Genomic DNA, 72089 nt, shown 5'->3' with positions numbered 1-72089 from the left:
ATTGCAAAGAAAGTACATGGAGGTATTGCTTTTTGTGGATGGAATGGAAGTAAGGTTAATTTAAAATGAGCAATCAGTGCTTAATAATAATAATAATAGTAATAATAGTAATGATGGTGATGATGATGATGATGATGATGACGACGGAAGGGACCTTAAAGTTCTTCTAGGCTCACCCCCTGCTCAGGCAGGAAATCCTATCCATTTCAGACAAATGTTGTCCAGTCTCTTTTTAAAAACTTCCAGTGTTGGAGCCTTAGCTTTACTCACTTCATCTTTGCAGGCCCGGGCTATTTGCTGATATTCTGTCTTAGTTATGTGTCCCTCTTTCCACTTTTCATACTTGTCCTTTTTGTCTTTTGGTTTATCAAGAGTTGTTTATGTAGCCATGCTGGTTTCTTTTGAGAGCTGTTATTTTACTTCTTCATTTATAAGCCCACTTTTCAAAGTTTCCTAAGCTTCTTGGATTGTTTTCCCCTTGAGGATTCTCAATCATGGAATCCTTCCCAAGTTGAGTGAAATTAGCTCTCTTAAAGTCCAAGACTCCACTTTGACATTGTCTATTGCTTGTGCTTGCATAATGTTGAATTCCAATATTGCATGATCACTATGGCTTCAACACCTTCTATCATTTCATTTCTGTTAGTGAATTGTATCCAATTTGGATAATTTAGAGTACTTTTTCAATTTTATCAAATTTAGCTTCTAGGGATTGTAACAGTATTTTAATAGAAGTTCAATCTGCAGGAATAAGCTGTACTTTGGCTTTTTTCTCAGCATATTAAATACCACTCTCTAGTCGCCGAAGGGAATAATTGCACTATGATTTCTCAGAAAGAACAGCGATGAAGCCAAACAGAGAAAGGGCTTCTCCAAGTTATATTAGCTGTTAGATCTGAATCAAATACCACAGAGCTAAGTAAAAACAAAATTACCTTATCATGAAAGTTTGAAATGAAAAAAGGGAAAGGATACAACCTTGAATATCACAGAAGTAGATTCTTCAGAGTAATTCTTAATTAAAATAAAGCAGCTTAGTCACAAAAAACCTTTAACAATCCAAAACTTTGTCTTTCTGTTCTATAAGCTAAATTCAAGTACCAAATCAATTGATCTCAAGTATAACTCTCATCTTCATGATTAAAACAGGGTCCCAATCCTGCCCATCCCAGAGCCTAAAGAGATAAACAAAAGAATACAGGAAGCCTTCAATTTATGAATAGTCATTTAACAATGGTTCAAAGTTACAATTTCAGAAAAAGTACTTTACAACCTGTACTCACATTTATAACCATCAGAGCAACCCTGGGGTAGGGTCACATCATTTCAGTTCATGTGTTAGGCAATGGACTCACATTCATGACTGGTTTCATGTAATCACAAATTGTGAGCCCTTTTGGCAGTTTTTGGCAGGAATCTGGATTCTCTTAACAACCATGTGATTTGCTTAACAATCAATTGATGGTGATGATGGTTTAAATAATCTGACTTCCATGGATCTTCTCACACTTTTCCTATGAAAATTCTCTGCCATCTCAACAGTAGGAACAAAGAGATCCATAATGGTACTCATGGTCTCATAATATGTGAATATGTCCAGTGGTGGGATTCAAATATGTGAACAACTGGTTCTTTGTGTGGATGCCGCTTCCGGAAGTCCATTCTGGTCCTGGGCAACAAAAAATTAGCTACCGGTTCTGCCGAACAGGTGTGAACTGGCTGAATCCCACCACTGAATATGTCACAAAGTTAAACAGATATCACTCTGTGATTTTGGTGGAATTGTTTCTATCTGTTCAACCAGCTTTTTAGACTGAAATGCGATTGCTCCTTGCTTAAGCTTCAGATATCTTGATATTTGGGAAATGGATTTATTTTTAATCTTTCTTCTTTAAAATTAATTTAAAATACTCCCACAAAAAAGAATATTTACAATACCAAAAAAGCATTAAACGTTTTGAATGATATTTTGTCAGGGCTTCCTTCATTTTCCACACCTCTTGAAGCATTTCCTCTTGTATACAAAAAACAGAAACAAGATCAGAGGTGTGATAACATTAAGACCATTCTAGATATGACTCTCAAGAAAATAATCAAGGTAGTACTGATTTCCTAGTTACCTTCTGTAGAAAGTCAGCACCCACCCACCCTCCTAGAGAAGGAAATATTTTGGGGATATTAAAAATGGCAGAATATTATATTTCCCCAAAGAAATAATGGAGGAAAATCTTAGGCAGAAAAGCCCCCAGTCTTCCATTCCTCTAAGCAGAAACTGAGCAAGCCAGAAATCTAGATTTGATAATCCTATTCAGAAAGACTGGGCCACCTATTCATAAGCAAAATGCCTTCAGCCACCACCCCAGAGAAGATTTGAACTGATGTGATTAGAAAACAAAGACTCCAAGGACAGGAACATGACCTTTAGGACATAATAAGATTAACCCTATTAGAATACCAAAAGGTCACATTCAAGCTCAGGTCAAAGTACTCAGACAGGAACAGGCACCTCAAAGACAAAGCCCAAGAAGGTATAAAAACCCAGCCAACTCTCGTCTCCATTTTGTCAGCCACCCCAGAAACGTGCTGTGTCACTGAAGTTTCTGGCAACTAAATAAACAAGAACCCTCTTTCTTAAGCAGCCTCCATTTTATTTCCAGTGTCTTAGCCTCCATTTTGTTTGTTCCCGGCTTGGCCTGGACCTGATGATTTTCCTTTCAACACTTCTAAACATCTTATGTGCTGATTCAGGATTCCATAGAATGAGATTCAGGCACAATCTACTTTAGCATGAGTCTTTAGTTTTGAACTTTTGAAATTTTTTTACCCCTTCTCCTAGAATAAAAGCTGTGGTTTAAGCTGTCTTGGGGGAAAATAGAGAAGACTATAAAATTAACTTGGATACAGCAGAGAGAAAAAAGTTTGGGGAGTTGTAATAGTTTTTTTAAAAAAAAATGACCTTCCTTGGATTGTATCAGAGCAAAGCCTTATATAAAAAAAAATCCTGCCTGGAAAGTTACAAAATGGACACCTAATGACATCTAGTGGCAAAAAAAGAACTACACCAGGTTCTATTTATATTTTGTCTGGAGTGAGGGAACTTGGCCTGAAGACCAGATATAGATAACAGATTAAATCCTTCGCTGTCTCTGAACTTCATAGCCTTGTAGATTGAAGCTGGAAAAAGAGAAAAACTTCTTGGGCTGTCTTTTCTGCAGGAAGGATTACAACTAAAACTACAAACTATTTTGAATCCATCTGGCTTCTTTGGATTACAAATACTGCTTGACCTGTAATTTTACAAACCATTCAGAGACAGAGTGAATGGTAAGGAACTATCAACAGTAAGACATTTTGGATTATAACCTGGCAGATTGGCAACTTTTTATTTTGGGACAATTGGTTAGAGTTGGTGTCAGAAGACAGAAGTGGGTTGTAACTTTTTTTCCTCTCCCCTTTTTTCCTTTTTTTTTCTCTTGTTGCTGGGGAGCCTACTGGATTATAGATTTTTAATCTCAGAACTATTTAAGGACAGTGGAAGCTCAACTGTTTGTGACTTCCCTTGGAGAAGGCCCTATGGACTATTAACTTTGAATAGCAGGACCTTGTGGATTATAAATTCTGACTGAGCGATAACTTTGGATTTTGGATAACTGCTCTGGTAGTGAGCCTTACAAACAGAAGTGGATTACAAATCTTTTTTCTTTGTTCTCCCTTATCTTTCAGGGAGTTTATTGGATTAAAGATATTATAGACAAGAACCATAAGAGTTATTTAAGACAAATTTAAATGATATATTGTGGTATGGAATATAAGATTAATGGTTTTGTTTAAGGCATTGGGGAAAAGTATTTGAGCTGATAAAAGATTTGGGGGGTGGAAACAAAAATGTGTGTTCTGAATTTATCTAAAACTGGCAAGAAAATACCCTCAGCCCCATCCTCCATCTCTGCAAGCCCTGTGTATCAGAGATCAATTGAATCAATGCTACAACAAGTAAAATCTAACAATTTTCAGAAGGAGATGCAAGTAGCATTACAAGCAATTCAAGAGGCAATCTCTTCTCACAAAGAAGATAAAAGGAAAAATCATGAGGAGACAAAAGACAACTTTGATAAAATGAATCAAGAAATTCATAACATAAACTCGCAACTAGAAAGCTTCCGACAGATGGTTACAAAGAATGAACAAAGAATTCAGAAAATAGAAGACAAGTCAGCAGAGAATGATCAAAAGATGGAAGAAATAAAAGATGAAAATCAGAACTTGATGCAGGCAAATAGAGAATTGGAAGATTCAATGGCAGTTTTGGAAATGGAAAAGGCATTTTATTTTTTAAGATTTCAAAACATAATGGAGGATAAGGAAGTGGACCTTGCAGACTTGCGGACAAAGCTATTGGCTGAAGCACTGGAAATCAGGAAACAGGAAATGGAAGGAGAGATAGATTAGATATTTTGAGTCAATTCAAGCTATGTGAGGAGAAATAAAGTCCCTAGAAAAGTACATGTTAGATTCATCAAAAGATCTATAAGAGATAAGTGAGAGATGATCCTCTGCCTTATAAGGAAAAGAAAATTGTAGTATTGAAGCAGATCCCCAGGAGGATAAGAGATTCATGAAGAGAATACCAATTCCTGACCAGAAAATTAATTGAAAAAGGAGTAAATTTTAGATGGCTGATTCCGGAAGGGATTTTAATTAATTGGGACATGAAAAGATATAGATTGGACTCTGTACTCAAGGCAATGGAGTTCTGTGAGAGCTACAAAGCTTTTTTGGAAGGGGAAAGCTCGGAATTTCATGCAGAGAGAAGCAGCAAAAAAAAAAAAAAAAAACAGGGAGCAACAGAAGGAGCCACCCAACCAAGGGAAGAAGAAGAAACAGAAAACACAAACATAGAAGAAGGGGCAAAAGCAAGAGAAGAGAGACAGATAAGAACAACCAGGAAAATAAAACCTAAATAAAACTGAAGGAGATGGAGAAGGAAAATGGAATTCTCTGAATGAATATAAACAGATTGAATTCCCCCACAAAAAGAAATTTTTTTTTTACACAACTACAAAATTTAAAAATGGATATAATTTGTCTCCAAGAAACCCATATTAAGAGACAACACTATAAACTATTGGAACAACTGAAAATCAGGAAACTCCACTTCACACTAGCACAACAAAAGAAAAGAGGAATAGCTTTATATATTAAAGAGACAATGAACCCCAAACAAATCTATGCAGACGAAGAGGGAAGAATATTAATGGTGGAAATAATGATAAATCAAAAACAGATACTGATAGTAGTAATATATGCACCTAATAACAAACAAGAAGAATTTTATCAAAAATGACATAAGAAATAATGGAATTGGAATATCAAAATATTTGCTTAATGGGAGACTTTAATGCAATAGTAGACAAGAAGCTGGATTACAGAAGTAGTAAAACAAGGAAAAAAGGAAGAAATATACTACCTAAGAATTTCTTTAAAATGGCAGAAGAAATCTGTATACAGGATATATGGAGAGAAAAGAACCCCCCAAAAATCACAATATACATTTTACTCAAACTAGCACAAATCATGGTCCAGAACTGATATGATATGAATATCCCCTGAATTAAGCATGATTATACAAGAGATTGAGATAGAAGATTGAAAGATAAAAAGGACAAGTATAGAAAGTGGAAAGAGGGACACATAATTAAGTCAGAATATCAGCAAATAGCCCGAGCCTGCAAAGATGAAGTAAGGAAAGCTAAGGCTCAAAATGAACTAAGGCTAAGTCAAAAATAACAAAAAAGCTTCTTTCAACATATAAAAAACAAGAAAAAAGTGAAGGAAATGATTGGTCCATTAGTGGGGGAAAGTGGCAAGAAGGTGACAAGAAACAGGGAGAAAGCAGAACTATTTAACTTGTTTTTCGCATCTGTCTTTACACAAAGGGAAAAAACAGACCAACCTATCAAAAATAGTGCCATAAAAACAGAATAGAAACACAAGTTAAGATAGGCAAGAAAATGGTAAGTGAGCACCTGTCCAGTGTAAACAAGTTCAAATCACCAGGACCAGATGGATTACATGCCAAGGTTCTCAAAGAACTGGCAGATGTGATCTCAGAACCACTGAACTATATTTTTCAAAGATCCTGGAGCACCGGGGAACTACCAGAGGACTGGAAAACAGCTGATGTAGTTCCCATCTTCAAAAAAGGAAAAAAATGGATCCAGGAAATTACAGGCCTATCAGCCTGACCTCAATACCTGGGAAGATTCTGGAAAAGATAATCAAACAACGAAACAGCGAACACCTACAGGCAAACAAAGTCATTACTAAAAGCCAACACAGGTTTGTCAAAAACAGATCATGCCAGACAAATCTTATTGCATTCTTTGACCAAGTGACAAAATTAGTGGACCAGAGGAATGCTGTGGATATAATTTACTTGGACTTCAGTAAAGCATTTGACAAAGTAGATCTCAACCTACTACTTGATAAGATAGAAAAATGCGGATTAGACAGCATCAAAACCAGATGGATTCGTAGCTGGCTGACCAGCTTTACTCAGCGTATGGTCCTCAATGGAACTTCATCTACATGGAGGGAAGTGTGTAGTGGGGTGCCCCGGGGCTCTGTTCTGGGCAGAGTGCTCTTCAACATCTTCATCAACGATTTGGACGAGGGGATAGATAGGAACTCATCAAATTTGCAGACAACACCAAGCTGGCAGGAATAGCCAACACTCCAGAAGACAGGTTTAGGATACAGGAGGATCTGGACAGACTTGAACACTGGGCACTATCTTACAAAATGAAATTCAATGGTGAAAAAAGTAAGGTTCTACATTTAGACAAGAAAAACCAAATGAACAGGTATAGTATACGGGGTACCTTGCTCAATAGTAGTAACTGTGAGAGAGACCTCGAAGTCCTAGTGGACAATCACTTAAATATGAGCCAGAAGTCTGCTGCAGCTGCCAAAAAGGCCAACACAGTGCTAGGCTGCATTAACAGAAGGATAGAATCAAGACCATGTGACATATTAATACCACTTTACAATGCCTTGGTAAGGCCACATTTGGAATACTGCATCCAGTTTTGGTCACCATGATGTAAAAAAGACGTTGAGACTCTCAAAAGAGTACAGAGAAGAGCAATAAAGATGATTAGGGGACTGGAGGCTAACGTATATAAGGAACGGCTGCTGGAATTGGGTATGTCTAGTTTAATGAAGAGAAGGACGAGGGGGGACATGATAGCAGTGTTCCAATATCTCAGGGGCTGCCACAAAGAAGAGGAAGTCAAGCTATTTTCCAAAGTGCCTGAAGGCAGGACAAGAAGTAATGGATGGAAACTAACCAAAGAGAGAAGCAACCTAGAACTAAGGAGAAACTTCCTGACAGTTAGAACAATTAACCAGTGGAATAACCTGCCTCCAGAAGCGGTGAATGCTCCATCACTGGAAGTTTTTAAGAAGAGACTGGACAGCCATTTGTCTGAAATGGTATAGGGTTACCTTCCTGAGCAGGGAGTTGGACTTGATGAGCTCCAAGGTCCCTTCCAACTTTATTATTATTGATCATCGCACAGTCAGCCAGATGTTCAGATTGGATTTGGCATTTTGTCTACCTATCGAGTTCTTACCCAGGACCTGGGATAGGCAGATGTGGATGTTTGATGGTATTACAGATATCATCGCAGGATGGAAGCAGTTCCTAGTAAGGCCGCCTTTTGCAATTGACTAATGGTGAATTTATCAATGCCAATGGTATTCAAGTGGTGCTTCAGTTGTTTTGGGATTGCACCCAAGGTGCCTATTATTATTGGTACTACCCTTGCTTGCTTTTGCCACAGTCTTTCTATTTCTATTTGTATGTATTTTGTTATCTTCTCCAGTTCTTTCTCGTCTATTCTGCTGTTTCCAGGCCCTACCATGTCCACTATCCAGACTTTTTTGTCTTTCTTATCAACAATTATTAAGTCTGGGGTGTTATGTTGCAGGTACTTGTCTGTTTGAATTCTGAAGTCCTAGAGCAGTTTAATTTTATCATTTTCTATGACTTTCTCTATTTTATGATCTCACCAGTTTTTGCTTACAGGCAAATGATATTTCTTGCAGACCTTCCAATGAACCATTGTTGCTACTTTGTCATGCCGCTGCTTGTAGTCAGTCTGTGCAATCTTCTTGCAGCAGCTTACCAGGTGGTCCACTGTTTCTTCAGCTTCATTGCATAAGCAAAGAATATATTATTATTATTATTATTATTATTATTATTATTATTATTATTATTATTATTATTATTATTATTAAACCAATATATGGGTAGACCATAATTCGATAAAGACGACTTGGAGAGGAGCTAAGAAAAAACTAAGATGGTCTCTGAATCAATTTTTACTGAAAGAGAAAGAATTTATACAAATAGCAACAAAGGAAATGGAATTTTTCTTTAAAATAAACAAAAAAGAGACATCGCTTCAAAATGTGTGGGATATAGTTACAGCATACTTTAGAGGTTTGGTTATAAATTACATGGTGAAAAAGAATAAAGAAAAAAAGCAACAACAAACAAAGTTAAAGGAGGAATTTATAAAATTGGAATCAGAACTACAAAGAAATCCACAAAAGAAAACTCTTAAAAAGCAAATGGAAGTAATAAAACATAAATTAAACTTAACAGAGGCTGAAAAAAATGACCCAACAAATTAAAAAGGCAAAACAATTTTTTTTAAAAAAATGCTAATAAATCAGGTAGGTGGTTAGCACACAAATTGAAAAAAGAAAGAGAGAAAAAATTGATAAATAAATTGCAATATTCAAAAGGCAATTTACAATTTCAAAATGACATAATTAAAAAAAAATCAAGAAGTTTCTTCTTTATGACACAGAAGAAACTTCTCAAGAAAAAATAAAGCAATACATAAAAAATCTGATTTACCAAAAATTTCAGAGAACATCCAAAACATGCTAAATGAAAAAAACATCAGTTGCGGAGGTAAGAGAAGCTATAAAAAGGCAAAAAAATTTGATAAGACCCTGGGTCCAGATGGGCTACCTGCTGAGTTTTATAAATGCTTACAAGATACATTAAGCCCATTAATGAAATAACTGTGCAATGAGGTACTTTTAGAGGCTAGAATACTAAATACTTGGATAGAAGCCAACATTACTTTAATACCCAAAGATAAAGAATTATAGACCAATATCTCTATTAAATGTAGAAAGAGATTTTTGATTGAATTTATACATAGGGAACAAAATGGATTTTTATCTAAGAGACAAATAAAAAATAATTTAAGAATGATTTTAGATACTTTGGAATACTATGAAATGCACCCAGGAAAGCAGATGGCACTAATATTTTTAGATGCACAGAAGGCTTTTGATAACATAAATTGGTAATTTATGTTTCATTTTTTTTAGTGAGTTCAAAACTTTTTAATCCAGAATTAAATCTTGGCAAATACATGCTTTATCATCACATGATCTGGCTTCAAAAGAAATGGTTTTTGGAGAATCTGCTTTCCTTTTTTTTCCGTTTCAAGTTTTTTATTGATTTTACAATATTACATTTACATATTTGAAAAGTAGTGTGGCGGCTGAGCTCAGTAATTCCGTTACATTTGAATATCATCAGTACAAATCTCAAATTATTACAACAAACTAATTCCCTCTCTTTCCCCCATGATATCTACTGTCATGTTCAAACCAATACAGTTCTTATTCCATAATCAAACAAAAAATACCTTTCTAGTATTCATCAATAATCTTCAGTCTACCCATATCTTAATTAATTTGACATTCCACCTTTTAGACAATAACCTAGTAAGTTTTTCTTAACTTTAATTTCCCATTGATATTTAAGTTTAATGTTTAATCTTTATCATTTCCAGGTTTTAAATAATCCCAGTTTCTAAGTCTCCTATCTCACATTTGGAGCTAATATTTTTTTTTCTTTTCTTCCTTCTGCTTCCTTTTTTTCCTTCCTTTCCAGAAAGAGAAAAAAAATTAAAAATAAACCACCAACATTTATACCACAACCCCATATACAAATTTAATTATTAGTACTTATACTTTTAAGTTTTACTTAACCTTTGTCTCAACTCATAACAATATCTTAAATTCAAATCTTAATTATTTGTAGACATTCAGATTACATTTAATATTTAATTTTCCCAAATTTTTAATTAAACACAATTCTTTTATCCCAATTGCTCATACATTCTAATATTTAAAATACACACCTTATATATAAATTCTACCATCTATCTTACCCATCTAATGACAATATAATATTCTTATTTCAACATATTTCTAGATTTTATATGACCAAAATTTTCTTTATCTCAAATCGTTACAATGTCTTGTGTTCAGAATATATATTCTATCTATTTAGATATATTCTATTTTAGATCTCATATATAGATCAGAACCCCAATCTTTTTCAATCTTATTCTAGCTTTTTTCCTCTGCCAGATCATTTTTCGTATTTTTGCCTTTAAATAATCAAAAAAAATCTCCTTGTATTGTTGTGGCTATTGTTTGATGTTGATAAGAACATCCAGTTGATGTTTGCTTAAGAGGACTAGTTGATTTAGCCGGTAGTCTCTTTATTTTTCTAGTTCAATGCAGTTGTCCCAAAGTATTTATCTTCTCTTTCATCTGTTTTTCTTGTTTATCTTCAAATTCCTTCTGGTTTATAAGAAATGTCTTTCCTTGTTCTCTATTATCAATTTCTTTTTTGTGTTTTCTATTGTCTGTATTTGTTGAGTATCTAAGTCTTCTGTCATAACATTTGGTTGTTTCACTTTCTCTATAGAATTCTGTATAGATAATTCTTTGATTGAAATCATAGTTTGAGTTTGTATATCCAGAACTTGCATACGTAGAGTTTGGATCATCGCTTTTAACATACAAAGAATTTGTTCCTGTACTTCCTCTGTAGAAGAAATCCTTTCCTGTTCTCCTTCCATTATAATATATTAAACTCAAGAAAAAGAAACTGACAGACAGAAAGTCCACCAAATGGGGAGCTGAGCTGAATTTTGGTGTTTCAAGGTTATTTTGTATCTTATCTATTTTCAAAGCTGTCAACAAGTCTCTTAGAGAATAGCAGGTTACATCTTAGAGTTAGTTGGATCTTTTTAGGTTTTTTTCCTCCCCCTCTATTTTAAGGGGGAAAAACCCCAAATCTTCAATAGTAATTAGAATAAAAATCAAGGAAGAAATATATATATAGAGAGAGCAGAAAGTTGCAAATCTTATAATCCACCAATTTTAGGAAATAGGATTCCAATTAAGATCTCAGTATTTTTCCAACATTTTAAACTCCCAAGTGGTTGATAACCGCTGTTTCTGGAGGGAGGGCTAGAATCCCCCTTCCCTCACCACAGAGGGGAAAGTACTTTAGCAGTCTATGCAGGTAATTAAATAGTTAGGATGTAAGAGAGGCAAACCTCACCCAGTCCTGTCCACGCTGCTTTGAAGTTGCCAGATGGTAGTGTGACTTCAGCTGTTTGCAGCCTAGGGACGAGCCATATTTCTATGGCCGGTCCTTTCATCTGCTGGTTTGGAGGAATTGCCTGGTCTGACGGGAGAGTTGCTGCTCTCCCGGGATCCAGCGAAAGCACCTCCTTGCTGGTCACCTCTTTGGGGTGACTTTCAGCCCTTTTCAGGGCCCCCCAATGATGCGAAACTGAACAGGGGAATGAGAGCAAGTCTCCCAACATCCATGGCGGCTGTGTGAGGAACCAGAAGTTGGCAATTTATGATTCAACAACTAAACGAAATAGACTTTGGAGAAAATTTTATAAATATAATTAAAATAATTTATTATAGACAAGTAGCTAAAGTAATCATAAATGGAGATTTACAGAAAACTTTAATATTAAAAAAGGCAGAAGACAAGGATGTCCATTATCCCCATTATTATTCATATTAACACTGGAAGTATTGAATAGAAATATTAGGCAAGACCCAAAAATTAAAGGAATGGAGATAAAAGATGAAAAATATAAACTACAAGCATTCGCAGATGATTTGGTTTTTATATCAGAAGAGCTGCTTGAGACAAGCCTCAAACTTCTGAAAAAGATAGAAGAATTTGGGGAAGTAGCAGGACTGAAAATAAATAGAGAAAATACTAAAGTGATAACCAAAAACCTTACAGATAAACAAAAAAATCAATTGTCAGAAACAACAGATCTTCAAATAGTTAAGAAAGTTAAATACTTGGGGATATATTTAACAGCAAGATGTGCAACAATAAAAGAAGACAATTATGTAAAATTATTAAAACAAATAAAATTAGATTTGGAAAAATGGAAAAATCTACAACTTTCAATGCTAGGGAGAATAGCAATGGTGAAGATGAACATTTTACCAAAATTACTGTTTTTATTTCAAATAATACCTGTTCTGACAACCAGAATTAAATTGTGTTGTAAAACTGGGTCAGACAGATAAACTCAATAGAAATGATTTTAAAACAGAAATATATTTATTCAGAGGAAATACTTGCATTTGTGTTGGTTGCTTCTGGACAATACATCTCTGTTCATTCCCATAGATGAGAAATTAATGCTTCCTCCATGCCACTTCTACATCATGAATTGGGGTCATCGGAAACATGCTGGTGACCCCATGCTTTCTGAGACAAAAGCATTCCAAACTGGCTTGTGTCCAGGAAATCCTGTGATGAGCTCAGTAACTCCTCCCACATACCCAATAACATGAGATAGCTGACTAGCTAAACTACATTTCCCATAAACGATCTCTTAAGGAGACAGCACTTAACCCAGTAAATGCCAACCTTCTAACATACAGAACTACATGGTCCAGAACAATACCTATAAAACTGGGGGGAAATTCTTTGATGAATTAAATACATTGATCTTGAAATTTATTTGGCAAGCAAAAAAAGTCAGAATTAGATTGAAAATGCTACAAAAAGTGAAAGAAAATTGAGGATTTGGGCTGCCAGACTGGGCTTTATATTATCAATCATCTATATTAACGTGGTTAAAAGAATGGATAACTCTTAGAGATAAAGGATTACTATACCTAGAGGGGCATGACCTACAGCTTGGATGGTATGTGTTCCTATGGTATGGGAAGAATAAAATACACAGATACTTTCATAACCACTATATAAGAAACACACTTCTTCTAGAATGAGAAAAGGTAAAAGCAAAAATATGAAAATACCTGGATGGCTTTCAACAATGGAAACGTTTGTTCACCCAAACTTAATTAACTATGAGAAAAGTGTGACTTATAAAGAAATTTTGAATATTGAATGGAAACTAAAATCTAGAGAAGAATTGGAAGAACAGGGCATTGATTTATTATGGGGGCCACACCTGCAAATTCAAACAAGATATGAAAAAGATGCTAAAACATCTGGATTTTATAAAGAACAAACAGAATTTGACCAGATACTATTGATATCAGATGAAAAATTGATTAAGAAACTGTATAAATATATGTTAAGTTTAAACATGGAAGAGGAACAAATTAAAGAAACAATGATAATACGGGCAAAAAAACTTTGGGCATAACATAGAGTTAGAAAATTGGCATAGCCCTTGGGAAAGAATCTCTAAAATAACAAAGGTGGTGGCTTACAAATAAAACCTATATAAAATATTTTACAGATGGCATTGAACTTTAGCAAAAATGTTCAAAAATATGTCTAGCAATTGTTGGAAATATAGACAAAAACCAGGCACATACTATCATCTTTGGTGGGTGTGCTGGACCAGTATGTAGCTATCTGGTCAGAGTGTATAGCTAGCTTAGGAAATTGTGTGTAGAGCAGGTAGCATTTTAAGGGTTAAAGTGCTGCCCCCTTAAGGGTGGGCTTCTGGGAAATGTAGTTTAGTTGTTACATGGTTATATCTGTGTTCTAATTGGTCACTGGGAGGATCTTGTGTCTTTTATTATGGGACATCCTGTTATGTGCCAGTTTATTATCTCTCTCCATGAATTCTAACCATGAGGCTGGGAGCTCCGTAGAATGGGGAAAATGTAACCAGAGCAGCATGTGAGATTTAGGAATATGGAGGAAAATTATTCTCTTTTTACCTACGTAAATGGACAGAATATGAAATGTGACAGATGTATCTTCAATAACTGTGAGTTAATGTTTAGAATTCCTGATCAATAAATATTTTGCATGTTACCATTTCATGGAGTTATTCTATCTGGATAATGGCTAGAGCAACCGCCTACATTCTAGAATAGTGGACATGCCCTAAAGCCAAAAGATTTTGGTCAAGAATACATATATGGTTAGAGAAAATGATAAAAAAAACATGTAGCTTTTAAGCCAGAATTATTTTTGTTAGGCATAATTGTAGTGTTGTGGAAAAACCACAATACTTACATCAGAAGACAAGACCACGAAGGGTTGGAGAAAACAGGCTTTATTTGTGCACAATGGTTCAGAGCATTCACATGACAAATTCTGAACCCTGAGTTACTCTGAGGGTGTCATTTTTATACAGCTTGCCACCCACGCTTAACCTAATAGATGACTTCTTATCTACCTTTAACACACTAAAAGAGAGAAGTTCATATCTTGAGACAACACTCATAGGAAAAAGGGAAGTTTATACAATGTGCAGAAAACCACACTCCCCTACACGTGTAATATCTTACACCATTTGTGACTTTCAGTTGGCACTTCTTGTAAAAATGTTTTTTCATAGAATTGCACACAGGTCATCACACTCAGCCAGTTTATAGTATTAGTTAATGCTATCAAAACATCACCTCTGTTAATTAAAATATAATTCAAAAGTACTTTATCATTTCTCTTAATGGCAATTTTCCATCTACCTCATTACCCCTCATTAACTTCACTTAAATCTTGAGATTATTGGGGAGTTTCAAATATTGGGGGGTCTCCATCTGGAGCACTCAGTTTTACATACTCCCTCCTCATCCCACAAGGTCATAAACTGGACTATGGCTAACAGGAAATTAATGACAATACTAATCAGCAACACCACAATCACCCAAATAGTTGGCATGAGCCCCTTTCTAATACAAGCAGTTTCCCTCATCCTTTGGCTGGGTTCCATGCTTAGAGAAGCCTAATACTAGTGACGCGATTGCAGCTTCCAGAGCAGGGGATTTTTGTTGCCTGTGCGATGGGTGTTAGCTTCCGGAGTAACACCTACAGGGGTTTTCTTCACCTCTCCCGTTCGCAGGGGTACAGCTTCCGGAGTGTCACCAGAAGAGGAGAGGCTCCTTCTTCTACGATGCAGGGATAGTTTAAGGGGTTGAGTTGGGTCACTATTCACTTTCCACTGGGTGCAGGCTGCCAATTTAACCCTGCACCAATGGATCCACAATTTGATTTCAGCCACCTTAATAGCAAGGGGAGAACACATAAGAACTCAGTCAAAAAAGAGGAACCAACGTCTTCCCTGGTCCAACACCTTAAAGCCACAGGACATGAAATTGACTTTAAAAATACCAGAACCATTGCCAAAAGTGAACATTTTAATAACAGAATAATCAGAGAAGCCATCGAGATAGAAAAACGCCCACACAGCATGAACAAGTGAGATGATACCTCCCGCCTACCAGCCATTTGGAAACCCACCCTTATTGACAAACGACTCCCTAACACAAAAAATGATACCAGACCCACACTCACAAAAACCACACAGGATGTCACCACCACACATCCACGCAGAAAGCAAACCCAAAGCCACACTGACAATGAGGCACGACCACAAACCAGAAGCCAGACCACAGCTGCATCATTAGCCACTTTAAACCCCTCCAATCCAAACATGAAGCAAACTGACACCCTCTATGAAGACGAGGCACGACCACGAACGCAAAGCCAAAAAATAGCAAGGCAGCCCAAAATCTTAAACCCCCCTGCAACTCACACTAACCTGAGCACAACCAAACAGAACACTCCCCCAGCCAATCAGAGCACAGCCAACCCCCCAGCCAATCAAAGCACAGCCAACCCCCCCAGCCAATCAGAGCATAGCCACGCCCCTAACCAATCAGAACACACCTCCACCCAATCAGAACACAGCCAAGCTCCCACCCAATCAGTTCATACCCCCACTGGCAGTTAAAAGGAAGAAACAGCTAAGACCACACATTGCTGCTCGAAGCACGAAGCTGAAAGCACCAGCCTGAAGATGACGAATGGGACTTCGTCGAAACGTCGCCAAGACACTTCCAATTTTACGTGGGAGAAAACCCGAACAACCAAAGACCTACATACAAATATATATATACATACATACTATCAAATATTTAACCTTTTTCACTATCTGAAAACCTGTAAGTTTAACTAAAATTTCATTTTCCCTCTCAGTCATATTCTTAGATAATATTTTAGTCTTATTACTATTTACTTTAAAACCAGAAACTTTCCCATATTGAGTTATAAGTTCCAACAAATGACAAAAGTTTTTTTTCACATAAATTACAACTCCCCCTTTTTTCCCTGGAGCTGAAGCTATGAAATACCATCACAAGCGAGAATTTATCAAATATTTAGAATCCTTCAAAGTTATATGAGTCTCTTGCAAATATACTACATCATTATTGTATTGTTTCAAATAGTGAAATACTTTTTTTCTTTTCTGTGGTGAGTTCAGGCCATTAAAATTCCATGTCAGAAACTTTGCCATCTCTTGCGGCTTGAAGACTCTGAAGCATAACTTGAAGACCAGCTGTTGAAGTTCTTTTTGGTCTTGCTCCTCCCACAGGCTCTATAGCAATAGTTCCTTCTGTTATTTCACTGGTCTTCTGCTTCTGATCTTTCTCTCTACGTTTATGCACAGCACGAGTCATCCTTTGTTCTTTTATCTCCAGACTCTGTACAGCAGGTTCCACTTGTGATTCTCTAACAATCAGTGAAGTTGCACCTCCAGTTGTTTGCTCTTCTTCAGTTTTACTAGCTTGCAGAGATAAGGACGAACCTGCCTTCAGAACAGAGGAATAAAAATCTTTTTCCTTTAAAATTGTATTTAATCTATAACGTGTTCCTGCATGATTCACCACTATCCCAGCTGGAATCTGCCATCTCAACTGAATTTGACAACTTTTAAGCTCCTCAGATAAAAAAGCAAATTCTTTTCTTTTTCTTAAAATTTTTGGAGGTATTTCTTTTAAAATTATGACATCTTAACTGCAATTTGAAACCTCTGTTTGTAAAAAGCTTGTACAATTTCATTACAAATTGATCTTCTGGAGAAATAAATAACCACATCTCTAGGTAGATTTCTTTGTCTGGCAATCCATGAGTTAACCCTAAAAAATTTTTCAATCTCATTCCAGATTTCCTCCGGTCTCCATCCCAAATTAAAAGCAATATCTTTAACGACTAACTCTTTTAGGTCTTCTTGCAGATTTTCTTTCAAACCTCTAATACGCAGCACAAATTCCATGTCCCTATACTGTGAGATAATTAATTCATCCTATGTCATATCTATCTTATTCTCAACCTCATCAACTCTACTTTCCAATTTCGCTGCATTTTCCATCACCTTATCCAATCTATCATCAAGTCTCTCAATATGCATCACAAGTCCTTGAAATGCAAACATTATGTCCTCTCTCATTTCTGTTTTTTTCTTCCAATAATTCTGCCATTACAGCCCTCTCCGAAGTCATTTTATTATCCAAAAGATCAGCTACCTCCTCTTTAATATCTAAAGCAGTTTTTTTAAAGCTTCTTGTAAATCTTTAAGTGAAAATGCAGGTGGAGGAGGAAAAGGAGGGGGTGTCTTTGGCTTAGGCTGAGAAACAGTCTGTGTCATCAGAGAGGAAATAGAAGCTTTAGGGACCAAAGAAACAAAACGTTTTGAAGCCATTTTTATAAATTCACAGTCTTATATTATAAAATCAAAAAAAGGAAAAAACAAATTCCCAAAGACAACAAAAAAAAAGAAAGTTCTTGCCTTATAGTAAAACAGTCTATTAACTTTGTTGCAAAACCTTCAAACAAGAAAGCCGAACGCCATCTTTAACTTCTGTCACTTTCCCTTTCTCTTCTTCAAAAAAAAGGGGAAAAAATGGAGAAGATACTTTTCAGGAGTTAAAGTCCCAGATAATCACAAATCTAATTTCTTCTGGTCAGCTCCGTCTGCTTCTAAATACTCACAAGCTCACTTTAAGAAGCAGATGTGGAAGCGGCATCTAGCTTTGTTCCTAAATTTTCGAACAAAGACGACCTGGAATGCGGAGTTAAACTCGGACTCCAAGGGAGCTCTTACCCTCCGACTTCTCTGAAGTTATGGGGGTCCAGGGGAGCTCTACCTTTACCCAAGAAGCTCTCCTCTTCCTCTTCTCCCAAGTAAAGAGGTTTTAAGCTGCAGAACAGCTGATTTTTGCTGTCTCCGCAGACTTTTACGCGATCCCAGGGCGGACGGTTAGAAGAAAGCTGCCATCGGCGCGGCAAACGCCACAGGAAGTCAGCAGGGCAGAATTAAGTTTCTTGACCATGCATGAGTAAATATTAGCCAAATATCTGCAGATGTTGTCTTAAATGTTTACAGTTTTTAAAAATAGAAATGGTAAAGCTACAAATGTTATTTTTTTCTTTGGGTCAGCCTAATTTATTTTGGCCTTTCTGTCTCAGGAGCATTTTATTTCATTGTATTTTGCTAGCTAACTAACTAACTTTGGGTGTTGCCAGCAAACTGTATTTTTGAAACAGTGATGTGTCTTGTCAGTGATGATGGGTCAAGTTTCATTTCTCTTTCAAACTTTATTTCAAATTCTTAATATGTCAACCCTCCTAACATATTATAAAACCTAGTAATCAGAGACAGTACAACTACATTGCCTCTTAATGGCAAGATAATTGCTTCCTTGTCTCCTCTATGAAGAGTCAAGATTGTGAACAGTCTTTTTGTCACTTAGACACCCATTGATCAAAGCCAGCAAACTCTATTGTCCCATCATGCCAAACTTGTTACTACAAATGAGCAAATAGTAGCTAAGTCACCCCTCCTCCCCGAGTTGCTTGACATTGAGATGAATGGCATATACATTTAATAAATAAACAAACAAACAAACAAATAAATAATGAAGTCAAATAAGTGGGATTTTTTAAACTTGAAGCAGAATGTTTTCTGCCTTGGTTCAGCATATTAGAAAAATTGGCAGCTCTTTTGTCTTTCCTCAAACCTGGGAAAGATATACAGTATGAGAGTATTTCAGAAATTTACTGCAATGAGTCCCTCAAAGATATATGAAACCTGGCAAGGTTAATATTCTTTGAAGGGTCCATCATCCCTGAATCCTTCATCCCCTACTGCTGAAAAATGAAGCCCCTGCAGATGTTTCAAAGCTTTTCTATTACAATCAACTGGTCTTTTTTTAAAAAAAGATTGGGGTTAAATGGGATAATAATATAATATCTTGATTTAATTCTGTTGGCTGTCACATCACAGCTTAAATCAAATTAGCCACAAATCTTGATTCTCTAATTTGCCTTGAGTCAGAGCTGATTCATTTAGGCCTCTTTCTCCTCTGTCAGAAGTTGCTACATTAATTATTTGGGACAATTAGACCTCAAAATTACTGACTTTGACTCTGAATTATCATGTGGAGGAGGGGAAAATTGAAATCTTAATTCTTGCACTTTCAACTTTCTCTTAAGAAACAGATAATGCTCTTTGGTGGAACAGTACATTAGCAGAGCATAAAAATGTCCACCTTTTCCCTCTGATTCACCATCCTCTGCCACCTGCATTCCTAAAAATATCACCAGACCTTGCATCATATCTGGCCTAATTTTAAATAATGACAGAAGGTTTGCTCTTTTTATCCCTTTCCGAATGTTCCCAGTTTTTCAATTTCCACCACTGAACTTATAGAAGGGAATGTTTGTAGCTCAGAATTGAATGGTAGGGTCCTTGGTGCTCTCTGAGCTTGGTTTTCTTGCAGACATTTCATTAGCCAACTAGGTAACATCATCAGTGCTAGAAGGGAGTGGGGTTTGGTCTCTCTTTAACACACAGTGGCTTGCCCTGGCATTGTTAGTGATGAGGTTACCTAGTTTTCTACCAGTGATGAGGTTACCTAGTTTTGTAATGAAATGTCTACAAGAAAACAATCAGATTGTTTTATAGGTGGCACCTTGATCCACAAAAGTTGTCTCGTATGTATCCGAATGTACAGCCCAAATGTTGGAGATGTGGTTGTCTGGATGCAACGCATTATCATATATGGTGGTCATGTAGAAATGTAAAGGCTTTTTGGATTAAGATTTGGTGGAACATTCAGAAGATTTTTAATAGAAGGATTATTTTTGTTAGGTATTATTGTAGACTGTGATGGTAAAGAGATTACCTTAATATTAAATTTTATTACAGTGGCAAGGTTACTGATTGGGCAATATTGGAAGAAGGATTCCTTGCCTACTATAGAAGAATGGTTTCTCAAAGTTTCTCATTTATCAGAAATGGCAAAAATTTCAGCTTATCTGAAAGACCATTCACAAGAGAAAGAGATATCTCGGTGTGGAAAAGATGGGTAAATTTTGTACAGAATAAATATGGGATTAGGAAGTATTATTTAGCTTCTGAATAATTTATAGTTTAAAATGGGTATGGTTGGATGTGTAGTTTCTATGTTGGAGTTAAAGTACTTTAAATTTTTTGGGATGTATGTATAGTGGATTGATGTTCATTTAATTTGTATGGTTTTTTTTGTTTCTTTAACCCTGTATTCAGCTCTGAGAAGGAAGGGGGAGGGTTATGGGGTGGGAGGGGGGTATTTTATTGTAAAAAGTTTATAAAATTTTTCAATAAAAAAAAGAAAACAATCAGATTCAGAGAGCAGCAAGGACCCTACACTTTTGAATTTGTGTAGCAATTTGCATTTTTACTTCCTTACACTAGGGGGAGGTGTCTTCCCAAGATATTAAGAGACATTTACAGAAAAGCATGCCTGAACAGGACAAGATGCAACCTCTTAAAACAAGAAAATAAGCCTAGAAGCTAGATCACCAGTACTGGCTGAGGTCAGCAAGTATGTCTTTCTGTCTGACTCCCTAGGGGAGCTACTGTTGGTATCTCCCAAGAATAATTATCTCCAAATTTACTGAGAAAACCTAAAAACCTTCCTAAGGAAACCTGAGCTGAGGGCAAGTGATCGTTTATATCAGAGGAAAAAATACATGTGGAAGTCCCTGGAGTATTAATGAGGTGTGAGTAGATATGTGTCCTCCAGTGTATATCTATTTATATAGTGAAATAATTGTGTATGTTGTGGGAAGCCACACCCCCCCCCCCCGAGAAGGAAATATTAAAGAGGCAGAAAAGCATGCCCAGTTTTTCTTAATGGCCCCAAGTCTCCCTCCCCCAAGCAGAAACCAGCTCTGTAGAAATGCATATGTAAATAATCCAGGAAGGTTGGAGGCCCCCAGCTAGAAGATTAAGAAGACACCTAAAATCTACATACCCCGCCCAAACTCTAAGACAGGACATAATAGGATTAACCCACAGATGGCAAAGGGACACAGGTCAAAATACATGACACAGGAAATACAAAGCCTTAAACGGGAATAGGAAACAACCTCAAGAGCCCCAGAGGATATATAAACCCACTCCCTACATGTGCTCTCTCTTTTCTTCCAGAGCCATCTTTCTGTTTGGCTCTCCTCTTCAATAAACTGCAACCTTCTTTCTAAAGCAATCGCCATGTTGTTTATTCCCAGCTTGGACTGAACCATGATGAAGACTTTTCCTTCAACAATGTTTATTTCAAATCTGACAACTCAGCTCTTCATTTTTGTAAATTGAACGCAACATCTCTCACTGCATTGACTTACATTGCTCTTCTCCATCTCTGGCATTTCAAAATTCATTACAATAATAAAGTTGGAAGGGACCTTGGAGGTCATTTAGTCCAACCTCCTGCTAAGGCAGGAAACCCTATACCTTTTCAGACAAATGGCTGTCCAGTCTCTTCTTAAAAACTTCCAGTTTTGGAGCATTCACAGCTCTGGAGGCCGGTTGCTCCACAGATTAATTGTTCTAACCGTAGGAAATTAGAAGCATTACAAGCTAGAAATTAATACCTGGGCTAGGAGCATCCCTTATCTCTGGAAAGCAAGCAGAGGTCCTCCCGGACATTTGAAGTTCGCAAACAGTGGTGGTGAAAAGTGAAGGTAAAGCTGGTAAGAGAGCATCCCGTACCTTCTGCAGGAGAGCAGAAGAGTCCTCGACAGACCCCTTTTTGGTCTGAAACTGTGGTGGTAGATCCCTAAAGGAGCACCAGTACTCTGTGAGGGATCCAGAGTGCTCTGTGGGTCCCTTTTTGACCCAAAACTGTGATGGTAGGTGGAGGTCTCCCTAAGAGGTTTCAGTGTGCCAGATCCTATAGAACCGAAGTGAACCCCTGCATAAGGAATAAGGGAATCATGGGATGTTCTAGTTCAAGGGCTGAGATAGGCTCCCCAGTAAAAGCTTGCTTGAGGCCCGGGACAGGAATCAGCTACCCATTCAGGCAGGTATGAAAAAGAGATAGGTAGAGAAACTATATATAAAAAAGGACTTTGCTCAGGGCTTTTGCTGTGAAACCAATTTGGCTAAATAAATGTATTTAAAAGGAAATTAATTAATTGTTCTGTTAGGAAATTTCACCTTAATTCTAGGTTGTTTCTCTCTTTGGTTAGTTTCCATCCCTTAATCTTCCATTCCATTAATCTTCTCTGATGTTTCTCAAAGGCCAATTTTAAATCCCTTGGAATCACTTTTAGTGCCATCTTTCCAAACAGCTTTGATAAGCTGCAATTGCTCTTACAAAACAGAAATAATAACATAATCAAAGAACGTTGGATGCGATTAAGACAAGCCACAGCCAATGCCCACGACAGAAGCAGGATAAGAATTGGGCCAATAGAGAAAATGAGAAGTTGAGAAAGCCTATATGTAAGCAAAATCTGTGAAAGATCTTAGGCAAAAGCAGCCTAGCCCTAATTAGGTGAATATCGTATGTCTGCTTAAAGAAAGCTTTTGATGTATTCAGTTTAAATGTTAAATTTAGGAATTAAACTCTACATCCAAACATAGATATAATATATCTAGCAAAGATATACGCATTACAAGATTATGAGTCCATCATGAGAATGTTCTTGCAGTGTTTTTCCAGTTTCAATTCTTAATGGAGTTCAGATCTGAAATGAAAAAAATCCTCTTAAAAAGATGATGTCCTCCCCCTCTTTTTATTTTTAAAAAATCTCTTTTTCCCACATTATTTTAGCTGGAAACATATGGAAGAAGCAGGACAAAAGGTATAAGTCAATGAGTATATTGAGTTAATGAGGTGTAGTACCTCAGATATTAAACTAGGATTGGGGAGATCCAGGTTCAAGTCTAACTCTGAGCCATGGAAACTCACTGGGTGACTTTAGACCAGTCTTTCTCTCTTAGTGTATCAAGCTCACAGGGCAATTCTTGGGGTAAAATTGAAAGTTGAAAAGCTGCTTGGATATTTCGAGTTCTCTCAGGCACCATATAAATCTAACTAAATATGTGACTGAAGGAACTGGAGATATTTGAGGAACTATGAGAGGCCGAATGCATGGAAAAGTGAAGGTCTTATATAGGCATAGATATGTTGTGATTTGAGAGGCAGCCCCACTCTCACTACTGTCTTCAGACTGAACTTCAATCCACTGTATATACAGTCATACCTTGGTACGTGACTGCTTTGAAACTTGAATTTAGTACTCAATGCATATTGACGTGAAAATTTTGTCCCAGTACTCGTAGTTTGTTTGGTACTCAACACACAAGCTAGAAGTTTTTGGTGTTGGTTGCTTTTTGACTTGCTACCTTTTCCAGCCAAAACAAAGGGTCACTCTTATGGGTAAAATCTGTTTGGTACTTGTCGTTTTTGGTAGTGCCTTCTGGAAATAATTAACAAGTACTGAGGTACCACTGTATCTCATTTAACTTCAGCTTGTTCACTCTTGTCCAAGGAATGTTAAATTTGATTGGAATAAGAGAACCAAGTTTCAATTCTCAACAATTTGATGTAAATATTAAACAGAATAGAAAACTAAACAGAACCTTATGACTTAACAGCATTGGACAACAGCTGAGATGTCAAAGAACAGTCCCTCAATTCCATCTATAGGATCTATAGAAGGAAGAGGGGATGTCAGTTGATTCAAATGTTTTCATGGTAAGTGAAGATCAAGAACCACCAAGAGATCCAAGACAATGAGCACCACCATACTTTACAAGGCAGTTCAGGTCACTTTAATCCTATATCCCAGCCTCAGATTCAATTGAAAGCAGTCCAGATAGTATCTTCCGGGGTTGAACAGACTTGCAAGGATTCTGCCTGCTAAATCATTATGGGGAATAATAGTGGACAATTACAGGTATGCAGTCTTTTAGCTTTCCCAGGTCAAAGGAATGTTATAGTTTTCCCTCTTAAGAAAGGGGATCATGGCATAGCAAAGAAGCATGGATTACTTAATCATGCAGCCAGTCCCAAAGTGGCTTATTTAATCAGCATGTGGCACAATGCTTAACTATTAACTTGTTATTTGTTATTTAATGTTTCACAACTAACAGGAATTTAAAATAAAAGGACATAGTTACCAAAATAATGTCATCATATCCTACCCTATTGTTGTACTAAAGTTAATTTTTAAATGGATCTGATTGATTTTACCAATAAAAAAATGATGCAAATTCCTCATTGCCGGTCAACAACTCTTCCGGTTCCTCCTACCTGGGTGATAAATTGCAAAACCTATAAAACAATCATAAAAATATGATAGAGGTAGAGAAATAGAGACACTGGTTTGATCTCATTCTGATTTGTTTTGAGATTTCCTCAAGTAATAAATGATCAATCTGTCCATTTCTTTGCTTTCAACTTCCTATTAAATCAAGATGATTGATTCTGTGAGGGCCAAAAAAGAGTATTTAGGAGTAATGGTCTATCATCTAACTAGTTTTTGTATTCCATAAATTGGATAGGATTTCAGGCAGCAAAATTTCTAAGTGCATTTGAGAATCGATTCAGTTCTATCAGGAAATTGGGACAAATATTTTAACTCATCTTCCATCCCCACAGAGATTCATACTGTCATCCCCACAACTTATCTAAAGCTGATGAGTGAGTGTGACTTACTGCTTGCATAAAGACAATTACTAGTTGGGACAGGTGTGAAATTCCCATCCTGACTGAGTGACTTTAATGGGTATGGTGAAAACTCCCAATACAAAAAAAAAAAAAAAATCCTAAGAGGAACCCACACTACCACTACTCCGCCTAATTCAGGAAGGAAGATTGTATGGGTTAAGTAATACAGCAAGATAATCCCCAATTACTCACGGTAGAGAGCAAATCTCTGCAATTCAGAACTGGTGGCATGCATTGAGTGTGCTTGGTAAACTTGTTTCGGATTTGTAGATGTAAAACATTGAGGGGAGTAGTTCTAGAAATGTGGTGGAAAACTCATAAAGCCAATCTACTCTGCACTAGTCTTTTTCCTTCATCACCTTTAGTACATTTGCCAAGTTTCCTTGCAGAGGTGGTGGGGAGCCTAAAACATTTAGGGTTCTCAAAAATAGAAAATATACAGAACTATATGACAGAATCTTTTCCCTGCTTAGAGAAATTCCAGAATAAAAAGTGTTTTTTTTTTTTTCTAAATCTGGGTCGTATAAGATAAGATTTTTGTAATGGTTGCGTATACTCCAGATAGTGCAGGGGTCTTCAAACTTGGCCCTTTTATGACTTGTGGACTTCAACTCCCAGAATTCTTCAGCCAGTGTGTCTGGTTGTGGAATTCTGGACTTGAAGTCCACAGGTCATAAAAAGGCCAAGTTTGATGACCCCTGATATAGTGGTTTAGGAATTTAGAAAAAAAAGTGAGGTATAGGTAAAGGTTCCCCCTGTCCAGTCGTGTCCATCTGTAAAAGGCACTGCTCATTTCTGTTTCTTAGCCGAGGGAGCCAGCATTGTCTTCCATGGTCATGAGGCCAGCATGATACATGTGTCTCTTCACATTTTTTGGAATAGTTACATTTACTGCAGATTGTGTTTAGGAATTTGGAAACAAAGAGTGAGGTGAAGATAAAGGTAAAGGTTTCTTCTGTCCAGTTGTGCTTGACTCTGAGGGCGGTGCTCCTCTCAGTTTCTTATCTGAGAGAACCAGCATTGTCTGATGACACTTCCGTGATCATGTGGCCAGCATGATACAAGTGTCTCATTATATTTTTGTAACAGTTGCATTTACTCCAGATTGTGGTTTAGGAATTTTAAAAAAAGAGTGAGGCAACAAATTGTAAAGAAACTTAGCTGAGGATGGGGGAGGCGGGTGAACTTCTTTTCTGAACCTGAGATTTACTGTTGTCTAAAAAAGTAGAGAATATTCTTTTTTGTTTTCTTCTATTTACTTTTAGGATGCTCCTGTACAGTCTCGTCTCATGTCAGGAATGCAGGAACTAGAAAGGGGGAAATTATTAATTTAAATTAAAAAAGATGAAAAACTTTAATAAAAACATAAACTTTATAGTTCTAGCCCAATGGTGGGCCACGTTGATGGCAGGGATACTTCCAACCAGCAAGTTATTCTGTGTGGATGTCGGGGCATTGTAAAAGGTGGACAGTTGTTTGAATAGTACCACATTCTCAGGAAGTATGCTTGTCCTCTGGGAGAAACCTCTGTGGGCTATTACAGAGCTTTTACGCTCTCTCCCCTCCTTTTCAACATCTACATGAAACCATTGAATGAGATTATTCACCAAATTGGGATTTAAAGATATCCAATTACAGTATATCTTTCAACTCCAGGCCCGCCAAATGAGGATGTTGAGATCCTGATCCAGCCCTTGGAGGCTGTGCAGTACTATGTGGGGAAGAACTGTGTCTGTGTCAACACTGCTAACATTGGATGTTCTTGCCTTGACAACAGATGGAAATGTAGCCATCTCTTCTCTTTCGCTTTTAGAGTTAGATGATCTGGGAGGGGGGATGTGGATGAGAGTCCAGTTAGTCATAACAACAATAACTCAGCCGTGGGAATCAAGGTTATTGCACCCGGAGCTGATAAAGATTTGGTGGGCTGGAGAGCTGGGGAGAAAGCCCGCACTTCAAGCTAATTGGGGAATGTGATTTATGACTGTTAATTGGAGGAGGGAATTGTGCTTTGCTACTTTGTGTCTGGGGGGGGTGTGGTAATTCAATTTTTAGCTTTAACTATGTAGTGCTTTGTTTCTCGAATAAAAGATTCTTTAAGGCAGGAGTGTCAAACTCAATTTCACTGAGGGCCATGTCAGCATTGCGGTTGCCCTGGGGGGGCAGGTGGGTGTGGCCAGAGTGGGTGAAGCCTACTGGGTGGGCGTGGATGGAGTGGGTGTGGACTACTGGGTGGGTGTGAACAGTTCTACATCATTTGCATCAAGGGTGCCTATGGGGGCCTGGGCAGGAGTGGGACAGATGTGAGGGTCTCTGGCAGAAGGGGTTGGGACCGGGGCAAGTGCCAATATGGCCACCAGAAAATTGTACATTGGCTCCCGGCTGGCCTGGGCCAGGGCCAAGGCAGCGGGGGCCATTCCCTCACTGTTTCCAGGATGATTTCACAGGCAACATGAAACCACTTGGCAAGCTGCATCCAGCCCCCGGACCTTGTGTTTGACATGTTTGCTTTAAGGTAAACAATGCCTCGAAGTTCTTTTAAAGAGTTTCATCTGTCGGAACCATGACAGTCTGATTTAACTGTGCCAAGACAAAGTGGCTGTGGATTTGGGGGCTGCCTGACTCCAGGGATATTCCATCTTTGATCTTGGATGGAATTGTACTTCTCCATTCAAGGGTGATGTGCAATCTGATAGTCTTCCTGGACTCACAACTCTGCTTAATGAGCAGATGGCATCTCTGGTCTGCAGTTTCAATTGGTACAACAATTGCCCCATTTCTGAATCAGGAGCCTCTACCTACACTGATTATCTCATGACTGGACTAGTACAATGCATTCTACATAGGACTGCCCCTAAAAACCATTCAGAAACTTCAACTGATCCAGAATGAAACAGAATAGGCTGTTATGGACATGCCTTGGTATGTCTATGTGACATCTTTGCTCTGTAAATTGCACTGGTTGTAATTTTGCCTTCAAAGTGTAGATTATAGCACATGAAGCTCTTTATGTGATAAATCTTAATTATTGGAGGAATTGCCTATCTTCTGTGATACCTGCATTGCTGATTCATGCTGACAGGTGCACTCTGAGTTCCTTTGATTTTATAGTTCTACCTATCAGGGCCCAGGAAGCTTACCTTCTCTGATGTAGCACCTGTCTTCTGGAAAGAGCTTTCCCCCTGAGACCTGGATGGTTCCATCTGTGGCATTCCAATAAGATATAAAGACCAGGCTTTTGGAGTCTATCAATAGAAGATCATATATATATATATATATATATATATATATATATATATATATATATATATATATATATATATATATAAGCTCAAGGTTGAATTGTGGAGCCCTTGGGGAAACTATGTGGTTTTTAAAAATTATAATACATTAAGCATATGACTTCATAGTTATGCCTATCGTTCCTGAATACTAAATAATCTGCTATACATGTTTTCCTATATTCTACTGGAAGAAATGATAAATATTTATATAAGAAAAGTCTACATGCAGGCTCTGAAAATTGTATGCCATGTGAAGCCCTTTCACAAGCTGTCACCAAATGACATATTTTTTAATTTTTTAAAATATAATTGTATTGAAAATTTTCCATAAATGAAAGACAAATCTAAATAAAAAAATGAGAAGAAAAAGAAACAAAACAAAAAGTGCAATAAGAGGGAGGAAGGGAGGGAGGGAGAGAGAGAGGGAGGGAGGAAGGAAGGACTTCCAAACTTCTTTTCAACAAATATTAACAAAATAATTATCCCTCTCTCTTTAGTATTACAGAAATCCCATCAGTCCCTTTTCTATCCCCTTTTCAATGATAAATCCATAAATCACCACTTTGTTTTTCTATTTTCAGCACAAACTTTCCAGTCTTTTAAAAATTTACTTCTTGTTTTGTTCCTCACCAGTCAGGTCAATTTGCCATTTCTGCCTATTCGTATCTTCATTGTGGGAATTTCAATATTCCACCACTTTTGTTCATATAATAATGTTGCTGCAGTTACCATACATAAAATCAATCTTCCGTTAATCTTTTCATCTTTTCCATAAGTCCAAATAGAAAGAGTTCTGACTTTTCTTATTTTTTAAAAGATAACAGATCTTTCTATTTTCCTTGTATCATTGTATGTATTCAAAATTTTTTGACTTTTTTTAGAAGTCTGTCATGCATTGTAAAATGTCTCTTCATTTCCCCCCCACATTTCAGTACCTGAACTATACATCTTTGATAATTTCCAAGGTGTCATATACCAACAATATATCATTTTATAGGAGTCCTCTCTTAAACACAGTGTGAATTTCATCTCATTTACCTCTATTATCTCCTATTTATCTAGCTGTGTATAAACCAAAACTGAAGTCCATTCTGTCATGCAATCCTTAACTTGTTCCTCTTCAGTTTCAAATCTTAACAGATATTTGTACAGTTTTGCAATCACTTGCTTATCATTAATATAGTTCATTTTCAAATTCTGTCTTGTGCAGCCTATGTTAAATCTTTTGTCTATGTTAAATCTTTCTCTTAATTGTTCATATGAAAACTATTGAAACTGCAATCAGTTGCAGGAGGAGCAAAAGTTCTCTGCAATCAGTTGTTCTCTGAATTTAATATTAATTGTTCCTATATTAATAAATCTTGACATGTTAACTGTTTTTCTGTTGTTTCTTTTCTATAAAATGCTAACTGTCTGGAGGCCAATAAAAGTATCTTCAGACACAGCCTGGGTTTGTATTTGTTTCATATTCTTACTATGGCACTTGTCACATTTTTTAAAAAAATCTGCATTAACTTTAACTTTATCATACTCTAAAAATCCATGCCTATCAAATCTCAGGTTGTGTTTTTCTAATTCTAATTAAAAAAAAATCAGCAACCCCCACTGTTTCATCAAACCAAATCACAGGCCGTGAATACAATTTAAAATCAGATAATATTAAAACTTTTTTGTGTATCTTGAAGAATTTTAGATTTAACCCTTGTTTCTTATCAAGCCATATAAATATGACTATATCTATTTTGCCATTGCTTAAAAGGTGCATCGTTCAAAATGGGTATTGTTTGAAATATTAGCGACAGTGTGAAAAACATATTTTAGAAGAAGAACACATTCTGCCTGAGTGGAAAGTGGACTTAAAAATAGCAGGCTGCAAGAATGATGAGGTAAAGATAACAAAGAAACTGGCTGATGTCTTAATAATTAAGAAGGTCCTGGAAACAATAAACCAAGAGTGACCTAGATAATTGTTCTATACTGGATTTTAAAAAGAGGTTTGTTAAAGTTGTGAGAATGTTGTAAGAAGGGATAAAGAAATAATGAAAACATGTTCTACGACATTATTTGAATGGATTAATTATTAGGTGTAGGAAAACACCTGCAGAATCTGTAGTCAGAATTAAAAGAGGGATCAATTTAGAATCCCTATGTAGCCACAAGCAAACTAAGTTCAACCTTGCTTGAATTCTGTTAACTTTTATCTAACTCCAAGCAGGCGCTGTCAGTTGAAAATATTCCCATACAAAGGCAACAGTAGCAATAAATCAATTTAATTAGACCTTCATGTGTAGACCTGATCTTTTGTGCCTGGCATTAAGATTGTTAGAAGTAACAAGAAAAATATAAAGTTGGTTTATTTGATCAAAGTTGAAATAGATACGATGTATTCTCTGGTAACTCTTACTAGACTTTTGCTGATATCAGGACTGAAATAATGGTACTTTATGGATTTGTTTATAGAAAAGAGATGGGATATGGGAAGATTTATTGTATCTTAAAAGAAGATAAATTACTAAAATTGATTATATTTTTGATGAAGGTGGGAAGTCACTTTATATATCACCTTTCTTTTGCTTTATTATATTTTTACCTTTCTTTTCTATTTCTTTCTGTTTCATTTTTTTCTGTATCTTCTACTTTCTTTTTATTCTGTTTTTTGTATTAGCTTTTAACTGTTGTAATTATATTGTTCTTGATGATATGTTTTCTGTGGAATGCTATTGTAGCTCTCTTACACAATATATAGAAACAAGAATAAAAATTTTATATACTGATATATTGTACTGTTTATTTAAAAACTCTGTTGAAAAATATGCTTGTTTATCCTGTTTCAAATCTTAATTTAAGTACATGTTGTGCATAGCAAAAGACTCTTATTTGTCATGGAGAAATGCAATGGGAGGGAGGAGCAAAAGTATGTCTGGAGCAATAGAAAAATAAAGGAAATGTGGGTGGTTGCTGGAGTCTATATAAAGTGGACTGCAACATCTAATAGAATTAAGAGTTGCCTTATCTTTCCACAGGATAAACAGCATAGCTCAAGAATTAGTGGAACAGCATCCCTCAGTGCTTTCAGCCAGGATGCCCCCTCAATCAGGAGCCAGTGCAGGCAATCCAGAGACTGAGCCAGGGGTCCCACGGCTCTTCACATGGGAGGAGGTGGGGCTCCGCACAGGCAAGGGAAACTTCAAGAAAGAGAGATGGCTGGTAATCAACCGAAAAGTCTATGATGTCAGTCAGTTCTATTTGCGGCACCCAGGTGGGCTTCATCTCATCAGACACTATTCTGGACAAGATGCCACGGTGAGTCCTTGTTGAGGGGAAAGAGGACCTTGGAATGACCTGAAGGATGCAAAAAGTACTTGCTTTGCATGAACACACTCCAGGTTGTGTCTTTAATAGCAGAATGAGAAGGAAAGTGTCCACCATGTCTGAAGCCATAAGGAATTTCTGACATTACAGAATACAGGTAGTCCTAGACTTACAACTAATTGTTTACAATGGTTCTGAAAACAGTGACTTACAGTCAGTCCTCATATTTATGACTAATGATCAACATCTGGGTGCTTGGTAACTGGCATATATTTATGTGCTCACTTCAGTAGTACACATACTAAATTGGCATGCATTAACGATGGTCGCAGCATCCTGAGGTCACGTAATCACCATTTGCAACCTTCCCAGCTGGCTTTCAACAAGCAAAGTCAATGGGGGAATTTGGATTTGCTTAATGACCATGTGTGATTCACTTAAACTGAAGTTATTTGCTTAGAAACTGTTCCCCAAAAAAGTCATAAAACTGGACATGATTCACTTAGCCATTTTGCTTCGCAACATAAATTCTGGCCTCAGTTGTGGTTATTCTTCAAGGGCTACCTGTAGTTGTTCTGGGTTGGACAGCCCAGTGCTTTGACACACAGTAAAGAAATTCAAGGTGATGGCTTGTAGTACCGAGTGCCAAAATCTGACCAAAATTTAGAAGCCTCATTGGATAGAGGACAGGGCAGGGGCCTGGCAGCTGATCCCCGGAGAAATAGTTTGCAGTGATTTGCAGGCTTTCTTTTTTTCTAGTTTGGGGCCAATGTTTGCCTGCACCTAAGTTACTTAACTTTACTGACAATGTGAACAAAATACATTTTAGATTTGAAGACCTGCTCAAAAGGTGTTTGTGCAAAAGCAGCTTATATTTTGCCTAAGCAAAATTCAGTCAGGAAGACTTTCTCAGTGAAAGTGCATGAGTAATATTGGTAGCAGAGATGTGTGACCTCCAGTGCTTTTTTTGTCATAAAATGCAATGGAACAGAGTTCCGCCAGCTTTTTTTGACGGATTTTCCAAGTTTTAAAAATAACTTTTGAAAATTTGATGTTTGGTCCACATGGACTTGAATCGCCCTGTTGAGCATAGCAGGTTGGCGGCAAAATCAGTAACACAGTGCACGTGGGCTGCTTGTGTGTTGAGTCCAATGCATGCGTACTTCCTCCGCGCTGGTTGTGATGGTGCTGCCTGGTTTGTGGTACTGCTCGGCTTGTGATTGGTCATGTGGTCACGCACTGAGTGCTTACTGCGGGTGGCGACCATTATGCTTTGTTACACAACCGATGTGCATGGGTGTATGTACAATGATTGACTACATTTGAAATGTAAATTATTTCTTTAGTTTAAAAAATCGTTGGTGAATTGAAAATCTTTTTTTAATTTTTAGTATAAAATTTACTATGAACATTTGCTTAAATACAATAACTTAAATTTATGTTAAGAACTGAATATATAATTTTTTAAATAAAAGATTAACAAGATGTGAGTTCTGGCACCTTTTTTCTTACAAAAAAAGCACTGGTGACCTCTATCAAGTATTTCAGGATTTTAGCATTTTTTGTAAATGCAGTGGAGACTGGATTCTAGATAAGTTTAGAATCTCTATTGTATATTTCATAATAGAATGATTTATACAGTCATAATTTTTTTATAAGAAATATTTTGATTCAATGTTTAAGTAAAGCTGTGTGAAGTAATCACATACTCACAATAGGAGTTTATATGCTACAGTTGGAGGACTGAGCTGTAGCTAATTTTATCAGATGTCTTTATTAAGGCCTTCTGAGACAGAGTGAACCCCCTTGATATATGTAGGTTTACTAATTTCCAGGTAAGTTTGGGATCTGTACCCTCTATTGTATACGTCTCATTTTTATTATATGTTTTATTTTATGCAGCATAAAACCATCAAAACAAGAATTAGCAAGATATGAGGAAAATGTGTATACAAAGAATATAAGATTAACCATAAACATATGACCTCCACCCTAGTTGAATACTGATACCTGAATCTCATGCAAATCAAATAGTTTCACTCCCTTGCATTATATGTTTACAACTAGTTATACATTTTTTCATCTAAGCTTATAAATTACTACTTTATATCACATTCTCTTAACAAATATCTCAGATATTCAAATCTATTGTCTATCAATCAAATCGTCCCAATATCTGTTTGCTGTAAAACAATCTGTTAACTGTTAACCCCCAAAATATATTAAATTTCAAAGCCCTCTGTGAACAGCCCATTATTATATTTAACTCACAGAAACTCCACAAATGGCTTCCAATCTTTTATAAACTTACCCAAACCATCATCTCTAATCAGCGCAGTTAATTTCACCATTTCTGCCAATTCCATCAGTTTCAAAATCCATTCTTCCACTATTGATATTCCTGTTTCTTTCCAATATTTGGCATACGCAATCCTTGCAGCTGTCACCATATAAAAAAATGTTGTTTTTGTTTTTTTGTTGATTTATCCATAATATCTAGGACAGTGATGGCAAACCTTTTAGAGACTAAGTGCCCAAACTGCAACCCAAAACCCACTTAGTTATCGCTGGGTGCCAGGTGGGCATGGCCCACTGGGTGGGCGTGGCTGTGATGGTTATGGCAAACTGGGTGGGTGTGGCCAAGGTGGGCATGGTCACTTTGATGTTGCTCATGGGGAGGGATGCCTGTGGGGGCCAGACAGGTTTGGGGGAGATCCAGGGGGTCTCTGGCAGGTGGGGCGGTGGGCAGGAGGCTCGTCCTGCGGGGTGAGGCGAGGCAAGGTGAGGCATGGCGGGGCAAGGCAGGGGTCAGAGTGGCCGCTGCCTGACACCATCAGTCCCCACACACAGAGGCCAGCAAGTGCATGGGGGCCAACCGTGTCTGTCAGCAGCCACAGCCTGCTGGCCCCTCAACCGGCGCACTCTGGGGCTCTGCAGCCTGCCACCAGCAGTTCAGAGAAGCCACCTCTGAGCTGGATGACTGGCTGACAGCTGAGGAGGTGATGCAGTGGGTTGTGCCCTGGAAAAGGAGAACATGTGAGGCCAGGAGGAATGGGATGGGTGGGAGGGAAACAAGCCGTGCTGGGATGCATCCGGCCATGTGGGACTTCGGTGAGTTAGTGGGCAGCTGGTTAAAGAGGGACGGTTGCCATCTCCGGGGCATGGCACGCATGCCCACAGAGAGGGTTCTGAGTGCCACCTCTGGCATGTGTACCATAGGTTTGCCACCACTGATCTAGGAGAAAAGGTTCCATTAATATTTGTGTTTTAAGCATTTTCTGCATAACCATTATCACATTTATCCAATATCATGTAGCATGTTTACATGCCACCACCTGTGATAAAATTATATATTTTATAATGCAATTTCATAATACAATGGTTTATAGACCAAGAATATATTTATCAGAATTATGGACTTTTTCTAGTTACCTGTTGTAATGTGCATATACAAGGATCAGTAGCTGAAGCTCAGAAACATCTTCTCTGTTCTTGCACATCTATCAGGGCTTTCGATTTTGGAAGCATCTGCAGCAAATGAAAAAAGATCATACTTTCTAGAAACATACTGTAACTTCTAGACATAAATAAATACATGATATATTCTGCCCTTAACCCCTGACTGAAGGTTCTCTTTAATTTAAACCACCTATTAAGGGGACATTCAGGTGTTCATAGCATACTTGTGACCAAGACCAGCACTGATATTATTAAAACTTCTACCTTGCCATTAAATCATACTGCTTTTGGTTATATGAAAGAGAATTATACTGAATGAAAGAATTATGTGTAGTCACTCTGTGATTGTGAATATCTTCTTTAAGGATGAATCCTCAGCCAGTAATATTAACTATTTGCAAGAACTTCACAACAATGCAATTCATAGTAAACAAATCACATAAAAGCAATAGTAGTTGATATGCTACAATTGGAGAATTGAGCTATAACTCACTTCATCAGATGCACAGAAAGACTAAATGCTGGATTTATGTGCATTAAATGTGACAAGTGGAAGGGGAAGAGAATGGGAAATGAATGGAGAAAACTGGGACTTAGCTGATGAGGATTTCTTGAGAAGCAGGTTATATAATCATGATGGATTAAAACCCCAGTGTCTTCGTTAAAGCCTTCTGAGGTACCCTGAGACCTCTTGATATGTGTAAGTTCAGCTGTCTTACATTTTGTTCTGCTGGTGAAGGTCTTTTTGGGCCTAAGAATCAGTCTGGCTCTATTGATCTCAATGAGTGGGAGTTTAGTCTTCTGAATGCCTGGTTTAACTCCATCAGTTGAGTGTCTAACAAATTTAGTTATAACATAAAGCACGGATGTCTGAAAGATACTTTTTCAAAACGTCTTCCTTCTCATCCAAGAAGCTTCTTCAGGTCTGATAGTCAGACACCCCACCCCTGCCTTTGACCTCCACTCTTCTTGGGTTCTTGGTTGGCTCTGCCAGCATGATGGTTCTCAGCTCGCCTTGCGGCACTTGTGGATGTGAGACCCCTCCTTCTTCTGCAGCCTCCGATCTCCTATGAGCCAATCACGCTGCTTTGGCACCTTTTAAATCTTCTTCTCCTCCTCCTCCTTTTTGGAGCAGAGAGGGAAAATGCTGCTTCTTCCAGAAGAAAGAGCTCCATGCTGAAAGGAAGACATTGCCTCCGTGGGACATTAGAAAATCACATTTTCTTCTTGCTTTCACACTCCTATTTTCTCCATTCTTGCTTCTGACACACAATCATGTAGACAGACCCTCCTCCTTTTTTTCCTCACAGACAGCCTTGAACTCCTTTCTCCTTCCTTTCCAGCCTTCAGGCCTGAGAGCTCAGGAAGCAGCTACACTGCCAAACTCTGTTTTTCAGACCTAAATGCTAGACATGCCTCTATTGTTTTTATGGAAGTCACCATGAAGAATTTTTCTCTGAGGCAGGATCCCATAAAAAAGATGTTTAACATAGAATGCCAAGTCAGACCTGCTCTTAGACTGTGCTCCCTTGATACACCCCTGTTCTGCCTCCCCATCTCCCTGCCTATCTTGCTTGGAGAACAAGGCAGCCATTTACACCCAGGTGGCTTTTCACAATAGCTGTAACCATGCTTGTGTGCTGTGGGGAAAAGCTGTGTATGGGCCAATGGAGAGGAAAGTGGCTTGTTAGAACCCAGTAGATGGAAAGTAGATAAGGAAAGGGCTTGATGAAAAGGCTTAGACATTATTTTAATTATCAAGAGGATTAAGATTAGACTTACTGATAAGGTGGCCCAATCCATACTCTACTATTGCTAGAGTGTAGCAGATGTTGAGCAAGATCTTTCCAGTAGCCATTTGGAGAGGCACGGTGAATCATGGCAAAACCAGGAGAGAACCGGATCATCTCAAGTACCTAGCATTGCAAGGGAGGAAAGTCCTGCTCTGCTCTTCCATCAGATAAACCAAAATAAGATTGTCTCAGCCCTCAAAATGAGCCATTGTTGTGGAGCTGGTTTCCTCTAAAGCTTGTTGGAGAAAATCACCCTCAGGATGTTTCATCTTTTCACAAAAAACTCCAAGCCACCTACCCAAGAGTTGGTTTTAAGATGGGGGGCTATACAAATGTCATAAATCAATACATTTTCCCTCATACACCTTTCTTTCTGAATTTCTTAGGCTGCCGTTAAAGCTTTCCACAAGGATGAGGATCTGATAAAGAAATACTTGAATTCCCTGTTAATTGGAGAGCTAACACCGGATCAACCTAGCTGTGAGCCCACCAAAAATGTGAGTATTTCCCAGCATTATCTTTAGACCTCAAAGTGTGTCCATGTGTGTCTGAGTCTGAGAGAGAATAAAATCCATGCACAAAATGGCAAAATCTTGTATTACAATTAGAGCATGGGTTAGACAGAACATAATCTACATGAAGTTGCATTGAAAGTTCCCTTAGTGATTTGTTTAGAGTTCTACTTTTTGCAGTACTAATTTCTTCCTGAATGACAACAAGCCATTTTTCTGCTAAATTAAACAATTTAAATGAAGACACCTCTCTAAAATTAGCATGTGCATATAAAAGAAAATATGCTTAACAGAAACTTTAATTCTGGCCCTGAATACAAATTCCTAGGACAGTGGTGGCAAACCTATGGCATGGGTGCCAGAGGCAGCACTAGGAGCCCTCTCTGTGGGCACACGTGCCATTGCCCCAGCCTTGCCTCCCCCCGCAGCCCCCTCCTCTCTAGCAGCCTCCCTGAAGGAGAGTCGCCCCTGAGCATGGCCTACACGGAGCAGTGCAGCCAAGGACATGGCAGTCAGGCAGCGTAGACAAGACTCTGCCCTCACACCCCATCATGCAGTTGATGCTGCAGGGTGCGGGCAGAGGGTGTGGCCGCCATAGCATTGCTGGGCTGCCTGGGTGATCTGCGGTGGGCCCTGGAGGCAGTGAGTGGTCCTGTGGGCAAGTGGGGTGGGGGATGGGGGGCAGAGCGGGGGCAGGGCAGGAGGTTGGAGTGGGGGTGGGGCCAGGTTTTGGGCACTCGGTCTCTAAAAGGTTCGCCATCACTGTCCTAGGATGAACATGTATTTAGCAGTATTTTGAAGTTGCTGGAATTTATGGAGGGGAAATAAATAAATAGTAGCCCTCTGTGACCTTTTAGCCTTTAATCAATCAGCAGCTGATTGATTACAATTGATGCATCTTGATAGATCTGAAAATTTGCCCATTTTTATATCTAGTAAGTCAACGCACATCAGGGCAATGATGACCTTAGATGCAGGATTTTCTTTGTAGGATCAGAACCTTCATTGTTTTAAACATTTAAGACTTATTCATTGTTGTATTTATTTACTCAGTTATACTTTACTTGTCTAATCAAGTGGAACCCACAAGGAAATTTAAATCTGAAAATACATTTACAAGCATATGTATAGCTATATGCATATGTATATGTTAAAAAAGAATCATTTTACACTATCACATGTCAAACCATAGTCTGAGAATGTATAATATTCAAGAATGACTAGTTTGTTGTAAGAATAGATGTTTATTACACAGTTTAAATATGAGCCAAAACTTCCCTTGGTATGTTCTTTCTTAAACAGAGCAGCTTGACATATGTTGATAAACTGCAGTGAGCCTCATTCACCTTGTGATAATTAATTCACCTTCACTAATTTCTTTAAACTATCTCTTATGCAATATTTGTTCTGGCTAAAGTGAAAATAAGGAAGCAGCAGAAAGTACTTTTCACATGTACCTGCTGAGACATTGACTCAGATACAAATAAGCAATTGGGTATAACTTTTTTTTTTGGTAATATATACTGCTCAAAAAAATAAAGGGAACACAAACGTATAGGATCCTTTACATTTGTGTTCCCTTTATTTTTTTGAGCAGTATATTTTATTGATTTTTTTAAAACATAAATCACTTAATAATTGGTGAACAGTGTGTTGTCAGGGTTTACATTTGTAAATCAATCACTAACAATTGATTTCTATAATCCATAATCCCCATAATGGTTTTAGTTGATTTTCTCTTTTCCTCGAATGTCCTCTTTTGCAAGCATTGAGTTAATACAATTCTTATTGTTTTGATAGATAACAATTAAATATATATTTTTCCCAATGTTCCTAAAATAATAATCACATCAATATAATATTTTTTTTCTATCCAATCATTCTGATTGCCTTATCATAGATCCTGTTACAGACCTTATTTAAATTTGTTTCTCCCACAAAATTCAAAGTATTCTTACTGGTTAAGATTTTCTCAAAAATTAATTACATTTAAAGATTTAAGTCTATTTTTTTTTGCCATATGAACCATCTCAGCACTTTTACATTTCTTAAGGAATAGATAAAACAATAAAAAAGAAAGGAGAACAAGAGTAAAGAAACATAAAAAAATAACATACTACTTAACATATACAGTATATCTCTCCTAAGCTAATATATATTTCTTTCCAAGATTTCTTATTCTTTTTAACCATAATTAAAAATATGTTTAATCTTTAAATATTCCATTTAATATATCTATTCATCTAGTCCTTTAACTCTTATTCAAAACATTTTTATCCATTAAAATTTTCTTAAATTCAATCACATTTAAATATCTAAAACATTTCCTTTATCTAAGCCATTTCAACTTCTTTATATTACTCATATCAAGAAATAGAATAAAAAAGGGGGGGGGGAAGCATACTATATTATTTGAGGGATTCATCCCTCTTAGAATGACATATTTATTCCAGATCTCTTCTACTTCTTTAACCATATTCAAACAAATATTTCTTTTTTAAGTATTCTCTCTGATAGATCCCATCATCTATTTTCTTGATTTCCACTTTAGTCTTTTTCCTTTGCCCAATATATTTCTTGATCAATATATTTTGCTGAGTCAAAAAGTTTTTCCACATATTCATAAATGTTTCTGTAGATTTAAAAAGTAAATCAGGTGAAGTGTCTTTGTACGGGGCTTCTGCCTTTCCATGTTTGTTGAAAATCTTTTTCTTTTTCTTTCTCTCGGCTTCTCCTATCATTTTCTTTCCATTGTTCCTGACATCTCTAAAGTACATTTTATCCAATCTGTTTTCTTGTCTTCAGATTGATTTTGTAGTCTTAAGGGATAAGTTGTTTTTTTCAATTCTTGTGAATTTTTTCCCACTAGGAATAAATCATATTTCCTTGTTTTGTTATGTTCCATCTTTAAGTCTCTATTGTCAATTTTATATCCTCTCATCTGTTTTATCTGTTCCTTGTCTGTTGTTGTTTTCTGGGAATTTTTTTGTTGTAAAGTTAACTTGGAAATAGATTGACTTATAGTTTCAAAATTATTTTGAATTTCTTTGTGATTTAAAATCACTGTTGTCTGAATTAGTTGCAGTATACTATATATCTCCTCCTGTGGAATATTTATGTTTTCTTGATATGTTCTTTCCACATGTCTCTGATCCATGATGGCCAAGAATTTGAGTCTCTTTTTTTTCCTCTGCAAATAGCTTTAGAGTCCCTATTAAATAGATATTTGTAATCCAAATAGTTCAAAAAAGATTTTTTTCCTGAAATTTATAATTCTCTCTTTGACTACAGCCCAGATTACTGTCTTTTTTTGTCATAGCTGTTCTTTGTTGTTAAAGCTTTGAAGGTCACAAACACAGATTAGCTTTTCCCAGGTTTTACCAAGCCTTATATGAAAGTCATAGCTATTGTAGTCTTCATCCACCACTACGTGTCAGCATCTATTTGTTTTTCAATTTCCAAAATGAACAATTGTCTTTATAATGAAAGTCTTAACCATTCAACAATATTAGATTTATCCAAATTTAAGTTTTAAATTTCAGGTTTTATATTTATTTCACTTCCATATATTTTGATCCTCCATAAAAAGATTAATTCGCCACTTCTGTTAGTATAAGGATCGGGTGGAAATCCCACTCCTTCCCTTTCAGAGGTATTTTGCTTCTTGGGGATGTTTTCCAGGAAATTAAATATAGAATAGAAAAGAGAAGATCAAATTCCTCACCCAGTTTCAAACACGCTGTTCACAGTAGTGCTGGTTAGTACTTTTGGACTTTGGTTGCAATTAGCTTGAAGTATATTGTACAATGAAGTATGGCCAGCCCTTCTCCTGTCAAGTTAGAAGGCTTTCCCCAAGTCAAACAGAATGACTACTGTTGTTCCAGAATTGCTGTGGTACCCTTCTTTCTTTGCCACCTCTCTGGGGTAACTTAGATCCATTTAGGGTCCACTGGAAGGGCAAAATTAGCTGCGGGGGTGTGGAGAATCTGCAAGCCCACGATCGGTCACTACCGTGCAAAACCAGAAGTCTTTCCACAGTTAGGTATAACTTTCATTACTTTTGTGATCTCATGGAAGGTGAAAATACAGCAATTATTGAACATGGTTGGGAAATCAGTTGCTGGGAGCATAATTAAGTGTCACTATTTCTCATAGGAAATGCTGGTACATGATTTTCATGAATTACGCACGAAAGTGGAGAAGATGGGACTCTTGAAGTCCAGTGTTCCTTTTTTTGCTGTCATCTTTCTGCATGCGTTCCTGCTGGATGTGGCATCCTGGTTCACTATCTGGTACTTTGGAAAAACTTGGGTGCCTTTCCTTATTGGAGTAACACTATTCACTGTTTCACAGGTAACTCTTTGTGCTGCAGAGTATAGCAGGGTTGTAGAACAGACTTCAGCATACTTAATTTAGTAGTATAGTAATATTCACCACTCTACAAGTAATGTACTAGTGAATTTCTATCTCTGATCATGCAGGCCAGAATCAATTGCAATTCCCATTGGCTCCATTTATTAAAGAAGGGGAATCTCAATGTTAACGGAATTTGTGGGCAAAAATATTGTTATCAAATTTCCTCCTCATCTACACCATACCTAAATATTACAGTGCAGCTGTTGGAGTCCTTTTGTATAACTTCAACCTGCCTCATTGCTATAGCTTTTAAAGGCTAACAACAATGTAGTGGGCCAGTTCTCCCAACATTTATCATAAATGGAGCCCTTACTCTCTTGGAAATGGTTACATTCATGCTAAAATCCTGTTCATACGGCTGGAGGCTTGAAATCATTACAGCAGCCCTATAGAAGTTGATGGGGATGTATTTATTTTACTTTATTTATTTATTAAATTTTTATGCTGCCCATCTCCCCTACAAGATGACTCTGGACAGAATGTTGCTCCCACTCTGCTCCCATTATATTTAAAAGTTTCATTTCAATATGTAGTTGTCTTTCAAGTGTAATGCAAAGCATTCTGCATGACATGGCCTTACTAGAAAGTATAACTGTTTCTTCTTAGCCTTCTAGGAATCAGTAATGCTTAGGATGAAATGTGCTTACATTTCGGTTTAATTTTCTTTGCTACCGTTGGTACATAAATAGCTGTCATTGCATTTATAAATATAATCACTTTCCAAATGAGTGCTTAAACAAAGCAACCAGTCTTTAGAAATCAAAATCTTGCTTGGGAAAATCATACACACTTGGTGTAGCTTCTTGCCTTCCAGAACCAATATGGTTTCCTTCAATAGGATGAAGATGCTTACATTTCCTTTGCTAATGTCATTATATAAAACAGCTCCTATTGTTCTTCCCAATTTAAATTCTCCTCAGATAAATATCTGAGAATATGATCGCTTAAAATGAGCAATAAATCTTTAAAAACGAAGAACTTGGCCAAAGAAAATTCTCATACAATTCATGTTCTTCTTGCTTTCTAGATCCAATATGGTTTCTTTCAGCATGATCTTGGGCATATTTCAGTCTTCCAGAAGCCTAAATGGAACAGACTGGCTCAGACTTTTGTGATTGCATTCCTTAAGGTAAGAGTTTAAAACTGAGAGCGTGTTTGTTAACTTTGTTGAAGTTAAATTGTTATTGGTCACCCAGAATTGTAGGAGTCAGGCCACATACAAGTTTAAATTATTATTATGGTTGGTCACACAGTCAGCCAGATGTTTAGGACTGGGACAATGTTCTTTGATGGTGTTAAAGATTTTGTCATAGGATGTAAGGTGTTCCAAGTAAAGGTCCTTTTTGCAATTGGTTAATGGCGATTTTGTCATTTGTGAATGGTTTTCAAGTGGTGGTTCAGATGTTTTGGGACTACACCCAAGGTGCCTAGTACTATTGGTACTATCTTTGCTTTCTTTCCCCACAATCTTTCTAATTTTATTTGCAGGTCTTTGTATTGTGTAATTTTTTCCAGTTCTTTCTCTTCTGTTCTACTATCTCAAGGTACTGTGATGTCCACTGTTCAGGGTTTGTTTGTCTTTCTAATGGACAGTTGTTAACTCTGAGGTGTTATATTGTCTATTTGAATTCTAAAGTCCTTAGAATACTTTAGCTTCTTAATTTTCTATTACTTTGTTTCATGGTTGAACCACTTGCTTACCATTGCAGGCAAACGGTATTTCTTGCAAATATTTCCTTACATCATTGTTGTGTGTTGTCATGCTGTTCTCTGTAGTCAGTCTGTACAGTCTTTTTGCCACAGATAATTAGGTCGTCCACCATTTCTTCAGTTTTTTTTGCAGAGACAGTGTTTGCTGTCTGTTGCTTTCTCTCTTCATATGTATTTGTTCTTAAGGTTTGGTCTTGTGCAACCAAACTTAGCCCCTTTATCTCTTTCTTCAACTTTCATGCTCTTGGATTTGCCATGGCTTGTTGTCTGCTTTGCCTGCTAGATTTTTTTTTTTTTTTTTTGGTCTACTGGAGTTAATACTTTGGCTTTGTCTCTTTTCTATTCTTAATTTGGTCTTTCTTGTAGGCCAGTTTGATTTCTCTGGTTTTCAGTAAGCCTTCAAGGTTTACTAGTTTCATAGCATCTTCTTCACTGTCCTTCAATTATTCTTCCAATGCCTTTTTTTCTTCTTCAACTATCTACTCTACTTGCAATATCCCATGCCCTTGGTAGGTAGAGCCTGTCAGCTTTGCTGTGTCGATGAAGGGCATGATTCATTGTTATTATTTTTCTGATCTTCCTATCTGTATCCAGTGCATTGTTATTATTATTATTATTATTATCTATTCTTAACAATGTGAAGTCACAACTGCCAGTTCTTTAGCTAGTGTGGGCTTTCATATGCATCAAGTTCTTTCCAAGGACCTAGGATGTCATAATGTATTGGATATGTGTGGATCCAAGCAGTGTGACCTTTTGCAATTATCAGATGGAAATGTTGTCAATGTGCCATGCAAGAATACTTTTGGTATTTCACTCAATGTGCAATAACCACTGGGACACTGTAGCGTTTATGCCATAATCTTTCGATTATGATCTTCTCCAGTTCTTTGTCTTCTATTCTACTATTCCCTAGTTATTGCCACATCAATTATCCATGCTTTCTTCTTTTCAATTGCAGTTATATCTGCTGTATTATGAGCCAAGACTTTATCAATTTGGAAATTCCACAATATTTTAACCTGCTCATTTTCAACTACTTTTTCAATTGTATTACAGTATGTGCCACCAATTTTTCATTACTGGCACATGACAATTTTTACAGATTTTCCAGTGAATCATTTTGGCAAATATGTTGTGTTTTTGTTTACAGTCAGTTTGTGTGATCTTCTTGCATGAGCTGGGTATATATTCTACTGTTTGTTTTGCTTCTTTGTACAATCTGCACTGTGAATCATTTGATGATTTTTCACTTCTGTCCTCAATTGCATTAATTCAAATAGCTTGCTCTTAAACAGCCAAAGTCAAGCCTTCAGTTTCTTTTTTTTTAATATTCCAGTTGGTAAGCTATTGCCAGGTTTTATCTTTAACCACCTTTCCCCCAACCTTTTGTAGAAATTAACCATGTAATACTTTTCCTTGTCAGCATTATATTCTGTCTTTATTACACTGGTTTGATATTTGTTTTCTGTACTTTCTGTAAGTTCCAACTTTAACTTGCATCAATGTTTGTTTTTGGCTATCTTTTACATAATCAGCCACTACATGTTTTTCATCTTGTCAGAATTTTTGACTTGAAGTAAGCCTCTGCTTCTATTTCTGCAGAACAAGTATAATTTATCAATTTCACTACGTGTGTGTGTGTGTGTGAGAGAGAGAGTGTGTAAAACTCATAGTGAATAGTATCAGTTTTCTTGCTTTTCAGTCCCAATTGTACAGTTTAGCTTGTGTCCAGTTAATAATTCCAGTAGTGTATTGTATCACAGGGATGGCCCAAGTATCAATGGCTTTGATGGTGTTTCCACCATTCAATTTTATCTTTAGTACTTTTCTCACTCTTTAGATGTATTGTTAACTAATCACATTTTTAATTTGTCTGTACTTGATGTTATCCAACTCAGTGAAGTACTCAGATATTTGTAGACTTCATTCTGATGACTCCTGATGGTTGGGACATTTGGTGCTACAGTTCCATTACTATTTGTGATTTTACCCTGCTTTATTGTGACTCTAGCACATTTCTTTAAGCCAAATTCTATTGCTATATCCGTGCTAAAATTTGTTACAGTATTTATCAATGACTACATTATGTACATAACAATGTGAAATCACAGCTGCTAGTTCTTTAGCTGGTGTTATCTTTCATACATATAACATTTCCCCCCAAATTTTAGAATGTTATAATGTATTGGCATAATAAATGTGCAGATTCAACAAATGAGACCTTTTGTAACTGACGTATAGAAATTTTGTCAATAAACAGATTTATTATTTTTACATCTGGCAAAATCTGCCTTGGATTCCTCTGAAAAGACAAACTGCCAGCTTCTGAATTGCTGGTGCTCTGTCCCTTTAAGCCAGGCATGTCAAACTTGCAACATCACTTTTTCCCCATTGCCAGCAATGGTGTGGGTGCGGTTTTGATGTGATGCATCTGGCCCATGGGCCGGCAGTTTGACATGCCTGCTTTAAGCCCTCTCCTTAGCCAGCCCAGCAATTGATATCTTTAAAAACTGAGCAGAGAGGCAAATGGATAGAGTGGTGTTGTTGTGGAATGGGAGGAAAAGTGGTTTGTGTTTGTTTTGGAAACTAAAACATCCTGAAGCAGTATAGGGCAAATAGAATAGTTGCTGTTTTCCAGAAATAGGGCTCACAAAGAGAAGTAATAAAGGAACAGAAGTTATAGTAGAATAGAGAAAGAGTGGTATATTAAACAATGAGTACGAATCTTTGAGTACTTATGCATATGTTGACTACAGACGAAATAAGCAATCAAAATAAATCATACTAGGCTACTAAATAAAACAATCAATATAAATTATGATACAAGCAACAAAGTTATGGTCATAGGAAGATAAGGAAATAGATAAGGAAGAATGAGAAGGATAATAATAGAGGTACTTTCATAGTGTTGAAAGAATTGAGAATTAGTTGTTTAACAGAGTAATAGCATGCGGGGGAACTGTCCTCATGTCTAGTTGTTTTGGCGTTTAATGACCTACAGCGTTGCCTGAAGGAAAGAACCTGAAACAGTTTATGTCCAGGATGTGAGAGGTCTTTAGATATTTTCACAGCTGTCTTTCTGGCTCGTGCTGTATACAGGTCCTCAATGGAAGGCAGGCTGGTAGCAATTGTTTTTTCTGCAGTTCTAACCATCCGTTGAAGTCTGTGTCTGTTTTGTTTGGTTGCAGTGCCAAATCAGACAGATATAGAAATACAAATAACAAACTCAATAATTCCTTTATAGAACTGTATCAGTAGTTCCTTGGGCAATCTGAGCTTTCTGAGTTGGCGCAGGAAGAACATTCTTTGTTATGCTTTTTTAATGATGTTTTTGGTGTTAGATGTCCATTTTAAGTATTGAGAAGTTATAGAACCTAGAAACTTGAAGGTCTCTACTGTTGATACTGTGTTGTCGTATATTGTAAGAGTGGTAGAATAGGAGGGCTGCTCCTAAAATTTACTATCATTTCTACACTTTTGAATGTGTTCAGTTCAAGATTGTTCTGGCCGCACCACAAGGCTAGTTGTTCAACTTCCCGTCTGTATGCAGATTTGTCATTGTCTCGAATGAGTCCAATCACTGTTGTATCATCCCTAAACTTCAGAACTTTAACAGAGGAATTCTTTGAGATGCAGTCATTGGAATAGAGAGAGAAGTGAAGAGAGCACACAGCCCTGTTAACATAGAGGTATCTGATGTGATTTTGCCTAGCTTCATCTGCTGCTTCCTATCTGTTATAAAGCTTATGATCCATTTACAAATGTGATTAGGCACAGCTAGCTGAATCAGTTTAGTGAGAAGAAAATCTGGAATGATGATATTGAATGGCGAGCTGAACTACAAAAAGGACCCTTGCAAAGGTCCTTGGAGATTCAAAATATTGTAGGATATAGTGCAGAGACATATTAACAGCATCATCTGCTGATCTATTTGCTTGGTAGGCAAATTGCAAGGGGTCTAACAGAAGATCTGTGGTGGTTTTCAGGTAGGCCAGCACTCACCTTTCAAAGGTTTTCATAACTATGGATGTCAGAACAACTGGCCTGTAGTCATTCAGATCCTTGAAGGAGGGTTTCTTCGGCACTGGGATGATAGGAGAGCATTTGAAGCAAGAAGGAAGATAACACATCTCTAGTGATTTATTAAAGATGTGGATGAAGATGAGGACCAATTGATCAGCACAAGCTTTCAAGCAAGGAGTTACCTTGTCTGGGCCTGGTGCTTTTCCAGGCTTTTGTCTGTGAAATAGATCTCGCACATCTTTTTCTGTGATCACCAGAGATGGGGGGCTCAAAGAGATGAGGTCAGTTGTAGGAGGCTTGGCTGTTGGTGTATCTGAGATGGAGATATGGCAAGAGTTGACAGTGGTTTCCCCTCAAACCTACAGTAAAACAGATTCAGGTCATCTGCCAGTTGTCGATTCCCTTCAACATGGAAAAGTTGCTTGCTGTAACCAGTGATATTTTAAAGAGTTTTCCACACATTTGCTGTTCATTTTTGAGAACTGATTCCTCAGCTTTTCAGGGTAGCTTCTTTTTGCTGCACTGATCTCCCTTGTTAATATATTTCTGGCCTGATTGTACAGCATTCTATCTTCTTTCCTATAAGCTTCCTCTTTGGCACAACATAGTTGCTTGAGTTTAGCTGTGAAGCAAGGCTTGTTGTTACTGTGTGTTCACAGGCTTCTGGTTGGCACACATAGGTCTTCACAAAAACTAACATGTGATAATACAGTATCTGTGAGTTCATCCAAGTCTGCAGAGGTATCTTCAAAAACATTCCAATCTTTTGCCTCTAGGATGACAGTTGACATGCTGAAGGCATCTTGGTAGCTCTTGGTTTAAGTTAGCACTGTTGAAATCTCCTAACACAATGAGGAGTAAATCTGGATATTTCTGTTCAGCCACAGAATCTGGTCAGCTAGAGTTTGTAATGCATTGTTTATGCAAGCTTGTGGACAAAATGTATGTTGCAAATAAATGTGGAGAATAAATGGTTTGCAATTGATAATTATGTCTCTAAGTCCACATCACAGAATTTCTTTAGTGTAGTTACATTTTTACACCGTCAGTCATGCTGGAATCATTAGCTGAAGATGCTGTGACCTTTGTCCCATTAGCCCAATGCCCTTGAAAATGGAAAAGATGGTTCCATAGTTTCTCTATTTGCTCACTTTTGTATTTCTATATTTTTCTAATGTGCCAGCAATTGGGGTAGGGGGATTGTGGGCAGGGGAAAGCAGCTAGATCAGGTATAACGTACATGGTAATACTAGCTCTTCCAAAGAAGAAATAAAGACTGGAATGTATGTATGCATTTCAACATTTTCTTCACAGGGTTTCCCAAAGTCTTGGTGGACTGACATGCATAACCAGCATCATGCCAAGCCCAACTGTTTCCAGAAGGATCCTGATCTTGTTATGCACCCATTTGTCTTCAGCTTAGGGAAGTCTCTCTCTGTGGAGGTGAGTAAAGTTTAGATAATCATATTCAAAAAATTATGAATGCCTGAACAACTTGTAATCAGACACGGGTAGCCCAGGGGCTTGTAAGCTGTGTGTGGTGCCTGATTCCCCTTTATCTTTTTCTTTTGAAGTTTCCCAGACTTCCAGTTTTCCACCACTGAGATTCAGCAACATACGCATTGCCATTTGCTGCAGATTTTCAAGAGACAAATTAAAAAAAACTTCCTAAAACTACCCAGTCTGAACTTATCCTGCTAAATACAAAAACACTTCAAAAAAACCCTTCGTTGTTCTGATTTGTATGGTATTATTATATCATTCACAACATTTATGAGCTTCCAGGAGCACAAAAATATTACTGCAAATATTATTGCACTCTTCATTTACTAGACATAGAAAAGTTTCCTGTCCCTGGTATCCACTTTTGTCCAGATGGGATGGATCAAGTCTCCTCAAATGCAAAGTCATGGACAAAATCTGCCCTTAATGAGGAGAACCAATCACTTTTTACAATTCTTGAGCTGAACTGTGAAGAAGAGAGGCTATTAAGTCTATCTTGAAGAGTGGTTTATTTTGTCCTTCATTAAACTGCTGTGTTTCTCCTGTAGCTTGGAAAAAAGAAAAAGAAATACATGCCTTACCAGCACCAACACAAATATTTTATCTGTGAGTACTTCTGCCATTTTGCACCAAAAAGTTAGTCTAACGCTAAAACAGTTCTTCCATCAGCCTTGGCCGTCCTGTGGAGAGCCTTCAAAGGGGTTTCTGAGGTTAAGTGGTAGTTGTTCTCCAGCTGGTTTGGGGACTTCCATTTTTTTAAATTTTTGTTTTTATTTATATTTGATGTTTCTTGAATGGTTACATGGTTTTGTTACTATGTAAGCTACTCAGAATCACATTTTTGGAGAGGAGCAATTATATAAATTGGCTAAATCAATTAATCAGTGGAAACATACGAGAAAAATGGAATATCTGGAATCAAAGGTCAAATTGCTTTGATAAAAGTATTCGGTTTTTCTCCCAAATGAATCATTCCAGATGTGAGACGATAACTCCCAGAAAACTGGAGTTCTAATCCACCATACATGAAGTTTGGCAATGACATGGAATGGATGGCCCAGCAGATGGAGGAAATGTGTAATAGTAATTAATTAGTGAGTAGAAAAGATGAGAGGAAGGAGGAAGCATATAAGAAATGCTTTTAATTTTGAATGATTCACACATATTTGCTTTCTTGCTTTCATTTTTTCCAGTACTGGCACCCTTAACATTCGTTATTTTTGCGTACTTAGTTGTACTTCGCTATGTTGTCAAGAAGAAACAGTGGAGTGTAAGTATTTGACCGACATGCAGACACAATACCTTCTGCTATGGGAGAGTATATACCAAAAATAAGAGCCACCCAGAAAATAAGCCCTAGCCTGTTTTTTTTTAGTGTGCTCCTAATATAAGCCTCCCCCCAAGCCCATGTGTGTTTGGTTGTAGCCAGCACAGGAGGCAGCAAGCACAGGAGGCCTGATGATAGCCATAGCATGTGCAGCACAGGTAAGTCCAAGTGCAGAGGCAGAGCCAGGGGAAGGCAAGTGATCTGGACATGCTGTGCAGCTGCCTGGCTCATAGGAGGCTCGCACAGTGGCACTGGCAGCAGGTGGAGTTAGAGGCATGGGGGGAGGCAGGTGATCCAATCATGATGTGTGTTTTCCTGGCTCATGGGAAGTTTGTGGAAGGCTCATGTGTCAGCATAGGCAGCAGGGGGAGGCAGAAACATGGGGAGGAGGCAAGTGATCTGTCCGTATAGCACGTTCGGATCTCCTGCCTCCCCCCATGCCTTTGCCTCTGCCTGCTGCTGGTGCCATCACATGATCCTCACACCTACCTCCCACTCCGCATCTGCCTCTGCACTCAGACGTACCTGTGCTGTGCCAAGGGGCTGATGGGCTGCGACTGCTGCTGGCCACCATCAGCCCCTACAGATTTGCCACCTCTCTTTCACAGGCTGGGGGGAAACTGTATGCATTGAATTAATTGAGGTCAGCAAAGAACTAACTCTTTAGCTGCTTGCTGATCTCTTGTGTTCAATATAAGGATCTGATGAAAACAAAGAGCTAAACTGCTACTGCAATTCCAATATTAGATCCTATTTGTTTAAACTCTAAACAGCACATAGATTAAAACAGATCTGATTTCAAAAATGTAAATGTGAGATGAATATCAAGCACCTGAAATGAGAGCATGTGCCCGCAGGGGTGTGTGTGTGTTTGTGCAATATTTTGCAATAGTTGGAAAACCTGTGCAGGTAGTCCTTGATTTACAACAGTTCATTTAGTGACTGTTCAAAGTTACAAAGGCACTCAGAAAAATGACTTATGACCATTTTTCATACTTACAATCATTGTAGCATCCCCATGGTTATGTGAGCAACATTCAGACATTTGGCAACTCCTCATGATGGTTGTAGTGTCCCAGGGTGAAGTGATCCCCTTTTGCAATCTTCTGACCAGCAAAGTGAATGGGAAAGCCAGATTCACTTAACATTTTTGTAACTAATTTAACATCTGCAGTGATTCATTTAGCAACTGTAGCAAGAAAGGTCGTAAAATGGGACAAAATTCACTTAACATATGCTGCATGACAGCTGCTTCTGCAGAGAGACACTGGGCCAGGAACTGGAGAAACAGAGTGAGGTGGTGGCACTTGCTCTTTCTGAGGAGGTTTCCTTGGAGTGAGAGGGGCCATCACCAGCACTCCCATTGGCTTTTGAGGCCACATTGAAGTCCAAGCTCTAAAAGTTGCCAAGGGGGGAGAGAAAGCACCACTGCTGTAGAGCCCCTGAGCCCCTCCCAAGAAATCCCCCATTGAAGGGAGCCTCAAAACCAGGGGCAGCATCAGTGCAGTTGAGAATTCTCTACAGTTCCTACCTGACAAGGGAGGGGGGAAGTTGGATAGGAACTGTGGTGGGCGCTGGCTTGTAAAAGCTGATGCGACTTGTCAAGTGGGCAGAGATGGGGTCTGCTGCAGGAGAGGAGGGTGAGCCCATCCACCCAGCTGAAGGAAAAGCAGGCAGTGGCCCTCCCCACCCTACTTGATGCTGATGTTATTCCTTGCAGCTTTATTGAACCTGCTCCGCAAAGTGCAGAGGGACACATGGCTAATTGTCCTGCATGGTGAATTGGCCATGGCAATTTGTCCTGCAGCCAATTACCCAGGGTTTGGGGGGGGAGGAGTGACAGGGGACAAGTCACAGGGGAAGAGCAATGAGGAAGGGGCAGCTGGGGGCGGCATGAAGTGGGTGTGCACATTCTGTTGCGCTCAATGGTCATAGATTGCTGCATGCTCTCACTTGTAATATTTGTAATTTCCAGGGCAGAACTGACCAACGAATTGTTCTGCTGTTGTTCTATGTTACAGTGCAATAACTTTCTTTTAAATATGATCTTTCAGCTCTTTGTTAAACTAAGTGATCTGCGTCATATAACGTAAAGTATTTTAAAATCAACCAATTTGCATAAAGTAATTAGGAAACTGACAAACACAACATTTTTTCATACTTTTTAACTCTCTCCCTTTTTTTGACAGGAACTTATTATTATTTTATTCTACAATTTCCGTATGTGTCTCATGTACGTTCCTTTAATGGGATTCAAGACCTTCATGGCATACTACTGGCTCGCCAGGTAGGAACTGTAGGGAATTCTCAACTGCACTGATGCTGCCTGTGCATATAATTGATGCATGAAATGAGGGAGATTTTATGTGTGGTGCTTCATTTCCTTCATGATCTTGCCAGTCTGAAGGAGGGCAACTGCTACAATGTCTGAGTCATGAATCACAGGAAAAAGTGATTAGGTCTTTGATCTGATTTGCAATTTATTACATATATGACTTTGACACTGTAATATCTTAATGCAAGATCAATCACAGCACCAAACTAATGAGGGCCAAGCCCAATTAATATTTGCATGAGAGACAGTCAGGTAATATGCCTAAATACTAGAATAGAAAGGGGATTTTTTTAAGTTTCTAAAGTGTTTAAAAAGTGTTTCAGTAGAAGGTAGTGGGAAACCACATCTCTATTCCCTCACTTCCAAAACACCTTTTTGTTCATGGAGTCATCAGGAGTCAAGGTTATCTAGAGCAGGGCTTTTCAACCTTTTCACAGATTGTACCACTTTTGAGTACCAGCAGTGCTTAGCAAGGTGTCAAAACCTTGATGGCTAAAAAAAGGGGGGGGGGATTTTGGGTTCTACTGATTAGATTCATTTGTTGTTATAGAAATGGCTAGTTTATAATATTATAGAAAAGTAAAAAGTTGAGGTTCAGTGTTAATGCTTCCTTCTACTGCAACAGAGGAAGTCTGTTCTTTTTCCCTTCTCCCTCTCACTTTTCCCCCCTTTTTCCTCCCCATTGTGTCCTACTATTTGCTTTTGTATTTTTGTATTTTATTCTATAATCTAATAAAATGTTACAAACTGTAGAAAAAAAAGGAAAAAAGTACCAGTTTTAATTTCTTTGGTGGCTGTTCCTTTGCTGAATCACTTTCCTTTTGCAATGACAAATGTATGATGAATCTATCCATGTTTATTAATATGCATCACTATCAGCTAGCTCAGGAGTCTTCAAACCTGGCACTTTTAAGGCTTGGAGACTTCAACTCCCAGAATTCCTCAGCCATCATGGCTAGTTGAGGAATTCTGGGAGTTGAAGTCCACAGGTTTAAAGTTGCTTCCAATTTTGTATGGTAGAGACCAGTTGTGGGCTTACAGATTCTCCACATCCCTGCAGCTAATTTTGCCCTGCCAGGGGATCCTAAATGGGTCTAAGTCGCCTGGAGAGGTGGCAAAGAAAGGAGGGTGCTCCAGCGACTCTGGAATGGCAGCCATTCTGTTTGACTTGAGGAATGCCTTCTAACACGAAAGGAGAAAGGCTGGCTGTATTGCATCAACCAGCCCAAGCTAATTGCAACTGAAGTCCAAAAGTACTAATCAGCACATTTGTGAATAGCATGCTTGAAACTGGGTGAGGAATTTTATCTTCTCTTTTCTATTCTACATTTAATTTCCTCGAAAAGACCCCCAGGAAGCAAAATACCTCTGAAAGGGAAGGAAGAAGATTTCCTCCCCACCCTTATACTAACAGAAGTGGGGAATTAATCTTTTTATGGAGGATCAAAATATGGAAGTGAAATAAATATAAAACCTGAAATTTAAAACTTAAATCTGATAAATCTAAAATCGTTGAATGGTTAAGGCTCTCATTTTAAAGATAATTGTTCATTTTAGAAATTGAAAAACAAATACTGTAGATGCTGACACCTAGTGGTGGATGAAGACTATGACAGCTATGACTTTAATATAAGACTTGGCAAAACCTGGGAAAAGTTAATCTGTGTTTGTGACCTTCAAAGCTTTAACAACAAAGAACAGCTATGACAAAAAAAGACAATAATCTGGGCTGTAGACAAAGAGAGAATTATAAATTTTAGAAAAAAACTTTTTTGAACTATTTGGATTACAAATAGCTATCTAATTGGGGCTCTAAAGCTACATGCAGAGAAAAGAAAGGAAGAGAAAAACTCAAATTCTTGGCCATCTTGTAGAAAGAACATATCAAGAAAACATGAATACTTCATAGGAGGAGATATATAGTATACTGCAATTAATTCAAACAACAATGACTTTAAATGACAAAGAAATCTGAAATAACTTTGAAAATATAAATCAATCTATTTCCAAGTTAACTTTACAACAACAAAATTCCCAGAAAACAACATTAGAGAAGGAGCAGATAAAACAGATAAATGGATAAAGAATTGAGACTAGAGACTTAAAGATGGAACTTAACAAAACAAGGAAATATGATTTAATTCTAGTGGGAAAAAATTCACAAGAATTGGAAAGAAGAATTTAACCCTTAAGATCAAACAGATTCCTTGCAAACCTAGCAGACAACTTTGTCTTCCAAAAAGTAGAGAAGGGAACTAGTGGATTAGCCATTTTGGATCTAATTCTCACTAACAGAGATGAAATTATAAAAGGTGTTGAAGCCACAGGAACCTTGGGAGGAAGTGATCATGCAATATTGGAATTCAACATTATGGAAGCACAAGCAATAGAACACAGTCAAACTAGAGTCTTGGACTTTAAGAGAGCTAATTTCAGTAAACTTAAAGAGGGCTTGGGAAGGACTCCATGGATGAGAATCTTCAAGGGGAAAACAAGTCAAGAAGCTTGGGAAATTTTGAAAAGTGAGATAATAAAAGTCCAGTCTAGCACAATACCAACAAAGAAGAAAAATAACAGCTCTCAAAAGAAACCAGCATGGCTGCATAAAGAACTCTGTGATAAATTGAAAGATAAAAAGGACAAGTATAGAAAGTGGAAAGAGGGGCACATAACTAAGTCAGAAGATCAACAAATAGCTCGAACCTGCAAAGATGAAGTGAGGAAAGCTAAGGCTCAAAATGAACTAAGGCTTGCGACCAAAGTCAAAAATAACAAAAAAAAGCTTCTTTCAACATGTAAAAAACAAGAAAAAAGTGAAGGAAATGATTGGTCCATTAGTGGGGGAAAGTGGCAAGAAGGTGACAAGCAACAGGGAGAAAGCAGAACTTGTTAACTCATTTTTTGCATCTGTCTTTACACAAAGGGAAAAAACAGACTAACCTACCAAAAATAGTGCCATAAAAACAGAATAGAAACACAAGTTAAGATAGGCAAGAAAATGGAAATTGAGCACCTGTCCAGCCTAGAAGAGTTCAAATCACCAGGATCAGATGGATTACACCCCAAGGTTCTCAAGGAACTGGCAGATGTGATCTAAGAACCATTGAACTATATTTTTCAAAGATCCTGGAGCACTGGGGAACTATCAGAGGACTGATGTAGTTCCCATCTTCAAAAAAGGGGAAAAAATGGACCCAGGAAATTACAGACCTATCAGCCTGACCTCAATACCTGGGAAGATTCTGGAAAAGATAATCAAACAATGAATCAGCAGACACCTAGAGGCAAACAAAGTCATTACTAAAACCCAACATGGGTTCATCAAAAACAGATCATGCCAGACAAATCTTATTGCATTCTTTGACCTAGTGACAAAATTAGTGGATCAGAGGAATACTGTGGATATAATTTACTTGGATTTCAGTAAGGCATTTGATAAAGTAGATCATAACCTACTACTTGATAAGATAGAAAAATGTAGGTTAGAAAGAATCACCACCAGATGAATCCATAGCTGGCTGACCGGCCGTACTCAGTGTGTGGTCCTCAATGGAACCGCACCTACATGGAGGGAAGTGTGTAGTGGGGTGCCCCAGGGCTCTGTTCTGGGCCCAGTGCTCTTCAACATCTTCATCAACGATTTGGATGAGGGAATAGATGGGGAACTCATCAAATTTGCAGACGACACCAAGCTGGCAGGAATAGCCAACACTCCAGAAGACAGGCTTAAGATACAGGAGGATCTGGACAGACTTAAACATTGGGCACTATCTAACAAAATGAAATTCAATGGTGAAAAAAGTAAGGTTCTACATTTAGACAAGAAAAGCCAAATGTACAGGTATAGTATAGGAGGTACCTTGCTCAATAGTAGTAACTGTAAGAGAGACCTCGGGGTCCTAGTGGACAATCACTTAAATATGAGCCAGCAGTCTGCTGCAGCTGCCAAAAAGGCCAACACATTGCTAAGCTGCATTAACAGAGGGATAGAATCAAGATCACGTGAAGTATTAATACCACTTTACAATGCCTTGGTAAGGCCACACTTGGAATACTGCATCCAGTTTTGGTCACCACGATGTAAAAAAGGTGTTGAGACTCTAGAAAGAGTACAGAGAAGAGCAACAAAGATGATTAGGGGACTGGAGGCTAAAACATATAAGGAACGGCTGCTGGAATTGGGTATGTCTAGTTTAATGAAGAGAAGGATGAGGGGGGACATGATAGCAGTATTCCAATATCTCAGGGGCTGCCACAAAGAAGAGGGAGTGAAGCTATTTTCCAAAGTGCCTGAAGGCAGGACAAGAAGCAATGGATGAAAACTAACCAAAGAGAGAAGCAACCTAGAAGTAAGGAGAAACTTCCTGACAGTTAGAACAATTAACCAATGGAACAACCTGCCTCCAGAAGCGGTGAATGCTCCAACACTGGAAGTTTTTAAGAAGAGACTGGACAGCCATTTGTCTGAAATTATAGGGTTTCCTGTCTGAGCAGGGGGTTGGACTAGATGACCTCCAAGGTCCCTTTCAACCTTATTATTGTTGTTGTTGTTATATTTATTATGGATCATCGCACAGTCAGCCAGATGTTCAGACTGGATTTGGCATTTTGTCTACTTATCGAGTCCTTACCTAGGACCTGGGATAGGCAGATGTGGATGTTTGATGGTATTACAGATATTGTTGCAGGATGGAAGCAGTTCCTAGTAAGGCTGCCTTTTGCAATTGACTAATAGCGAATTTGTCAATGCCAATGGTGTTCAAGTGGTGCTCCAATTGTTTTGGGATTGCACCCAAGGAGCCTATGACTATTGGTACTACCCTTGCTTGCTTTTGCCACAGTCTTTCTATTTCTATTTGTAGGTCTTTGCATTTTGTTATCTTCTCCAGTTCTTTCTCTTCTATTCTGCTGTCTCCAGGCACTGCCACGTCCACTATCCAGACTTTTTTGTCTTTCTTATCGACAATTGTTAAGTCTGGGGGTGTTATGTTGCAGGTGCTTGTCTGTTTGAATTCTGAAGTCCCAGAGCAGTTTAATTTTATCATTTTCTATGACTTTCTCTATTTTATGATCCCACCAGTTTTTGCTTACAGACAAATGATATTTTTTGCAGATCTTCCAATGCACCATTGTTGCTACTTTGTCATGCTGCTGCTTGTAGTCAGTCTGTGCAATCTTCTTGCAACAGCTTACCAAGTGGTCCACTGTTTCTTCAGCTTCTTTGCATAGGCGGCACTTACTGTCTGTTGCTGTCTTCTCAATTTTGACTTTGTATGCATTTGTCCTTAAGGCTTGGTCTTGTGCAGCCAGAATTAGTCCCTCGGTTTCTTTCTTCAATTTTCCTGCTCTTAGCCATTGCCAGGTCTTGTTATTATCTGCTTTCCCAGCTATTTTTTAATGTATTGGCCATGTAGTGCTTTGTCTTCCCATGCTTCTATTCTGTTCTTCATTTGGTCTTTCTTGTAGGCCAGTTTGGTCGCTCCACTAGTCAGTAAGCCTTCCTGATATACTAATTTCAGTGCATCTTCATCATTGTTCTTCAGATATTCTGAAGAAGCCATTTTTCTTCTTCAAACATCTGATGTACTTGTAGCATTCCACGCCCACCTATTTGCCTTGGTAGATAAAGTCTGTCAATGTCACTGCGTGGATGAAGGGCATGATTCATTGTCATTATTTTTCTGGTCTTCCTATCCATTGCTTTTAGTTCTGCTTGAGTCCAGTCCACTATTCTAGCTGTGTACCTAATGACTGGAATTGCCCAGGTGTTGATTGCCTTTATGGTATTTCCTCCATTGAGTTTGGACTTTAAGATCTTCTTTACTCTCTTGATGTATTCACCTCTAATCTTTTTCTTGACTTCAGTGTGCTTGATGTTGTCAGCTTGAAGGATACCCAAGTATTTGTAGTAATCTTCCTCATCCAGACTCTTAATGTTATTTTTGTGGGGCATCTTGATTCGTTCAGTTTTCAGTACTTTTCCTTTTTTGATAGTAAGTGTGGCACATTTGTCCAAGCCAAACTTCATAACAATATCTTGGCTATATATCTGGACAGTGTTGAGCAGCGATTATTATTATTATTATTATTATTATTATTATTACAATATAAATCTGAGGTCAAGAAAACAGATTGGATGCACGGCGCCGCCCCCTGAGGGGAGAAAATGGCGGATCACCTTCTTTGGCGACCCCTGAAAAATGGTCGATCGACCCCAAATGGGGTCGCGACCCATAGGTTGAGAACTGCTGCCGTAGACAGTTAAAGGGGGTAAAACTAATTACATTTGTTTAAAGGGATTAAAACTTTCCCTATTGTCTTTTTTCCTCTTTCCTGCCCAAACCACCACCTTTTATAGCCTCTCCTCTCCTCCTCCCAACTTTTTCTTCAGTTCATCTCCAGCTCCGAGGTGCTTCCGAAAGAACTAATCAGATGGAGCCCTGCCGGCTCCTGGGGCTTCTGCAGAGCTCAGACAGTCCTGCAGCTGCAGTTGCCTCTCCCTCAGGCTTGGGTCACTTCAGCTCATTCCCCTCCTCCACTACACTTCTCTACAATGGTCGCGTACCACCTGCCATATAGCAAAATACCACAGGTGGTACACATACAGTACCACCGGTTGAAAAGCCCTGACATAGAGGAGACTTTACATTCTTCCTTTAAAAAAAAAAAAAAACCCTGCCTTTCCACACCAGCAAAATGGTGATCCATGGACAATATGTCAATGAAGAGCCAGTTTGTGGCAGGTGAAGGTTTTGGCCTAGAACACAAAAAGAAGTTCCAGACCTGCCTTAGGCATGAAAACTATCTGGGACCAGTCATAAACTCTCAGCCCAACACAACTCCTAAGGTAGTTGTGGGGAAAATAGGAGCAAGGAGTATGTTCTCTGTCTTGAATTGAAATATAATAATAATATAACTGATGAAGGAATGTGATGTTCTCTGACCTCAGGATTCCCATGATGCTGATATCCCTGGGAATTATTGTTCTTTGTGCATTGGAAGACCTTGAGCATTTGAAGTACCGTATAATTAAATAAATGCCTTCCTGTGTAACAGATGAAATAAGTTATTCCCTCACTTTTAATTACTTGCCTTCCACTGGAAGATAAACCCTGAAAAAAGTGGTGGACTTTGTGAGGGCAAAGTCAATAGATAAAATTGGAAGACAAGAGAGGTTTTCAGAGAAGACAATGATAAAAATTATAATAATGATAAAGACAATGATAACAAAATTGTAAAAGTTTTCTAATTGTTTTATTTCTCAAAATTACTTATTTCCACAGGTTACTAGAAAGTGCATGGTTTATTTGGGTCACTCAAATGAATCACATTCCAATGAACATCAATTATGACCAGAATTTGGACTGGGTCTCTTGCCAGGTAAGAATATTTCCATTTTCTGCTCAGAAGCACCATCTTTCTTTCACTTAACTCGTTAATGCTTTGGGGTTCATGGACTTTGAACAGAGGGCTTTCATGGCTACCACTAAAGTACTTTAACCATTATAACATTTAGGAAAAAATAAGAACTTAAGTTTTTGTATGGATTGGCAGATAGATATAGAAGAGGTTCACATTATAGATGTTTGAGTTGAACAAGATCCATATTAAAGGATGTGCTGAGCATATGCAGAGTAATAAGCAGCAGACAGCTCCAGTTAGACATTCTTCACAGTATCACTGTCTTGGATGCAGTGTGTAACCTCAGCCCAGCTATCAATGAATGCAAACAGTTCAAAGTTCAAATTATGAAAAAAGGAAGCCTGACTTCTATCTGAACTACACCTTAAAGAGAGGGAGGCTAGAGAGAGAATGAGAGAGGAACAGGAAATATCCTTTTTTAATTAGCCATGAGAAACAGACACCTTCTCCTTATCTATCTGTTGGCCCTAGTGGTCAACAGGCTCTTAGGTGGAAATGGAGAGTACAGTTGTCAACATTTTTAAATGCGCTGATATTCACACTTGGCCTCTGAATGTTGTACTGGACATGCCATCTCAAAAACTGTAAGGAGGAATCAGGATAAAAGCTACAACTTATTTCATTCCATTTGTGTGTGTGTGTATGTGCCTTCATGTCATTTTTGACTCCTGGCAACTGCTTGGATAAGTCCCTACAATTTTCTTGATAAAGTATTTTTGAAGTAATTTGCTCTTACCTGCTTCCTAGGGCTGAGAGAGAATGCCAGGCCCAAGATCATCCAGCTGGTTTTGTGCCTAAAGCAGGACTAGAACTCACAATCTTCCAGTTTCTAGTCTGATGCCTTAAGCACTACCCCAAATTGGCTCTCACTTTCATTTCTGTTTACTGTACTTAAAGCTAAAGATAAATGCCTACTTTCCAGTCTTATATTTTAAAATGTTTTCTTCCTTTTCTCCTTTTCTTGTTTTCTGCTATCAAATTGAGATAACAATTGTTCTTGGACCTTCAGATTGTGCAGTGCCATTCTCTTAGGCACAAGGTTACTGTACAATGTACATTGTCCATTAGAGCTGGCCTGAGTTGAGTGTTTACATTCAAATGTTTAGAAAACCCAGAATGAACAAAGAGAAACCAAACAGAAGCCCAAACCCATGAGCCAAGAATAAGAGTTGCTTGTTACAGAATCTCTCTATGATAGGAAGCAGCAGTGGCTGGAAAGAAAAGGGCTGATTGGAGAGCTTCATCCACTGTCTTTTTCTCCCTTAGCTCACAGGAACATGCAATGTTGATCATTCCTGGTTCAATGACTGGTTCACTGGGCATCTGAACTTCCAGATTGAGCATCAGTGAGTATGAGCCGGAGCAAAGGCCAGACCGCAGAAATGTCATACATCACACATGGCCAATGTTAAGCAGGGCTGCCATGTTATGGAGCTACCAAAAGTTCTGGGATAGTCACCTGATATCCTCTTCTCTTCTCTTCTTGCAGCCTTTTCCCCACCATGCCTCGACACAATTATTACAAGGTGGCTCCTCTAGTGAAATCTCTGTGTGCCAAGCATGGTGTTCACTATGTGTGCAAGCCCATCCTCACAGCTTTTGCAGATATATTGCAGTAAGTTCATGGCTGAGGGAGGCTCCTTTTGGGCACTGGCATAACCAGAAGAGATTGAAGCCGGAAAGAGCACAGAAGAGATTGCCTGGGGAAGATGTTCTCACTGCCATCAATCCCTTTCTCCTTTGTCTTTTTGCAGTAGCTTGAAGGAATATGGGCAGGACTGGCAGGAAGCTTATCTCCATGAATGAGGACTGGGAGATGCTCAGACAGCAACAGAAGTACATAAACTTGGTAAGACAGGGTGACTTTTAATTATGGAGAGAATGGGATATTTCCAATAATGAATTGATCACCTCTCTGTTCCCCTTCTTTAACAGAGACATCAATATTTGATCACCTCTGTGTATCACCATTTATGAATGGGAGACAAGCAGGGGCTGAGTGAAAAGTTGTTTTGGTGAACCTCTCACTTTCTGTTGATTGATTGCAAAAGTAGGAAAAGGGAAATGACACAAAGAGTGTTTTGTTTAAGTAGGTGGGAACATTAACAAAGGAGCTGATAAGCATTCAATTTACTCTTTTGGCTTGCCTACTGTTCCCATCTCTTTAGGGGCCCTATTTGACTGCACCTGTCATACACCCACCCAGGTCATTCCAGTGGGATACCACTACTCTAATTTGGAGTTAGAAATAATTATACTTTGCAAGATCCAACCTTGTGTAATGATCAGCAATCATTATGAAAAACTTTCCAATCTGAGTTTCTTTAATGAGTCTTTTTTCATTTCTTGACAGTGGTTCATTGAGTTCTCATGACTGCCTGCCCTTATTCATTTGAAGAAGTAAAGGCTGGTGGGGACCTTCCTCCAGGAGCTTTTCCATTAGATGTAAAGTCAGGACCATCTTTTTCCTGTGATGCTACCAGAAATGGGCTCCCTTTCTCTTTCTCCCCCTCGGTTTCCAAACCAAAACTTCTGTTTTCTTACAATTTTGGGAAACCATTTGACAATTCCTATTGATACTGGAACATGTATAGTATTCAGTACTTCTACTGTTTATGTGAAATATTATTAGACATTGTTTTATTCTGGTTTATAGAGTTTTTTGAAAATTGTCTGAGGTGGGAAAACAGAGATAAGTGTATATAAAAAGCTGAGGTGAAATTTGAACTTCTGATTTTGACTTTCTCTTGGGATAATGAAGAAGCAGGGGGAGAACCAGAGACACTTTGGATAGGTGATGGGTGGTATAAATAAGTAAATAAATAATAAAAATAAATAAAATGGTGGCTCAGCCATTTCTTTAAGCCAACATGCCTAATTCTACCTTACTCCATTTCCTAAGATGAACAACAGAGCTGCTTCCTTTGGGGGATATTCATCCTGTTATTCTAAATCTTAATCATGGTGGAGGACATGAAATCTCCCAGGTGAGGCCTTGCTGAGACTCAAAATCCACCTTAGAGAGCATGGTGGCTGGCAGAGGTGTATACAATGGATGGTGATAGTGTAAAAACAGTAAAGACGATGCTCATGATCACAGGCTTCAGTGCAGGCACTGCTACCATCCTGCCTTTCTTAATCTCACCCTCCCTTACAGTCACCCCTGCTGACAAGGACTGTGGAGAGTTGTAATTCAACAATGGGGAGGGAGGGTATGGTCTTCTCAGCTTAATCTCCAGTTAACTTCTCAATCATCCTTTTGTTCTGAGGGGAGACATTGGAAGGAAGTACAGCAAATTGTCTTTCTTATTGACTTCCAGAGCTTTTCTTGTCATTACCACACAAATTTCTTCTCTTCCAGCATAATTTGTGCTGTTCCAACAGACGAGCCTTTTCTGCTGAGGAATGAAGCCTACAAGTGATTGAATGCAGACAAATTGCATAAAATTGTTGGGGTTTGCTGGTTTTATTCCTTTTTGTACCAACTATCCCTATCTGATCATCAGACATGGACAAATCCTTTTCCTTAAGGTGGTCTGGAATTGAAGAGGAGGAAACATGCAAAGAAAGCAGTTTTGACTGGCTTGTATGAGGAGGATGGGTTTTTCAGAACTGTCTGTGTTTTTCAGGGTTTGTTCCTTCCTCACTAGAAGAATCCCCATTCTTTCCTATCCCAAGAAGTTTGCACATATGGACCCAATGCCTCCTTCTCCATATTATCCTCTTTATACTAACACAGTCCATTTCTCCACACCTAACTCTAATGAATGAAAGAAAACCAAGACACTCTTAAGACAACTTAATTATTTCCATTCTTCCTGTTCTGTATCAAACCTTTGTGCAGGTATAATGGGTGCTCAACGCAGAAAGATTTTGTATTAGGGCTTGCATCAATCTGTGGCTGCTCTGGTGACTGAAACATTCTGTGAGCCTTTTGCCCATAAAGATTCTGTTGTAAGATGGTCAGGATGTGCTCCTAAAATCTGGATCATTGCCTTGAAACCTGTCCTGGAAAAAGTGGTCATCTTTTTTCATTCCCATAATCCTAAGAAACCATTTCATATCAAATGTATTGCTCAGCAACTGGTGGGACAAACATATTCCAAGTAACATCTGGCTGACCAGTCTTACCAATCAGTTTTTATTAATGTTCTCATATCTCCACCCTATTGTGTGCTTATTCAAGAAAAATTAGAAATAAAAGATCATATAGTTTGCACCAATATTTTCCCTCATAGTTCCCAACATAGAACTTCTTTCCAAAGGAGACCTTTTGCAGGGGAGGGGAGAATGAATTAAAATCATTTTTCCCCAGATTTCTTTCCTTTGTTGCTTTTTCTACTTCCATAGTTCACAAGACCAGCAATTTGTCATTCACCCATCTACTTTGTATATGCTACTACCTTCTTAAATCAAGACGTTAATGACCTAAAGCCAAAAGGATCAATCCCCCATTTTCTCAAATAGATTTGATCTAAAGAGTTAATCTTTAAACTGCTTCTTTTCTGAACATCTTATTGTTCCAAATAAAATAAGATTCATGTAGATTAAAGAAAAAAATATCCCGGCTTTTCTCCCTGCATAGAATTGCAAAATGGATGCTGGAGGCTGCAAATAGATTGCAGGTTGTGGTTCTCTGGGATAAGGATTGGTTGGAGCCTTCCAAGATAGTCTGGGCCTCATCTGAAGGAAGTTTATAAGGCCACACACAGCATTGTTACTTGATTATTTTTTCCAGAATCTTCCCAGCCTAACATCAATACCTGGGACGATTCTGGAAAAGATAAGCAATGGACACCTAGAGGCTAACAAAGTCATAACCAGAAGCCAACATGGGCTTGTCAAAAACAGATCATACCAGACAAATCTTATTACATTCTTTGACAACGTGACAAAATTAATGGACCAGAGATATGCTGTGGATATAATTTACTCGGCCTTCAGTAAGACATTTGATAAAGTAGACAAAAACCTATTACTTGATTAGGTTAGACAGCATCACCACCGGATGGATTTGAATTGGCTGGCCAGCCACACTCAATGTTTAGTCCTTAATGGAACTGCATCTATATGGAGGGAGGTATGCAGTGGGGTACCCCAAGGCTATGTGATTTGGGTGAAGGAATGGAAGGGAAACTCATCAAATTTGTACATAACACTAAGCTGGCAAGAATACCCAACACCCCAGGCTCAAGATCTAAATGGATCTTGACAGACTTGAACACTGAGCCTATCTAACCAAATGAAATTCAATGTAGAGAAAAGTAAGGTTTTACACTTAGGCAAGAAAAGTCAAATGTACAGGTACAGTTGTAGTGAAACCTGGCTATGAGAGGGATCTTGGAGTCCTAGTGGATAATCGCTTAAATATGAGCCAGCAGTGTGCTGCATCTACCAAAAAAGCCAATGCAGTTCTAGGCTGCATTAACAGAGGGATAGAATCAAGATCACACAAAGTGTTAGTACTGCTTTATAATGCCTTAGTAATACCATACTTGGATATATTGCATCCAGTTTTGGTTGCCACAATATAAAATAGATGTTGAGACTCTAGAAAAAGTACTGAGAAGAGCACCAAAGAAGATTAGGGAACTGCAAGATAAAATATATGAAGAATGGTTGTAGGAATTGGGTATGCCTAGTTTAATGAAAAGAAGGTCTAAGCGTGACATGATAGCCACAAAGAGAGGGTCAATGTATTTAACCTGAAGAAGCACTGGATGGAGACTGTAAGGGAATTGTGCAGCAAGTGTCCAAATGGAGTCAGAGATGCTGACACAAACGTGCAGTTTTATATAAATAAATATATTTTACATCTATATATGCAGCAAACAATATAGTCAGGCACATCACTACATCATGAGGTAAATCCTCAGCTAAATCACAGAACAGCATACAGAGCACACAGGAGAAAAAAAGACAGGAAAAAGGGAAACTCCCCCTTCTTACACACAGCAACCAATCACAGTATAGATTACCTCCTACAGGAGCCCCCACTCTCCAACCAATCAACTACATCTGTGTATTCTGGCCCATTATACAGGACAAAAAGCAAGGAGAGAAGCAACGTAGACCTAAGGATAAGATAAGATAAGATAAGATAAGATAAGATAAGATAAGATAAGATAAGATAAGATAAGATAAGATAAGATAAGATAAGATAAGATAAGATAAGATAACCTTTATTGTCATTTTTTTACTCTGGGTCCAACGGCACACATCAAAAATGAAATTTAGTTGCCCGCTCTCAAAGTGAAACACATACATGACACACACCTAAACATATTATATACAACATATGTATAGACTCACACCCCTACATATACATAACAAATAAATATTAAATACTGTCCATCTTGAATATATAACAGAAGGAGGAAGCTTGAGAGTTCATAAGGTTAATGCTGTATGGAATGAAACTCTGGCTGAATCTGGATGTTCTACTACAGATACCACGAAGCCTTCTCCCAGAAGGTAACAATGTCTGGAGGATGTGTAGTGTCCCAGATAATCTTAGGGACCCTGCTCAAGCAACGCTTCTGTGCTATGTCCTGGATGGGAGGGAGGGAACTGATCTTTTTGGCCATTCTCACCACTTTCTGCACCACCTTCCTCTCTGAAGCAATTATGCTTCCAAACCAGATTGCGATGCTGTATGACAGGATGCTCTCGACCATCTCCCTGTAGAAAGTGGTCAGGACAGGGGAAGAAAGATGTGCTTTTCTCATGCAACACAGAAAATGCAGGCGCTGCTGTGTCCATTTCACCAGTTTCTCACTGTTGAGTGACCAAGCCAGCCTGCTCATTAGCTGCACACCCAAGAATTAGATGCTGGTAACCATCTCCACAGATGAATCATTAAAGCACAGAGAAGTGTGGCTGTGCCTGCCTTTTCTGAAATTGACAATGATCTCTTTGGTTTTTCTGGTATTTAAAACTAGGCTGTTTTCCTTACACCAGTTCACCAACCCCTCAACCTCCTTGCGGTAAGCTTCCACCTTGTCATCCTGAATAAGGCCCACTACTGTTGTATCATCTGCAAACTTCACAATATGGTTGGTGGCAAACCTAGCACAATAGTCATGGGTCAACAGGGTGAACAGCAGCGGACTTAAGACACAGCCCTGAGGAGAACCTGTGCTCAAGAAAATGGTATTGGAGGTATTTGTTCCAACTCGCACATACTGTATTGGAGCCTGTTAGTAAGAAAATCAAGAATCCAGTTGCAGAGGGGAGTGTTTAAGCCTAAAAGGCCTAGTTTGTCTACTAGATGCTGGGGAATGATTGTGTTAAATGCTGACCTGAAGTCAACAAACACACATGAGTATTTATTTCCTCTAAGTGCTTCAAGTTCAGATGGAGAATGGAAGAAATAGCATCCTCCGTAGAGTGATTTGGTTGGTAGGCAAACTGAAGCGGGCCAAAAGGTGGCGGGAGGCTAGATACAATAATGTCCTTTATCAGCTTCTCAAGCATTTCATAATGGTGGATGTCAGTGCAACCGGACAGTAATCATTGAGGCCTGTAATTGTGAACTTTTTTGGCACTGACAAGATGATGGCCATCTTAAAACATGATGGGACCACTGCCTGATGCAATGAGAGATTGAAAATATCTGTGAGAACACAAGCTAGCTTCTCTGCGCATTCCCTGAGGACACGTCCAGGAATGTTATCTGGGCCTGCTGCTTTTCGAATGTTTTTCTGCAGTGTTTTCTGGATAGAGGTGACATCAAAGCTTAGCACTTGCTCGTCAGGATGGGGCACAGCTTTCCTAGCAGGAGTGCTATTTGATGCCTCAAATCTACCCAAAAATGTATTCAGTTTGTTTAAGAAGTCTGTGTCACCCTTGCATCTCGATGGAGTCACCTTGTAATCTGTAATGGCCTGGATCTCTTGCCACATTCATCTGGTGTTTGTTGGGTCCTGAAAAAAAGTTCAGAATTTTCTGGCAATGGGCTTGCGTTGCACCTTTTATGGCACTTTTCAGATTTGCTCTGGCTGTTCTAAGTGCCAGCATGTCACCAGATTTAAAAGCCACATTCCGTGCTTTCAGCATGTTGCGGACCTCATAAGTTAGCCACGGTTTTTCATTCGCCCTCACAACAATGCTTTTCAGGACACAGACATCTTCTATGCACTTTTGGATATATGCAGACACCATGGTAGCATACTCTTCAACATTTGTACATTGGTTATCAGTAGCTGCTTCCTTAAACATGCCCCAATCTGTGCACTCAAAGCAGTCTTGTAGTGCTTCTGTAGCTCCCTCTGTCCAAACCCTCACCTGCTTTACTGTAGGTTTCACTCTGTCAATAAAGGTTTATATCTGGAATAAGCAGCACTGAGAGATGGTCAGAGGAGCCCAGGTGAGGGCAGGGGATAGTTTTGAAAGCCTTCTTGATATTGGAAGAAGCAAGATCCAGTGTATTGTCAGGGGAACAACTTGTCTCCAGAAGTTGTGGGTGCTCCAACACTGGCAGTTTTTAAGAAGAAATTGGACAACCATTTGTGTGAAATGGTATAGGGTTTCCTGCTTGAGCAGAAGGTTGGACTAGAAGACCTCCAAGATCCTTTCCAACTCTGTTATTATGAAAAGAATGATGTTGAAATTGGACTTTGATGCAAATGATTGGCTGTCTTCGAAAACACAGCAATGCTACGGCATACACTTGAAAGAAAACCAGGAAGCCTATATTTGTGGAGTCTGTCTGGCAAGAACAAAGAATGTTTATTCACAGAGAATATGCACAAGGAACACTTGTATCTATTCTAGGCAGTTAGAGACCTGATAAACAGTAACAAAGAGTTAGACATCCTGCATACCTCAGCTAGAAGTTAGAAATAGGAATGGCCTGGAGTAAATAGAACATGTATTAGATCACTCCTGGAACATTCATTAGCCAAGGCTTAGGAATAGGGACGATTAGAGACTAATAGAACAAATTATGTAAGGTCCCAGTCCCTTATTTAAACTTGAGATATCATATCAATCTAATCATATAACCCAAGCGGATACTTCTTGATCAAGCAGCACTTTATTTGATCAAATCAAGCAGCTGTGTGGCCAACAATCTGGAATGCAGAGTTGCGTCCAGAAGTGCCACACCTTAGAAAGTTGGTAGCATTGCTTTATAAACTTTGTTAGCCAATGAAAATCAGACAACAGAGCCATTACATCATAAAGAAGACATCAATCATTCCTGTACACTCTCTTATTTCCTCCTTCAGTACATCCCATCCATGTACATTTTTCCCACACTTGCATGAGATTTCTCTGGTGCAAAAGCCCATTACAAAAAGCAAGAAAGCAACAGGTAGACTAAACAATTTCTCTTTGTTCCAGAACCCTTCAATTACTAAAATGTTTATTAGATGGTATTTCTTATAAATCCCACCTTGTCCTGCTTTCTGCTTTAGTGAAATTGTGTAAAGCTCTCTTAATCCTTTATTCTGGGTCCTGGCATTTTGCTGGCTGGGACCCCTTTTACTGAAGTGCTTCAATAAAAAGAAACAAAACCTGCACCTTGTGTCTGGTGTTCTTCATCGTCTTGTGTTGTTTGGGGACAACACAAAGCATATTTATATAGAGACAAATACATACATGGGGTGAGTGAAGATAATTGCTAAGTTGAAACATGTGATGTTAAGTTGTAACTGGTCTATGGGAGCTCACAAAAATGTGGTTCATGGAGAGATGGTCCCTAGGCAGGATGGAGGCCTTAGTGGTCAAATGGCCTCCCAGATAATCCTTTGCAGTCCCCAATATATTGAGATGGATTAAACTGGTCACAAGAATGGAATTTCTCCTGGATGAATGAAGGGGGCTATACTGTCTGTGAGAGGAAATGATATCAGTTTGGATTTCACTCCTTCACTGATTGTTTTGACATGTTCTATCTGGACTGTAATTTCCTGGTCCTGTGCATATATTCCTTGTGGGAACAATCAAATATTATGGGATTCCCATTTTTCTAAGCATATCCCATAGCACCTGACTGACATAAGCAATGAAGAACATACTGATTTATTTTTGTTACTCTTTGGTATTCTCTATTGTCCAGAGTACTTCAGCAATAATGTCTTTTGTTCCTCACACTTTTGTGAAACTAACTTGAATTTCTGGCATTTTCCTTTCCATGTAATGTTCTGCCCCAGGTGTGTGTGTGTGTGTGTGTGTGAGAGAGAGAGAGAGAGAGAGAGAGAGAGAGAGAGGGAGGGAGGGAGGGAGGGAGGGAGGGAGGGAGAGGGAGGGAGGGAGGGAGAAAGAGAGAGAGAGAGGAAGGAGAGATTAAAATATTGTATTGTATTATTGTTATATGAGATTTTAATCTATTTACTTAAAGCTAGAGAAAGAAGCTGCTATATGATATATTCTATCTACTGTATAGTGAAAAAAATAAAAAATCATTTTTTATATATTTGTTTTATGTATTTTTCTAAGAAATGTTTCCCTCTTTTTACCCCCCTTCCATTTTTCCCCATTGTGATTTTGTATTTTATCATTCTTTTGAAATTCAATAAAGTTATTAGAAAGGCTATGAGCACTCAAAGGGATCTATGACAATTCATCATGGCCAATTCACCACGGCCAGCTCGCCACAGTTGCTGGATAAAAGTTACATTAATAACAAAGAAATGGTGGAATGGAATCATTAAAGAAGGAATGCAAAAGGAGGAACGGAATGAAATGTGATTAACAAAAATTAATTTTTTTATTTTAAATAATTAAATAGAATTACTAAATTGTTCCATAGTGAATTCCCCCGTGGCAAGTTGGCCGTGGCGAGTTGGCTGCAGTGAGCTGGCTGTGGCAAGTTGTCCCATTCCCCACTCAAGGTGTGCAAGGAGAATCACTGAAGGCCATTGCTCTGCCCTCCATTGCACACTGTGTGCTCTGAGGCTGAATGGTCTTTCCAGTTGCAATGCCTCACCTTCTGACAGCAGGCACAGCTGCTTCTAGGGTTTGGTGATCAGCAAATCTCCCAATTAGGTTGATCAGTCTCAGCTGATTGAATTCTCCAAAATTCCTCAGACTAAAATCCAACCTACTGTCCCACAGGACGATCTTGGGTCAGATTCCTGAGAGTCAGCACTAGGCATGCCATGTAGGCATCTGCATTTGACCATCCTAAGCATTATTTTTGTAGTATGTGAATTTAAAAGTATTGTACAACAGTTTGTGCGCTTTCTTAAATCTCCTTTTTTAATATCAATACATGGAGTTACCTCTTCCAATCTCTAGATCAGTGGTTCTTAACCTTTCTAATGCCGTGACCCCATAATACAGTTCCCCATGTTGTGGTGACCCCCAACCACTTATACATCACCGGGTGCCAGGGGCGTGGCCAAAGAAAAGGGGGAAAAATGGCGGACAGCCTTGTTTGGCGACCCCCGTGAAATGGTCGTTCGACACCAAATGGGGTCCCGACCCACAGGTTGAGAACCGCTGCTCTAGATCATTGTAATTCCATAGTCAAGATTAAACTGATTTTTTACAGAAGTCATTGTGTTACTACTTGCTATCTCTTCTAAAAACTTTCTGAAATCCTTTATTAAGTTGCTTCTTGAGATTGTTATCTTTCTTGCCTTTGGCTTCTAGACAATTTCTCTTCTTGATAATTTCTGCAATTAATTCTAATATCCTATTTGCTTTCTTCTGTTCCTTGGACTTTGTCTGTCTCTTTTACCTATATCCTTAACAACCTCTTTGATTTAATTCCGTGGTTCCTCTGGTTTATGTCAATGAGAAGACTTAGGACTTCCAAGGAGTTTCTGGTGTTATCCTTAAAAAAGGTGATGTATACTCAAGAGAGGACAGCAAATGAAGCTACCTTCATTT

The 72089-nt window shown here is 38.2% G+C and overlaps 1 protein-coding gene across 1 annotated transcript; it reads left to right on the top strand.

The window, feature by feature from the left end:
* Positions 1-31422: 31422 nt before the first annotated feature.
* Positions 31423-63084, top strand: LOC120312443 (acyl-CoA (8-3)-desaturase-like). The gene is made up of 13 exons (XM_039353172.1): positions 31423-31736; positions 37384-37494; positions 41665-41862; positions 42953-43054; positions 48976-49104; positions 49713-49770; positions 50358-50434; positions 52681-52778; positions 60110-60206; positions 61515-61594; positions 61738-61863; positions 62003-62097; positions 62602-63084. The coding sequence occupies exons 1-12, from the start codon at positions 31515-31517 to the stop codon at positions 62052-62054; spliced, it is 1350 nt and encodes a 449-aa protein (XP_039209106.1). The 5' UTR covers positions 31423-31514; the 3' UTR covers positions 62055-62097; positions 62602-63084.
* Positions 63085-72089: the final 9005 nt, after the last annotated feature.

The sequence above is a fragment of the Crotalus tigris genome, unplaced genomic scaffold, assembly GCF_016545835.1.
Source record: "Crotalus tigris isolate CLP2741 ecotype Arizona unplaced genomic scaffold, ASM1654583v1 scf7180000018504.2861643, whole genome shotgun sequence".
NCBI classification, from domain to species: Eukaryota; Metazoa; Chordata; class Lepidosauria; order Squamata; family Viperidae; genus Crotalus; species Crotalus tigris.
The sequence above is the reverse complement of the archived record's forward strand: the minus strand, read 5'-3'. Positions and strand labels throughout refer to the sequence as shown.

What these genes read in the sequence shown, in the direction of transcription:
- LOC120312443 (XM_039353172.1), top strand. Translation starts at nt 31,515, where the DNA reads ATGCCCCCTCAATCAGGAGCCAGTGCAGGCAATCCAGAGACTGAGCCA. An exon ending in TGGACTGGGTCTCTTGCCAG is followed by an intron (nt 60,207 to 61,514) that starts GTAAGAATATTT and finishes TTTCTCCCTTAG; the next exon opens with CTCACAGGAACATGCAATGT. An exon ending in AACTTCCAGATTGAGCATCA is followed by an intron (nt 61,595 to 61,737) that starts GTGAGTATGAGC and finishes CTCTTCTTGCAG; the next exon opens with CCTTTTCCCCACCATGCCTC.